The sequence below is a fragment of the Carex rostrata genome, chromosome 4 (assembly GCF_964058835.1).
Source record: "Carex rostrata chromosome 4, lpCarRost1.2, whole genome shotgun sequence".
Classification (NCBI taxonomy): Eukaryota; Viridiplantae; Streptophyta; class Magnoliopsida; order Poales; family Cyperaceae; genus Carex; species Carex rostrata.
In genome coordinates this window covers 13,289,181-13,361,269 of record NC_135921.1, presented here as the reverse complement: position 1 = coordinate 13,361,269, position 72,089 = coordinate 13,289,181, and the positions used below count along the sequence as shown (strand labels likewise).

The window sequence follows — 72,089 nt, the reverse complement described above, 5'->3', positions numbered from 1 at the left end:
TGATTTGAACTCTGTAACTGCCATGCAGGGCCAGTTACAGCAACTCTTCCATTTACACGATTCAGGTGTCGACCAATCCTTCATCGACACGCTCCCGATATTTCAATACAAAACAATCATTGGCGTGAAAGACCCGTTCGATTGCGCTGTTTGTCTTTGTGAGTTTGAAGGCGATGATAAGCTGAGGCTTCTGCCGAAATGTAGCCATGCATTTCATGTAGATTGTATCGACACATGGTTGCTGACTCATTCCACATGCCCTTTATGTAGAAGAAGCCTCTTAATTGATAATTTCTCTCCTAATAATAGTAGAGGTCCCACAGTTTTCATTCTGGAGTCGGGGAGCGAGAGCTCGAGAGAGATTGCATCTGACAGAGTTGAGCCACCGGGATCAAATTCAAACTTGAGTTCGCTAAGAGAGAATGAAATGTCGCCTTCTGTCGATGAGAAGGTACAAAAAACAGAAGAGAAGGTGGTTACTGTCAAGCTTGGAAAATTTAAGTGCATAGAATTAGAGCCAAGAGAAGCAGAAGGCACAAGCAGTACTGGTAATAAATCTAACAAAGGAAACATGAGCAGTAGGAGGAGGTGTTTTTCTATGGGCTCATATGAGTATGTCATGGATGAACAAACTTCTCTTCAAGTCACAATCAAACCTAATTCAAAGAAAAAGCCAGCTGTCAAGAAGCCAGCACGGCGCCGCCTTGCCATGTCAGAATGTGATTGCTACTCAAGACGAGACGTGTTCAAAGGGGTATTGGATTCGTCACGTTTCTCGTGTGCTCAAGCAGAGAGTACAAGATCTAGTATCAGTGCAAAGGGCAGCAGTATACAAAAGAAAGACAGTTTTTCGGTCTCGAAAATTTGGATGGTGCCCAAAAAAGATCAAAACATCCCGATTTCTGATGATTTCAAAAGGCGTGCTGTATCATTTCGGTTACCATTACACCGGCCGACGCCAGTTGGAGGCATGAGTCCGGTTAAATTGTTGGGGTTGGAAAATAAGAGCTTTGGAAGTGAAATTGATTGGGATTTGGAGGAAGGAAGTTGTATTGATGGAAGTAGCATCGCGCCTTCTCTTGCCGATGAGACAGCGGTACGGGTTCCATCTTTTGCCAGAAGAACCTTGCATTGGGTCATAGGAAGGCAAAACAAGAGTTGATTATATATGTTAATCTATTTTCTTTGTAAAACAAGTTAACAGATTTTGAGTTTTTGAATTTTTGACAACAAATTCATAGAAGATAAATGCTCGTGCGGGGCAGTCCGATGGGCATCGGATCAAATTCGCGGAACTTAATTCGGTCGGATGTCCATTTAAAACCTTCCTATTGGCATCAAGATTCGTGCAGACTTGATTAACGTGAATTTTAACATGTATGCACAAATCTTAATGCAAATTAGATGGTTGTCACCGGACACCGATGCCCATCGGACTGCCCCCTGAAACTTTAGATTATAGGTGCATGTCTTTTTTTTTTTTTTTTTTTTTGGAGGTGCTTCTATCTAGCAATTCAATGAACTAGAAAATTGTTTATGCTGATTATCAATGGTTACCAAGTTATGTATTTCTACATTCTAAATTTCTTCATTCAAGTTAGCTTTCTTTATTGAAAAGGAAGGTCTTAGTGTAGGTATTATTGTACTGATTCAACTTTGAGGTTTCTTTATTTGGAGAAGCAGTCTTTCTAAACAAATTAAATTTGATGAATAAGAGAGAAGTAGAGCAGGTGCAAGTGCAACATAAATATCAGATTGTACGCAACAATATTACTTCTTAATTAAATACAGCATAAAAAAGATCAATTTTTTGAATTCAAATTATTTTGAATCTGTCTGTCTTTGGTAAGTGCAAACAACTATGTTCATTTATTCAGCCTCACATCATGACCTTGAATCTGCAAAAGGTTAGGTTGCAGTTGTGTAGTAAATGCTCTTTGGCAGAGTAGTGTATAAATGAATTTTGAGCAATAGTCACTTGAAAGGCCTTGAGAAATTCATATATTAATTAAAAAGAGCTAGGCTTTTATTCTTGCTCATATCTTTAAGAAAATTTATTAATTTTTTTATTTTCAAAATTGATACTGAGATGTGATAGGGTGTATTACAACGCCAAGAAATTGTAATGAACACACAAGTGTAATTTACCTTTTAAAGCTTAGTTCAAAAGCTTCACGGATTGATAGTGAAGTAGAATGGTTACAAATGGATTCTTCTTTATTTAATTGAGCATTCATGGCACACCAAGGTTTTAAAACCAATCACATGCGCCACATGTCTCACGGTCCCATGCAATTAAGACTTTACCTGTCACTCCATTGCTGTAATCAGCATTCAGCAACAGATGAGATTGCTGCCTTCTTTCGTTTCAAATACGAGGCTCTGTCTTACTGGGTAAAGGCCCAATTAATGATTGGCCCATCATTAAAGCCTATTACTGAAATGTAAAAGCTCAATTAATGTTTGGCCCATCATGTAAGCCCATTACAGAATAAGCCTGATTTGATTTAATCAAAGTACATTTAATAATTCAAAACTAGTACAGTCCCACATGACCTGGAAATAAATCTGCTGTGATTCTAAAGGGATCGCAGGACCCTGTTATTTCAAATCCATCCATTTATCTGTCTGGAGATTCGTGCATAAAAAATAAGTGTTGTTGAAATTTGTGCATTCCAGAAAGTGAAAGGCTGGATTTGGAATCACAGGGTCCTGCGATCCCTTTAGAATCACAGCAGATTTATTTTCCACATAACCTGTAATCTGAAACTATTGCACTAAAGAAGAAAATTTATTTCACTGAACAACTATATATACGATACATTAATGTTATTATACTGGTTTCGGATAGAAACCTAGAATAAACAGAGATTTAGATCACGATCAAACTACTAACCCATTCTCACAGCATTTTTCAAAACCCTTATCAGAGCTTAAGTCAACTCGTTTTGTCTTATTGTCACGCATCTTTACGAGCTCATTCAACAGCTGTTCAAGTGCCAGTTGTGAAGGTCCACCCTTTGCTACCGCCTTGCTGGCAGTTTGCTGGAGCTCGGCCGCTTTTTCCCGCACCTTGTCGTCTTCCATGACCCGTTTCACCCCGTGTTCCACAGCCGTTCTGCCCACAATCTCGTCTCTCTTTGCACCGATGCGAACTCCTGCACCAAGCAAATCTACGACAAGTTTTTCGTTCAATGACTGCTCTGCGATCATTGGCCAACACAAGATCGGCACGCCGGAACTTATACTCTCTAGTACAGAGTTCCATCCACAGTGGCTGAGGAACGCACTCGTAGCAGCATGTTCTAACACTTGCTTTTGTGGGACCCAACCCCTGACAATCTTACCTCGTGCTGATATGTCCAGTACAAGGGACTCAGGTGGTAGCCACGTCTTGGATCGTACGGCCCAGATGAAAGGGTGGCCAGAGGCGATCAATCCGTGGGCCACCTCGTCAAGCTGTTCATTTGACACATAGGTCTGTGTTCCAAACGACACATAGAGAACCGACTCATGTTTCCTCTCTCTCTCATCTAGCCATGTCAGACAGCCCTCTTCATCTGTAATCTCTTCATTTATCAGAGAACCAGCAAGCATACACAAGGGCCCCGCAAGCCATGCACGTGCACCTCCATGGTAGAATGACTCGAACAACTCAACATATCCTTGCTCTATGTCAATAAAACTATTGACCAATATGCCCTGACTGCTAGTATCTGTATCACCAACTCCATCCATGAAAAAGACATAATTAAATAAGACCTGAGTTATCGGATCATCCAAGTTCGAGAACTTGGTTATGTCATCAGGAATCAGATCTTTGGTTAACAAGAGAGAAGGAGGCATGCCCGGTATGGTGAACGGTTGGTCATCTTTCAGCATGTTTGATGCTACGGACTTGCAAATAGCCATGGAGAAGACCGACATGCCGTGAAACACGATTCGTGGTATGTCGAGTTCATTGGCGACTGGCAGGGTAAACCCGAGGAAGAAATCAGAGATGATGCATATAGGTGGAGGGGAGAAGTTGGAGAGGAGTTGGCGAAAGGGGTTGAGGAGAAGAGATGTGGCCCGGAGGAAGGTGGGGTAGAGAGAAGGAGAAGGAAGAGTGTCGGTGGATTCGATGCCGGTAGGAAGGGGCGGTAAGGAGGGGAAAGGAAGGGAAAGGATGTAGATGTTGGGGTGTGTGTGTGAAGGAAGGTGCCGGTGGAAGAAGGCGGCGTTCGCCGGAGTGGTGATGAGACTGATGGAGAGGTGGCGGTGGTGGGAGGAGAGGAAGGCAGCGAGGTGGAGGAGGGGGATGGTGTGGCCTTTTGCCATGAAAGGGAATATCACAACGCTTTCTTTCGTTGCCATGACAGGAATTTCGTGTTTGGTTTTGGTTTTGGTTTGCGTTGTCAGGAATTAGAGGACCAGGCTATTAATTATGCCATACTGCCATGGGATATATATTATATAATGTCTCTGTTTTGGCAACTCAAAAAGAATGGGACTAAAAATTAAAAATAAGATTGAGAAATTTGAACGAGTGAATGAATGCAACCTCTCATCAACCTCTCATTTTTCGATGCGCAGATATTTAGATGCCCAAGGAATTTATTATAAATAGTAAACTTACAATTGATTGATATCAATTTCGAGGAATCGAGATGACTCAGTTATGGCCACTGTGATCAATAGCATTCATTGGAAAATCGCCATTGAGAATTAAGGAATTTTTTTTTTTCCGTAGAAATTAATATAAAACTTGAGAAAGAATACATTAATTTTTTAATTGGTAGAAAGATCGGTAACAATTGTGTTGACAGGTATAAATATTACCGATTCTAACTTTCTTTTCTTTTCTTTTTTACCGTCAAAATCAACCACTGTGAATGTTTGGTACATGAATGTTTTGTACCGCCTCGATCGAAAATACAGCAGTGATTGAACTGTAAGTATAGTAAAAGAATTAGACATTAAAAACAAACCTAATAGTAAATATAATTTACAAAGATGCCAACAGGGTCGGCCCAAAAAGGAGATACAATTTAGAGAAATATGGTGTTGCTTCAATACCGAGACCGAATCGTCTGCCCCCGGGGGCAGGAAATTCCTGCCCCCAGAGTCTCTGCGGGTGGGGCTCATTTAAAAACAGTAACAATAGTTAAACCCTTAAACAGTAATCGGTTCCACCCCGCAGAGACTCTGGAGGCAGGAATTTCCTGCCCCCCGGGGGGCAGACGATTTGGTTTCCTCAATACCAGCTACCTCTGACATTATTTTCATAACAGCAGAAAACTACAAAAAAAAATCTGAGTTAGGATCAGTAATATTTATACCGTTCTAAACTTTGAGATTTTTAAGATCGGTACATTTGCTATGGATCTTTCTATCAATTCAAAAACGGTTGTATTCTTTCTGTTTTTCTCTTTAGTTTTATATTAATTTCTATTAAAAAAAAAATTTCCGAGAAATAATGCCTCTGTTCTAATTTGAGGTGGGTATTTTTTTTGGTTCAGCCTAAAAATGGGGATTCAAATCTGAGCATCCTTCTATTTTTGAATTCGAACCGTTCAAAATTGATCATACGATTTCAATTACATATGATTTTTTTTAATAGATTATATTAATATAAAAAAAAAAGATAATCAAAGTCGTGTGATCAATTTTGAATGGTTCGAATTGAAAAATAGGAGGGTACTCAAAGAAATAAATCCTAAAAATATTTTCTTGCTATATAGTACCACCCATCTATGATTAAATTAATTTCTGACAATTATTACGACATAAACCATGCAACATGTGCAACCAATTGTACTACCGATATTTATAGCACGATAATAATTAATTTCAAGAATGGAACACTATCTGTGAGGAATACTATCAGTATACCGTCGCGGATACTACTCTTGTTAATAAAAAAAAAACACCTTTATATTGGTATATCCTCGCAAATAGTCACTTTTTATCTCGCAGATACTATTCCATTCGGTAGTACAATTATTATCATGCTATAAATATCGGTAGTCAGACATCTGGGAAATAGACAGAAGATTAGGTTTTGGACAGATAATTAGGAAATAGGATTAAAGAAATTATTTGAATCGGCAAATCTTCAGAATTACCTAAGATTAAATATTTCAGAAGATGCTCACAATGAGATGACTATGTTACAAAGAGAGATGAATTCACACATGTTGCAACTATCAACAAATGCAGACGGTTAAATCAGCGTATAAAGCAATCAAGAATGGTCCGAGAAAAAAGTTTGAAACCTTCAAAATCGAAATGGAAGGGACCACCAAAGTTTGAGGTACCCGCATGGTTAGTCTCATTTAACAAAATCTTAACAGTAGATAACCTAAAAAAGCGGTGATGGAGTCTCATAAATGGAATGAAATCCGAATCAGTTCTTTATTTATTCAATAATTGTGTGCAATCAAGATTGTTTTATAGACTGGTTGAGATTAAGATACCGGGAGGAATGACAATTATTGCTGATGAAAGAAAGATCGGTTCTGATAATAACTATATTTATTATATGAAGAGAACGTTGTAACCGAATTTTCAGAGAAACATCCCTCATGACATAGATTGAAACCCCAATGGAAATCAGCTCATCATCAGAAGATTGAGAAAAATGTTGAGATGTTACAATATTAATTAGAATAATATTTTTACTATTTTGTTGATGTATTTTTTTTTTTTTGTCTCTATTGTTGTTATTTCTTTTTCATTTTTTTTTATGCTCAATTGTCTTGATGAGCAACATTGTTTTGTTTATCCTCTACAGTTAAAACTCCCTTATAATGATTAAGAATGAGGGCTATAGGCCCTCTTTTCTTTTTCAAAAAAATAAAAAAAGTTTTCAAGTGCTAAAATAGGTCACAGTCGGAGCAAATGACAAACAATTTAATTAGTAGTTAGCGTAGTGAATTTTGAGATATCATAAATAAAATTAATAAAATCTTCTATTCAAGATATGACAATTCGCTGACATGGCTGATTACGTGTCAGACGCTCGTTAATCTGCCAAAAATAGATGATATAATATATTACTTGCAACTCAAGATCTCTCGCCTATATAAAGTCAAATATGTGTAACATCATGATTACCTTATTAATGAAATTTTTGAATAATTTAGTACTCATATTTCTCGCTCTCTCACTTCACCTTCATGCACATTTTCTCAAAATTCATTTTCAAAATTACAAACTACGTACTAGGCAAAAATTACGAAAGTCAAATATGTGACTCAGATAATGAATATTTTCAAATATACGGACTCAGATAATGGGTTATGGATATATTTGAGTATGTTTTCAGTATATATGGACATGAGCATTTTTAATGCGGCCGTATTTAAAAACATTATATTAACAGAAGTGTTGAAAATTAGTATTTGATTTATTGACTAACACAATATTCTTTATTTGAGATGTGACGTTTTTAAAATCAGACAAGTGTGTTTGTAATAAATATTAAAGTTGAGATGCTTGATTCTCACTTTATATTCAAAATTGGTTGCCCAAATAAGCTCCATGTTAAATTAAGTTTAAAATTAGACTAGTGTGTTTGTAATAAATATTAAAGTTGAGATGCTTGATTCTCACTTTATGTTAAATTAAGTTTAAAATCAGACTATTGTGTTTGTAATAAATATTAAAGTTGAGATGCTTGATTCTCACTTTATATTCAAAATTGGTTGTCCAAATAAGCTCCATGTTAAATCAAGATTTTGTATGATCGAAGTAGTAATTAATTGACAAAATAAAATCATAAATATGTATTTTGTACTGAAATAATATCCGGTCAGTACTATAAAATAGACTTATTTGTGCTATTACACAAAATTGTGACCGTTCATCCTAACTGTTAGTGTGGAAATTTGAAATTAAATACATCCTTGTCACACACACATATATAGAGAGAAAGAGTTTTGCGAAGGGCGGATTCAGAATTTTCGTCAAAAGAGGACAAAAAACGTATCAAATCGGATTTAAACCCATTAACGAATTGGATACTCGATAAATAAACAATGTTTTGACTTATATTTTTCAATGCTCCGACTTGTAATTTCTGATGCTTTAACTTATAATTCTAACTAACAATCATTATTCAAGAAATTTATTTTGATTTTAACAATAAATTTAATCCGTATAACAATCCTGGAGAAGCAAAGTCGATCAGTACCAATATATCACCACTAAAACTCAAAATCCAGGGGAGACGGCTGCCCCCCTGTTACATGCTGGATACGCCCCAGTTGCGAAGTCCACGTAAGCTGCTGCATAGTGGTGACATTCATGAAATTGGACTGAAAATAAAACATATTCGTCGGTCTCTCTACAATTTGGCGCTGTCCGTGGGGTGGGTTAAAAATGGCAAGCAATTATCTTGATGGCAATATGATAAATTCTTAGACTCCAGAAGATGGTCATGATAGGAGGATCAAGGCTATTCCTCACCCATAGATCCTTTTCTCGAAGGACGTTGCCAAGCCGAGAGGAGAGAAGCTCACTCTGTTGGATTTGCGCAGCTTGTACACCCTTACGGGGTGTGTTCAAGTAGTATCTGGCATCGCTTAGGCCAACTTCATGGACCCGGGTGTATTGGGAAGGTAGAGCAAATGAAGACAGGAGGGATGTTATGAGTTACTAGCTTCCTACTTGGCCTTGGCTTACTGAACGGGGGCAGGAAGGGGTTTCGGTAATGAGCGATTTAGGAAGGAAGCAGAAGACCGGTCTAGTCAGGCATTAAGGAGCATTTGCCATTTGAAAAAAACGGATTATTAAGACATTCCAATCGGAGTGGTCCTGCGGTTGGTCCCATTCCAGCAACAGGGCGAGCTACTTCCAGACTGTAGTCAGTAGTAAAGGAAGGCAAACCCCTGGACTAAAGACCCACGCGGGGGGGGGGGGGGGGGGGGGGGGGTATAAGCTGCACCCTTATTAGGATTAGTTACATCTATGGTCCAAAAGGAGCTAACTTAAACCCGCTTTCCTTGCTTGTTGATCTAGTTTCTGCGGACTTCGCAGACTATCAGACGATCATTATCAGACGATGTTCTATCGTCTTCATCTCTAATAAAGAAGAAGGAAGAAGGGGGTTCCGAATGAGACAGTAATGGTTCGTAATTAATTTTAATTTCTTTTAGTGTTACGAATTGAAAACAAATTTCACATGCATCTTAGAAATTAATATCTAAAATTAATTAGCGAATATGGATTAATATTTTTCCCAACATAACATTTTAAAAGAAATTTTATTAAAAATATATATATTTATAAAATTATCATACATCATTAAAATTACAATTGAGATTGTCACTTGAGATTTAAAATTAGGATAATGAAATTATCAATGTAGACAGGCTCAAACTAAAAAAATTAGAATTGTTGGGACAAAGTATGTTAACAAATTAAATGGGCCTTTGGTTAATTATATCACATCGGCTCAAAACCTCAAAGTTTGTTATATTGAGCCTAACAGCCCATATCGGGTCCATATTTATGTTACAACTCAAGGCCTCTTATTTTAAATTAACATTTTATATTTAATTACACTTTAGTTTAATTTAAAATATTAGAAAATAAACGAATAGATTTGACAAGAACAAAAAGTCCCAACCATATTTAAAAAAAAAAGTCAGCATAAGTGTGGATCCAAATGAAATTATGGAACTTATTATGCTTTCAAATAGATATGTTATATTTTTTTATGTAATTTCCTTATGTTATAATTTTTCCTTAACAAAACCGAACAAAATCATCTCGTCAGAGACTTTAATAGTAATAAAAACTTTTAGATTGGTTCAAATATTCTTTTTTTTTTGTAAGAGATTCAAAGAGGTTTGGGGTTTCTATTTAATTTTGATAGTTTATGTTGAGAACTTGAGCAATAAACATAAAAATACCCACCAAATTCCGTGGAAAATTACTAGAATAATTTAGAAAACTAGAAATCAAGTGGTTAGCAAAGTACAGACTTCATATATAAAATATGTGGCACATCCAGGAGTGAAAACAGAGCGCGGATAGTGGTAAAATTATATCTCTGTCTCTTTTTTTGTCTTTCGGATACAGATATGGAGCGGATATCAGATGAATATAGATATGGATACAAGTTCGGATCAGATCGGATATTTATTAAAATAATATTAAATTCGTGATATTTATCTTTTTTATAATGATGAATAACATAAATTTTTTATAATATATATTAAAATATATGATATATATCTACTATTCGGATACGGATAATTAAAACGTGAAACTATATCAGTATCTTTATCGATACTGATATTAAAAATATCAATATTAAAATATCAAATATCCACATCTAAATTTTTGAATATATATCAAATACGGATTGGATATATTATCTATACCGTTTTCACCCCTATCAGCACGTCAGTTTCGAAATATTTAGAATAAATTTACTACAGAAGACAGGCACTTTTCACGAGGATAAAATGTGACTTTTCGTGACGGAGTACCGTTATAAACGTATTTTTTCTACTTGCGACGGTACTTTTCACGATGTAGTCCCGTCATAAATGCGTTTTCTCTCTCACAAAAAGTATCTACTTTGTTGTTGTATAATTTAGTCATATTGTGTGGTGACATGAGGACATTTTGGCTTCAACCTATAAACTATGCGGCAGAGAATTGCTCTCTTCTTCTTTCTACACCTCTCTATTTGAATTTGTTGACCATTCCAGACTAAATCACCGACTGGGACCAGTGGACCAACAAACAAAATATTGGTCCGAGTTATAGCATCAAACTATATCCAAACAAAATTTTCAAATTCGGATCAAATAGGCTAAGGTATCAAATTCGGATCATGTTAAACACTAAATGTTGAATATAAATTTACATGAATTTAAAATGGGCCCCTGTATATTTCAAGAGTATGATTAAAATGTTTTGTTATTTTAATTTTGTGTTATAATTATGTTTTACATTTTTATTTTTAATTTCAAAGTTTAAATAGCGAATCTAAACTGTTCAAGATGATCTTAGTATTAAAAATGTATTTTGAGACCAAATTTTATTTTATTTTACATTTATTTACTAATTGTTTAGATATGTATAATATTATTGCTTATAGATTTATTTTCTCTGAAAAGAAAAAAGATAATTAATGAAAATTATACTTGACAGTCATTGTCAAGGTTTAAAAAAAAAACAAATTTATTATTTTTGAATGGTTCATAATCTTCTCTAATAAATAGTAAAAAATTCAGAATATATATATATTTCGGTCTTAATGCATATTTTAGTTTAAAAATTATATTTAACGGTTCGATTTAGACTATTTTGAACTTTGAAAAAGTGAGATACAGATAAAAGATTTGTAAAAATCTTGCCAAGTCTGCGTATGATTCAATAATCAGTAGAATATCTAGTATCTTGACATTAGTTGTGATATATCATAAAAAAAATAAAAAAGAGTTGTGACTAACTCTATTCCCCTGCGCCAGAAGCACAGAATGGTTTTGCAACCGAAATTTTTAAATTAGTATCTCAATAATTCAAAATTAAACAACTATCACTCAAAATTTTAAATTTCAAATCTTACCACTCACGTATTCTGGGAACGTGCACCAAATTTTTTGGTGCGCCAGTTGGGAATGCACGTCAAATTATTATTTTAGTTATGTTCTTTTATGTTTGAAATTTTATTCTATTCTGTTTTGTTATGTGGTGTTTAGACTTATATGTACACATCAAATTTAACGGTGAAATTGTAGAAAATAAAATGCACTTGTTTAATAAAAAAAGAATTGTACAAAATTTGCATTAAAAATTACTACAACAAATTATACGCACAACCTGAGCAATGTTTTGTACTTAGTAAGTTGGTGCACAAATTACTACAAATTATACGTACAATCTGATCAGCGTCTTATACTACAAATTATACGCCAAACAAAACAAAACTAAAAAAAATATTTGGTACGCTTTCTGAGGGTGTGCACTATAAAATAATAATTATTATAATTTGGCGTTCATCCTGAGAATGCGCGGGTAGTAAGAATTGAAATTTAGAGTTTTGAGTGATAGTTATTTAATTTTTAATTATTAGAGTGCTAACTAAAAAAAATCCGATTAGTAAAAATTTGCTAACCGGTAAAGCCTAGAAAAAAATTTACTGTAGAAATAGACAAACAAGGAAGCAACGCAGAACAACACAGCAGCATAATAGATATTCACATGTCACATGTATGTACTGATAGATGAACTGACTATTCAGAAAAATCATTACAACCAAACACCATACATAACACAAAGCAAGAGGGCTCCCCATGTACTCAGTTTGATTTGATGTCCCCATGTTTCATAAAATAACAAATATTATTGAATTACTGATTATATAATGAAAGAGGCCATGGTAATATAGATATTACGGATCGATCCATGATATGAATATGATATTCATATGAAAATATACGTGCTGACCAAATTTTATATTTTTCACTAGATAGAAAATTATTGTTTTTGAATATTCAGAAGTTTCAAATTAAGTGATTTTCTACTAGTTTAAAAAATTAGCAAAAAAAGTTCTAAAAATATGTAAAATTCAGTCTAAATTACATTTTCATTTGATGATTGTGTTGAACAGTTCAGATCGACAGTCTGGACTTTAAAAATGAAAATACGAGTCCTAATGCAGGTGGTTGTATAATATTCGTATTACCGTAGCCAGCGGAGACAATCAAGTAATGGGGGTCAATTGACCCCGTTTATTTTAAAAAAATTTATAATTATACACGGTATTATATATAGTTTAGAGTAAAATACTATTGATACTGTAAAATTGACCCCCATTCGTAGTACAAATATTGTATATGATTGATTCTCATTCATATTTAACCTCAATAGTTCAAAAGTCTAACTCAGCCCTTGACGGTAGTAGGACTCTTATAATTCTCAATTAGTTTGGTTCTAATTCAAAATATTTCTGCTTCCTTAAATTGAGATTATCCGAACAAGACCATATTGTACAAAATTCATTAATTTAGGAATGAAATTTAGGACTTGAAACAAAAAATAAAGTAGGGCTATTTAAAATTTTTTTTTTTAAAACTTGGTAGTAGCTACCAAGGTTTGTGAGGGGGAATCAAACTCTCGATCTTTGGGTATAACAACTCTAGGACATTTTCTTAGCCAATTATACTACCTCCCCTTTCTCAGGGCTATTTTAAATTATAAAGAAGACATGTATTGCTTGGTGATCGCTTTTTGCCTCTGTCGTATACACCTAAATAAATGTTTTGGAAATCATGTGGAAACAGAGAAGACGGGGGAATTGGAGCAGTTATAGAATTAGAAAATTGTAACAAAGGCAAATTTTAATTAGCATAAAAGTCAGTACAAGTTCTTTCCTAAAAAAAATGATTTACTTACGCACCGATTTACAATTTATATTAGAATGATGTCAGTACATATGTACATATTAAGATCAGTATGATTACAATTAGGGCTGCAAACGAATCAAACCAAATCAAACTTATTCTAGTTTGAGTTTTCAATTTGAATAAGATTCGAATCGAACTGATTTGATTTGTTTCAAAATGAACTTTAATCGAACGAGTTAATTGCAGTTTTTTTTCAATCATATCACGAATTACAAGCTTTTTTTGGCAGTCCTACCGCTCTTAGCTTTTTTAAAAAATTGGATACCTTAAACTAAGCATTGCATTGAATCTGATCTGATCATATCATGTACCTATTTTTACCTATTTGAAATGAAACATTGATTTTCCACTGAGCCACTCACGTTATTCTAATTTGAACGGTACATGTTAATTTGAGATTTGAACCAAAATAATTCGCGAACCAATTTCGAACAAATTATACCCATTTTGAGTTTGAGTTTGAATAAGATTCGAAACGAACTTGTTTGATTTGTTTCAGATCAAACTTCAATCGAACGAGTTAATTGCGAAAAAAAAAATTGAATCGAAGTCAATCGAATCACGAATTACGAGCTTTTTGGCAACCTTAATTACAATAATATATTAATATTAGTATGATATGGATCTCATTAATTTTTGCTAAATGGGTGTCGATATGGTTAAATTTTAATAATAAATATTTTACTATACATTACAAAATGGAAAGTAGGACCCATTTATCACTGTGGATAAGTCATGCAACAGAGGATCCAAAGAAATCGGAAAAAAAAAATAATAATTTGAATCGGAAGAAATTTTTCCGGTTCAAAGGTTGAAACTGGAAAAAAAAAAAAAAAAAAAACTCCTGTCCATCCATGCTATATTCCAAATAACTCTTCCTCTTTCCCTTTATTATTTTATAATATTTCTTATGAATAAAAAGTTATCATTATCCTCTATACAATCAATGTTCGTTATGTACATACAAAAGTTGCTTCGAAAGACTGAAACGACAAAAGGTTTGTCATTTCTTTCAAATTATCTATGCCTATTAAATGAAGTCAAAATCATGCGACTGATGTATATCTTTACATTCTAAAGAAACAACTAAGCCCACCAGAATCGACTTTAGGGTTTCTAGAATTTATTAAATAAAGTAAAACAAAAATATAAATGAATGCCATTTTCATATAAATGTGGAAGAAATTTGGATCCTTCTGCAAGTTCCAAGCAAGAGTTTAACAAAATCTTAAAGTTTTTTCTTTTCTTTTTTATGTATTCCACTCTATTTTGTTTGGCAATTTCCTTTCAAATGTTCTTTTATTACATCTTGTTTCTGATGAAAGTATATATGAGAAATATAAATTATATAATAGCAAGGAAGAGGTTCTGTGTCCTGTTTGCTATTTCCTATCTATTTTTTTTTTTTTTAAATGCAAATAACGGTAACGGGATTATCTCCTTAGCAAGGGACCCAGAAGAGAAGTTATTATTAAAAAAAAAAAGAATTTATCGTTTGAATTGGATGTAGTCCCACTTGACATGTCACGTTAAAAAACTGCTGTTTGGTTCGGAGTATGGTCGGATGAATGGTAATAAAGGCCGAGGGGCCGACAAAATAGTAGGCCCAACTATGATCCATACAATTGCTCAATACAAGCAGGGAACGCTACCGTACCCAATTAAAGCATTTTTTAATCATAGTACTACTAACACCATTTGAAGGTGATATGGTGACAACTGACAATGGACTTAGATAGAAGTGGAACAATAATGCACACCAATCAATTAGCCGTTGGAATCAGATTATTATGATTAGCCATATACTGTATCTTGAAAAGTTAGAACGTAATCAACGGTAAAAAAAAAAAAACATAATTGGCTATAGATTGAGGCTATGGTACTATGAAGAGCGCATAATGATTCATATTTCGAATCAATCTCTTTATTTTGAAAGTCCAAATAATCGACATGAACCATTTAATACGAATCACAATCACCGTATGAAAATGTACTTGTGGACTATTTTTTACATTTTGTTAGAATTTTCACTATTTTTTAAGATAGGTAGAAAATCACTTGATGTAAAAAATTTAGACCATTCCAGTGATATTTCTATCTAAAAAATATATATATATATATATATATTTTTTAAATATAAAACTTAATCTGCAACTACGAGTACATTGAAAGGTCCAATGGACTATTTAAACTTTAGAAACAAATATATTGATTCGGGGTCAAGGACATAGAGCTTAGGATTTTGACCACTACGATCTATAGTTTAGGCAAAATATAGTTAGTATTGGTATTATTACTACTATTATTATTACTATCTACCTTGACTTTATAATTATAATTGGGTTTCATTTCTAGTCTATGCCAATTTGTTTGGAACTAAAAACTTGATTGTTGTTATTGTGTTTGTAGTAGTAAGGACTAAGGACCTATCTGCGCTAATCATAGTACCATAGCCTCACTCTTGGTTATAAATACTAATAGGGATGTATAATAGTATAAGCCTTGTAATTGATATATCAACCAGAAAGAAAGAGGCAATTCTTGTCCTGATTCAGAATTCAATACATTGAATAGATGTTAAATTAAGATCTCGCACTATTTGGTTGGTCTCCAGGCAGTTTGGAAGTCTATATATTACTGATAACATTATTTTAGCATTATCATATTTTGCTGACATCATTTGAGAAAACTTGGCAAAGAAAACATAAATATTTTCACTCTGATCCTTCTCCAAAAACATAAATATCCGCAGGACATCATCAATTCATCACAAAACGGATTGATGTGTGCTCGGGAAAATTGGTATTCTTTCTATAGTAGATATGCATAAGCATCATGATACACTTTAAGATCTAAAATTGTTTCCTTATAAATAATAAAATAATAGTAGACACTAATGGGGCTGTTATGTTGGGGTTTTGATTTTGTATATGCCAAAGACTTTCTTTTGACTTCTATAATTACATAGTAACAACTAACAACTGATCAGTTCCTTTGCTTAGATACCAAATTGATGGCAAAACCAATATAATAGTAGTTCAAAACAATTAACTACGTACTAAATTTACCCTGTAATATTTTGATATATCAAACTAATAGTCTGATACAACAATAAAATACGTACCTGGGATCCACAGTATTAAGCCATACTACAGCACTGCACAATACATAATTTATTTAACACGCTAAAATACAACATAAATACTACATGATAACATGATACCAGTAGAGCCAAAGCAGGGTCTGCTTCCTCTAGGCTGCCTCAATCTTTGTAGGAAAGCTAGCATAGAGAAACCCTTCCTCCACCGCAGATGGCACCGTCACAGTCTCATCCAATCCATGGCTTTTTCTACAATAGTAATAAAACACTGTGTACGCTGACAGGCTATACAGTTCCCACAATGCACACAAAGAGGCTGCAGCCATGCCGATCTGGACCTGCTTGTCTTCCGGAAGTGGCGGTTCTGACAGAAGAATAAACCCAAAAACCCCGTATATTGCCATCCGTACCGCCATGAGCACAAAAGTCACTGCTGTACCAACCTGTTTGTTACCGATAAACAACTCGACCGACCAAGAGAGAGCACCGATGCCCCAGGTATCTTCTACAACAGTTATCACCATGGCCATGGCCCACCTAGTGTATAGGTAGAAAAAGAGTAGCACTGAGATACCGGCCAAAGACATGTCGGTGGCCATCAGAACTTTGGACGAGATGGTGTCTGGATCTGAGTTGAGAGATACCATGGAAAGGATGAAGAAAGAAAGGCATGCATAACCTAGACCAATGAGAACACCGTACAGGCCAGTGGTTAGGGTTTGGTAAGCACGGGAAACGACACGCTTGACCAGAATTTCAGGGGTGAGAGAGGATCCAGTGTAAGCGTACGAGAAGGCGCAAACGGCGGCGAGGAGGAAGAAGAGGGAAGAAAGGGAAACAGCAGGAAGGAGAAGAGAAACTACGCGAGCGGTGGTGGTGAGATCAGAAGCGATGCTATCAATGGTGTGGGGATCAAGGGGAGGAGTGGGGGTATCGCAGTAGCGGGAGATGGTTTCATATAGATCGGAGAGGGAAGGATAGAGCAAAGGATAGGAGGTGGAGAAGAGGAAGGAGGAGGAAATGGCGGAGAGGAAGAGGATAGGGAAAGAGAAGGAAGGGGATTTGCAGGGAAGGAGGAAGGCTTGGTAGAGGATGGAGATGACAGGAGGGAGGGAATCAGAGGTGGAGCGGGTGAACATGGTGCGCTTGAAGGAGAGGAAGAAGGTAGCCATGGTGGGTTGAGGGGGAAATGGGGGTTTGCTTTCTGATAAGAGGAGGGGAAATAGAGAAGAAAGGAGTGTGTGGTGTGTGGTGTGTGGTAAATGGGGAGTGAGTGACACTGAATGCGAATCAGACCACCCGGTACCGTAATCAGGGATATTTTAGAATTATTAGGTCTGGACTGTTCTTTTAACTTGGCGCGAATCGTAAAGCAAATTAATACTACCCTCTAGGCTAGTCCGAATTTCAAAGCGTCTGAGAATTAATCTCAAACCGTAAAGTGAGGAGAATCTTTTACGGTACCTGAGAGAATATTTTCCGAAAGTTGGTAAGGTACACGACAGTGACAAATGTAAGCAGATGATTAATTGACTTAATTGGTCGTTGTTAAATGGATCGGATCAGCACGTGTTGCACAATAAATCCGACTAGGTTTCGTATTAAAATGAGATAGCATCAAATTCGAGTCCGTATCGTCTGCATTAACTCAAAAAAGCATATTTTGGGTTATTAGATATTGCCCGTCCGATTGTAAACGAAGCCCATCCGGCCCCCGCTTTAAACTTCGAGTCTTTAATATTAGTGTGGCTTTAATTCGTACGAATCTTAAAGCTAATCCAACAGTCCAGATGTATTAACTCAAAAGATTTCTTTTTGAGTTCACACAGAGGATACGAACTTATCAAATGGTAGGTCCAACTAAAAAAAAATTATTACATCTTTTCGTAGAGACTGGAGAGGTCGGAGAGGTCGGATTCATATCGTCTCCGGTATTGCAGAGGATTATCCTCACTTTACGGTTTGAGATTAAATCTATCTCAGCTGGTTTAGGATTTGGGCTACTATAGGAGAGGCAGCCGATTTTTTTAAAAATACCCATTTAATAAATAAATTAAATTAAAATATCCAAGTTTCAACAAAATTTATAAAAATACCCCAACCGCGGATTTTATCCGCGCTCCGGAATTTTTATTCCGGGGCGCGGATAAAATTCGCGCCCCGAAAAAAAAAAAAAAAAAAAAAAAAAAAAAAAAAATTTTTGGTCCCGAGCGCGGATAATATCCGCGGGCCGAATTTTAAAATAATTTTTTTTTTTTTTTTTTTTTTTTTTTTTTTTTTTTTTTTTTTTTTTTTTTTTAAGAGTCTGGAGAAAAAAAATTTATTTTTTTGGTCCAACTTTGTACCTCTGGTTAACATATCAAAACACCTTCAAAAATCATGAAAATTTACCGACATGCATTCTTGACTTCATAGAATAAGACTGTAAAGTTTCATACAAAATCTCAAAACAGATCGTGAGATATCGGCTCTCAAAAATTGCCCGAACTGCTGAAGGAGTGCTTCTGACCCCAACTTTGCACCTCTGATTAACATACCAAAACACCTTCAAAAATCATGAAAATTTACCGACATGCATTCTTGACTTCATAGAATAAGACTGTAAAGTTTCATACAAAATCTCAAAACAGATCGTGAGATATCGGCTCTCAAAAATTGCCCGAAGATGTAACGGTGCTTTGATGTAACGGTGCTTTGATATTTTGTATGTAACGGCTCTCAAAAACTTTGAGATTTTGTATGAAATTTCACAATCTTGTTCTATGAAATCAAGAATACATGTTGGTAAATTTTCATGATTTTTGAAGGTGCTTTGATATGTTAATCAGGGGTGCAAAGTTGGGGTCAGAAGCACTCCTTCAGCAGTTCGGGCAATTTTTGAGAGCCGATATCTCACGATCTGTTTTGAGATTTTGTATGAAACTTTACAGTCTTATTCTATGAAGTCAAGAATGCATGTCGGTAAATTTTCATGATTTTTGAAGGTGTTTTGATATGTTAACCAGAGGTACAAAGTTGGACCAAAAAAATAATTTTTTTTTCTCCAGACTCTAAAAAAAAAAAAAAAAAAAAAAAAAAAATTATTTTAAAATTCGGCCCGCGGATATTATCCGCGCTCGGGACCAAAAAAAATTTTTTTTTTTTTTTTTTTTTTTTTTCGGGGCGCGAATTTTATCCGCGCCCCGGAATAAAAATTCCGGAGCGCGGATAAAATCCGCGGTTGGGGTATTTTTATAAATTTTGTTGAAACTTGGATATTTTAATTTAATTTATTTATTAAATGGGTATTTTTAAAAAAATCGGGAGAGGCAGTATTATTGGGCTTTGAGATTTGTGCCATGTTAAAAAGAACGGTACAGACCTACTAATTGTAAAAGATTCCCTTATCAGGTATTGGAGAGGATGTGAATTCAGAGAGGTCACCATCTGTACTGTACTCATCACTCATCAGCTTGCTTAATTGAAAACAAAATCATTAATATTTGGCACATACCAAAAGGTTTGTGTGTCGGCTGGTATTCTTTATTTGTCTTGAGAATATTTGAAAATATTCAAATATTATTTAGAAAATAAGAAAGAGGAGGGTTCAAATGCCTCTATGTTTTTGTGTCTCCATCATGTCTCCATCTCTCTCCATCATTTTCAAAGTTCAAACAGTCGATCCGGACCGCTCAACCTAACCTCCATACTAAAATATGTTTGGAGACCAAATTTTATATTTTTAGGAATTTTTTTACTATTTTTTTAGATAGGTACAAAATCAGTAAATCTGAACCATCTAAAAACAGTATTTTTGTATCTATCTAAAAAAATAGTAAAAAAATTCCTAAAAATATAAAATTTGGTCTCCAAACATATTTTAGTATGAAGGTTAGATTGAGCGATTCGGATCGACTGTTTGAACTTTGAAAATGATGGAGAGAGATGGAGGCATGATGGAGGCACAAAAACATGGAGGCATTTGAACCCTCCTCAATAAGAAATCATGATAATAACCTTGTTTTTTTTCATGTTACCTTAATTAATTGTTAGGTTGTTTGATTGAACGTAATATAATTATGTAATTAAAAAAATTTATGAATTTATTTTATTAAAATTTACAAAGATTATTAATTGCGTATTGTCACAAGTATATATAAAAAATGAAACATTTGCATATATGATACGTATATAAATATCGAGACTCCAAATTTCATTTTAGTTTGCTCCGGACAACCAGTGTTGTAAAAAACATCCGTTTAGACTTATTAATCGATCGATTAGTCATTAGCGGTGATCAAACCGTCATAAATTTTCTCAACTAATCGGATGATTATTTCAGATTATTCTCGATTAATCGTTCGGCGGTACCTTATCCGTCCTACAACCGCATACCGTTATTTACAACACTGCAAACAACAGTGTTCCAAAATGAACGGATTGGTAGAATTCATATCCTCTGCATTAACTCAAAAGAAAACCTTTTGAGTTAATTAATCTCAACCATCTGATTTATTTCAAAATCCGTGCAAACCTGATCTGTACTAATATTAAAAGGCCCCCTATATTATAAGCAGGAGCCGGATTTACTCCGTTCAAAATCAAACGGTTGAGATTCATTAACTCAAAAGATTCTCTTTTGAGTTAATGCAGAGGATACGCGGTATGTATGTGGGTGGTGGTACAGTGAAAATCGAATTGATTATCGCTGAGTATAGCAAAATTTCTAAAAGGAAAAAAAAATCGGAAATAAAGAGATGTGCTTAAAAGATGTCAGAAATATGATACACAGATGGTTTGATTCCCCAATTTTAAGTTATTCCACTTCAAAGGGTCTTCGAGGCGAATTTTTTCAGTTACCATTTGCAAAAAAAAAAAAAAAAAAAATGGAAAATTTATGTGAAATTGAAAAAAAAAAGAAAAAAAAGAAAAAGTTGATCCGGGACATAAATATTATCTAAATATCATCGAAAGGTGGCTCGTGTATATTATACGAGGAGGGTTTAAATGCCTTTATTTTTTGTGCCTCTACTATGTCTCAATTTTTAAAAACTTTAATAATTCAAAATTTAAAATTTAAAAGTCAAAATAAAACCGTTGGATATGATCTACATTATTTTATTTATACACGTGCAAAAAATTATAGCATGTCAATTTTATTTTGATTGTCATCAAGAGCTTGTAAAAAACGCACTAATGTGGATGATTTCTAGACGTTGATTTTTGAATTTATTGATTCACATAAAAACAAAATTGAAATGTAATGATTTTTTTATGAGCACATAGAGAAAATAATATAGATCACATTTAACGGTTTTATTTTGACTTTTAATTTTTAAATTTTGAGTTATTAAAGTTTTAAAAAATGGAGGTATGGTAGAGGCACAAAAAATGGTGGCATTTGAACCCTCCTCATATTATATATGCGTACCAACCAAACATGACACACATGTAGAGATGCACAAAAAATTCGTAGTTCGTGTTTCGATTCGAGTTTGATTTGAAAAAATTCGTAAAAAATTCGATTCGAAATAGTTCGAAATTAATTCAAACTGGACCTGGTTCATTCGAAATAGGTTCGCGAACTATTATAGTTCAAAATTCAAAGTAACGTGAATCGTTAATTTCCGCTGATGACTTAAAAGTTGAAACATAATGCCGTTTAGCCATAAGTCATAACTCATAAGTCGTAACCCTCGTTCTCAATTCTAAAACCCTAGACGACTTTTACCTCTCGCTTTCTGTTGTGTATTTTAGGTATTGGATAATGGGTCAATTTAATACACTTTTTCACTTTTAAATTTATAAAACCTTAGTACACAATAATAGGTCAGTTGCAAGCATACAACCTATCCTTGTAGTAGTTTAGGTATCGATCCAAAGACAACGGAAAATATTACTTTTCACTAAATTAATTAATTCTAAAACAGTGCAATAAAAGTAAATGGGGGGGTTTGTTTGAAAATTGGTTTTGTGGGTTCAATACCCGATTGAGAGTCTAAAAGTAAACAAAGCAATTTAAACAAACAAATAAAATGAGTTTTGTGATTTAATGAGATGGAAGTCTAGGGGTTTTCGGCTTACAATCACTTGGTCAAATCAACACTTAGTTGGTTTCTAAATTTATGTTTGCAATTATGGGGTTTCTAAGCCTTAAATATCAAAAAGGGTCACTTTCGTGAATTAATGACGTGCCTAGATAATTCGGATTTCACTATTAAGTCCTTCACCCTAGCTATCTAGACCATAAACACAGGTTAGCCTAGTTTATCCCTAAATATCAATACTTCACGATTAAGTTCTTCATACCAATATTTGGTTCAATTCTAGGGGTCCCAATCAAATATGAGGCTTCACGGTTAAGTCCTTCACCTCAATTCAACCTTTGTTTCTTGTGGTTCCGGACTAAGAAATAGATTTGGTCATTTCTAATCTTAATCCTAAGGTTATTCATGTATACAATTTGATACCATCAATTCTTTGATCCTAGCACTTTAAGTTTGTCAAACCTAAACGGGATGCTAATTAATAAGCATACAAATCATACAAGCACATGAATTATAAAATCAACAAGAACAAACATGCAAGCAAACAATCATCATAGAGAAAAATATCCAACTAAGGTAGATTTTAACACAAGTTTATGTTTTAAGCCTAAGCCCCTAGAGAGGAAATCTAGCCTCTCATGGGTGTGTTAACATCCAAGAGAAATACAAGAGTAAACATGATTAAAACTAAGAAAAACAAGAAAGAGAATAGAAAACACCAATCTCTTCGCTCGCTGCCCCTTGTCTTCACCTTCGCTCACTTGAGAAAACCTTCAATCCTTCGCTCCAATCGCCTTCAATCACTTGGGAAAGATAGAAAAGATGTGGAAAGTGTTAGTTTGTAATAATCTAGAAGTCAATAATACGATAAGTTAATCATAAAGCTTTGTTCATGAATTGAATGTTTATTTATATATCATTTTGTTGCCTTGAGTATTATTGAAATTATGGATCATTTCGAGTTCATGACTGAAATTGTGAAACTCCATAATATAGATAATATATACTCTTAAAAGTCACTGACCAAGGTAATTAGCAGGAACACTAATTACCGCGATAAGGTTAGCATGTGGATTAAAAGATGGTTAAGTTTTACAAACCACCTGACACGAGATGTCATTTTAATCACATAGATACATGTTCTAGGAACATGGTATTTGATAGACCCCGAATAAAACATTAAATAGAATTGTGTTCGTGTCATTTATGTTTTCATTCAGTGTCAAAGTTCTACAGTATGAGGTATTTATCGTTCCCACTAAGAAATATATATGAGTAAGTGTTATCTAACGCTGTCCGTAAAAAGCAGCCATAACGGTAGCATTTTCATATATATAACTTAGCTGAGGAAGTGATAGTCTGCCAAGAATACTATTTGTCCCTCGTATCTCTATACGAGCTATAGCATCACTGGGCCCCTTGATAGAGTTAGATTATCTGCATGCGGTATAATTACAAGAGTAATTATATTTGATAATCTACTCAAGATCAAGAAAAGATACAGTTAACAAGGATGACACATATCTACCTTAAAACTGATCTGATAGCTATGAGACAGAAGAACTGACACAAGTAAATTGTTTACTGGATCGTGATATTGTACAGTACAGCATCATCTGTGTAATTGGATGGTCATGATGTGTTGCCAGATGCCACCCATGACTAACAGAAGTTAAAACAGTTTTAACTCTGTTTACCAACATAACACAGATCCTATTGGGTCACACCATATAGGAGCTACTCGGAGAATCTTACTGATTAATTATAAATTGATTATAATTAATATTAAGATGGTTATAATTAATTATACGTGATATAATTAAATTATAAATGTCATTTAGAATGACAAGCAGAAACAACGGTTAATTTATAAACGTACACGTTACGTTGTATAAAAGTTACCGAACAATAACCGAAAAAAAATATAATTGTACATGACAATTATATATATATGATTTGGAATTTTAATTGTTAATTATGGATTTGAATTATGGGTTTAAAAGCCCAAAATAATCAAAGCCTTAATTAAAATTAAAGGCCCAAAGTCAAAGCCCAAAATCAAAGCCTTTTACTATTCATGCCTTAATGGGCCAAGGGCAAAATGGTCATTTCACACCTATGCCACCTTGCATGACACCTTAGGGGTGTAGAAACATGGAGAAGAGTGTGGAAGAGTGTGGAAGGGGTATTTTGGTCTTTTCACATATTAAAGGATTAAAGGAAGAGTGTGGAAGAGTGTGGAAGAGTGTGCAAGGGCTTTTGGTAAATAGATTTGTTTTGAGGGATATTTTGGTCTTTTGCGAACCTCCTCAAAACACTATAAATAGAGGGGTGAGGGTAGAGAGAAAATTTGCTAATTCACATGTTAATCTGATTACTTCGTTAATCGGTTTTTCCTCTCTTCCCTGATTTCGGTTATTACGAGATTCGGAAAAATATATTTTTAGATTCTGCAGTATTTCATGTTTCGCTTTATTAGTAAAACGGAATAACTTGCATTCTTAAATATATTTAAATTGTCCCTTTTTTGGTGAATAGTGTTTCTGCATAATTCCGCAGTTTACGGTATTTTTGGCAGAAGAAATAAATCGCTCTCCGGTTAGTCCTGGTGGATAACCAATAGAGGTATCACACGTGTGATACTGCGAGTCGATTCCATCCCTGGTGAGGCTCTACTCGCTCGGTCTGCATTCCAACTGAGATTTGGAATCAAGGTATAAATTGTTATATTAATCTATTTAATTTGTAAATAGATTTAATGCTTTAGGAAATCAATTATGGAGTAGATCTGTAAATAGGATTAAACGAATCTTCTTGATTCATTTAATCCGTAGCTTAAGTTAGATGTAAAAATTTTTGTTTTACTCTTTCCGCAGCTTAAGCTAATTAAATGGGTTTGAACCGTTCACGAAAACCCAACAGAAAGATGTGTAGAATAAAAACTAAGTTGAAAGATATCTTCCCCTGGTGTCTCCCTGTCAATATATAACTATTTTTATGCCTTGGGAAACAATCCCCCCGAAATCTGGAAGGAAATCTGAAGAGATATGATGAAATCAGGCCAGACTGGCATTCGTGCGGCCTCTTGTGCGGCCTTCACAAATTCTCTGCGGCCAGTACAAATTTCATGCGACCTGCATAAAATGGAGAATTGGCTGGAGATCATGCAGGATTTTGTGTGGCCGCACAACTCTCTGTTTTGAAAGGAGAAAACTTGATAAATTTCGAATTTTATTTTCGGCTTGAATTTATTTTGTGTGGCCCGCACAGAATTCCTACAGGCCACACAAACACCCACAGAATTGCTCATTTTGCTCGATTTCTGCAATTTAAACAAGGCAAAGGCAGTAACTTGGTTCTTTGGTATATTCTATGTTAAACTAAGCTAAAATACAAGGGATTTGGTGCAGTTTTAGAGGTAAAACCCTAACCGAAAGTATATATAATTGAGGCTTATCACTTTCAGTGGCTACGATCACTGTTCCTTATCGTAAAAAAATTCATAAATGATACGAAATTGAGTTCGTAAAAGATTCGATTCGAAATTAATTCAAATCAAACTCAAACTGGAGTAAGTTTGATTCGTTTTTAGCCCTACACACATGTATTATTAAATTCTTGAATGATGCGTAGATATTATCTGATTGGGTAGTTATGTTACGTAAAATCAGAAAAGTGTCGAGGGAAAATGAAACAACGACCGGAGCAGCACTTTTTTCCAAAACATTGCCATTGTTTCTGGGACCTACAATGTGGTCGTCCCTCGTCAGAAAATTATTTAGGGGCTGAAAGACAGGGATAGGATCTACAGTTCTACAGTGATAACAAGATGGTAAAAAATGTTGTCTTAGTTCATTCAAGTAAGCGATAGAAACTAAAAAGAAATAGGCGCTAAAATTAGGGGTGTCAATAGCACCCTTTTACCCGTGTACTTGACCTAAAATTCACATTTAGTGAAGTAAACTCAACTTTTGAGTTTTAGATCGGACTGTCCGATTTGAATATGTGATAATCTATTTCAAGTAGAGCACACACATTCCGAGCAATATATTCGATTCGGACAGTCCCGATCCAAAACTCAAAGATTGAATTACTTTAGAAGATCTGGACCCCTTGATCTAGAGGCAGATCTTGAGTCATTCAAAAGGTGGCTAAGCCACTTTTATGATTTTAGAATTTTAATTATGTGTACTAAGATTTAATTAAAATTTATTTTTTTTCAAACATTTTATATAGAACTAGCCCCCTTATAAATAACAAACATCTACCTGTAGTATAGTGGTAGAGCATATTTTGTATTGATGGAGAACTTGTGTTCAATTCCCACCAACCACAATTTGTGCATCTTAAATTTTAACCTCCTCTATCAAGATTTTCTAGTTCTGTCTCTAACTTGACCCGTATCGTATCCGAAAACGCAAGTAAAGGTAAGAATTTTTTTTTCATTAATTTATCGTGTACGGATAATGGTAACAATTTTTTTTCTATTATCTTATCTGTTTTTGTATAAGATAATTTTTAAAAATAAAATTATATATATAGATATATATTTGTATGAAGATTATACATGATACAATAAAGTTTTGTATTTTATTAAAATTTCATAATACAAATTAGTTGTATTCATTATTATTTTTTTCTTTTTTTTTCTTATTTTGAAATTTTTTTATCGAAAACACAAATCGCGACCCATACCGTATTCGAAAAGACGGATAAGGGTAAATATTTTATTTCGTTATCATAACGGGTACAAATATTAAAATACCTCAAACCAATCCGTATTGTAACCGTTGACACCCCTAGCTAAAATGCATCCAGAATTCAATATACGAACAGTGTTGTCTGAGAGACAGATATCGTCAATTAGTTAATCATAATGCAATTGATTATTGAAATTAAACAGACAATTTTATGTTTTGATTAAAGTTATGTGTATATATTTATAATTTATTAAAAATAATTAATTTAACTAATCAAACTTATTAAATAAATGTTCTTATTAATTAATAAAGTTCCATAATATTACCATTCATAAAATATTGTTTTGAGGGATCTTGGCAGCAATTGCCAGTTGTTTTTATTAGAAAATGTAGTCTACTTACATGTCATATAAAACAAAACAAAACATGTTTAATTAGAAGAAGCTTGAACAAGACATCCCTATAGCAACAAAATACGATGTCAAATAATTATAAGATTGATTTAAATTTATACAGTCATGGCATATAGTCGAGAGCTTGAACTAAAGTCATAATTTTGCAATAAAAATAGAAGGTTTACTTAGCAATGAAAACAATTTCAAATAATAAAAGTCAGGACAGAGATTATTATAAAACAAATTAGAACTAGAGATTAAGTTATGCGCAGTTCGTAATGGAGAGAAAGCTCCAATTACTTATTTAATTGTCTTGTTTGAAATTGAATGCACGCATGCGTCTCCCGTCTCTCCACAATTCACACTTAAGGAGATGAAGAGAGAGAGCAAGGGGCGGGCGATCACGGACGGATCTAAATTCACTCGTACAAGTGTTAAACTACCCTATAATTTTATAATTTTAGTTATGTATATTGAAATTTAATTTAATTTTATTTTTTATAACATTTTATATAATCTAGCTTTCTCTCATAAAATATCACATGTCTATTTGTAGTTCAGTAGTTAGAGTTTACTTTTGTAGTTGTGGAGACCTTGAATTTAATTTTCACCAATAATATATTATTCATTTTAATTTTAGTATCTTTATTATAAATTTTTAGCTCTATTATTAATTTTAGCACCTCTATTATAAATAAAATAAAAGAGACAAACCTTAGCTAAAGAAGTTTGTCTGGAAGGCCAAGGGTCAGGTCTGATAGAAGATTTCAGAATTTCAGAGTAAATTATATTTGTAATTTTATTTGATTCGGATTGGACTAGTATGGATAATTCGGCCTCATAATGTATAGTATGGATCATAGCGTGGGGCGTCAACGAGCTGGTTCAGTCCGAGTTAGATCCTGGCTTAGCTTATTAATTCTGAACCGAGCTACAGCCGAGTGAGCTAGATTCAGGGCATCCGAGCTAAAATCTCATCTTGAACCCGTGACAACCCAGTCCGAGCTAGCTCACTAATTAAGTCTGACTGGATCTTGTTTTAAGAAGAAAATAAATTATACAAACTTTTTGGATCGAGCTGAACCGAGATGGACAGTATAAAATGCACACAAATTCACAAATTGATGCCTAACCGAGCTAGTTCGCGAGCTGGCGAGCAAGCTTGGCCCCAGCTTGAACTCGTTAATTCTAGACCGAGCTAGTGGCAACCTGGCTTGTTAATAACTTGGTCCAATGACGAGTTACGATCGAGCCACAAGCTACGAGTTTTTTTGCCACCCCTATTCTTAGACGCAGGAAATTCCACAACATGTCATGTATAGTAGACGTTTAGAATAGAACGCATAAAAGTCAGACTGATTAAACAGATTAAACTATGAGTGAGTCTATGGTACTATGCATATTACGGGTTGTTACCGTGCTAAGGCTCTATATTCGAGTTTTCAAATCCTAACGGTCAATCCGAACCGTTCATCTTGTTCTCCATATTAATATGTGTTTGGAGACCAAATTTTACATTTTTTGAAAAAATTTTACTATTTTTTTAGATATTTAGAAAATCACTTGATCTGAAAATTCTGGACCATCCAAAAACAGTGATTTTCAATAAATCTAAAAAAACAGTAAAAAAATTTCAAAAAATGTAAAATTTGGTCTCCAAACACATATTAATATGGAGAACAAGATGAACGGTTCGGATCAACCGTTAGGATTTGAAAACTCGAATATAGAGCTGTGGTACGGTGCCAAATCGTAATATGCATAGTACCATAGACTCACTCTTAAACTATTGATCTAACAAAATTTTCGTTACGAAAACGACCTATTAACCAATTTCATCCGTAAACATGTCTCTGTTATATTGGTAACGATTTAGCTACCATTACCAATTAAACGGGTGATTAATTAGCCTAAACAGACAGTTATTATTATACTGGATATATATAAATAGAATCTCTTCGTAATATTCTCCTCCAGAGCTTGGAGGGTTTAATTTACCGTAGAAAAATAAAAAAATTAGATTGGAGGTTGAAATATAAATAATTCGTAGTGATGAAATTTGTATTCAAATTTTTAAGATTACAGAGTAAAATTCTAATTACTAAATTATATACATATATTTAATATTTTATGAATGAGACTAAATTATATAAAAAAATTATATTCAATTTTTAATATATATATATAATTAAAATTTTAAAATATATAAACAGTTAAGCACTCAATTTAATTGGATAACTATATGGAGTTCCTTCTGGAGTAACAAAATTTCAATTAGTGTACTTATTGTCAAAAAAGAAGAAGTAAAGTATGCATGTGCTACGCTCAATAATTCGAAATCTATCATATTGACTTCAAATAATAATTTCAAACGTCAACACTGATCTAATTTATGAGTGATGTATATACGTAAAATTTGTAAATTTTAAATTTTATTTAGTATAAAATAAAGCGATAAAACTAATATAGTTTTATAAGTTATTTTAATACATTTATTTTTCATCATTTTTTTTCATTTCATTTTGTAGTAAACAAAATCGAAATTTTTAAAATTTTGCATGTACATATAATACTCATAAAATAAATCAGTTTGAACAATTTGAATTATTCATTTGAAACCGACAATAAATTTTAGAATTACGCTCACCAAATTTACTTGATAAGCACAATCCACACTGGTTTTGCTCAACCTAAATAAATCCATTATTTAGTTTGCCATGTTTCCATTAAGGCCTTTTTTAGTGAAAAATATTCATCTGGACCCAGTACAGAAGTTCAAGCGTTGGGCCTCGAAAAGCGTCTGTTTGCTGTCATGACATTTCTGGCCCATATAGCAGAACTCATGAGCCCGGTGCATATTTCGAAAGATGACGTGTCACCTATAAAGGATTATCAATCGTTAGATCTGAATCCAACGTTTCAAACTAGTTAGTTCCACGTCAAATCTTCGAAATGAAACAGATAATATATCCTAGACCTGGTTTTTTAGTTGAGTGGAAGGCCAACTCAGCAATGTATTTGTGGACAGGCCTTCTTGGCAAAGTATAATTGGCTGAAACCACCCTATTTTCTGAACCGAATCTTTCTAATATATATAGCAACCTTTTCATTTTTAGTTTTATAAAATTTTCCTTTCCCGTCTTCCCCGTACCTCTCTATCAAAAATCGCCGATCTGCTCAGATTTTCCGAATCCTACCTCTCTGCTGCCTTATTCAACTCTAATGGATGCCTTGGATTCTGTTGTCGACCCGTTGAGAGAGTTCTCGAAGGACAGTATTCGCCTCGTGAAGCGTTGTCACAAACCAGATCGCAAGGGTAATAATCTATTTCCTCCTTTGCCTTCTTCTCTTTATTCGAAATTTAGAATCGTTTGTAATTGATCGATTCCTCATCTATACTTTTTATTGATTTGTTCATTGTAGAGTTCTCTAAGGTGGCTGTCCGCACTGCTATCGGATTTGTAGTCATGGGCTTCGTGGGATTCTTCGTCAAGTTGATATTTATCCCTATCAACAATATTATTGTCGGATCTGGTTGAGGTAAAAGAATAATTGTTAATTTTTAATATTTAGGCAACATACTTTTAATTTACTTGTTTTAACTTCTTTTAATGTCTGTTTATGTTTAGTTGTTCACATGTTGTTTTTCTTTTCTAATAACATCTTGTGTACTGCTTATTTTATGTAATATTAGACGAGTTAAAGTGTAGGCCCGGAAGTTGCTTCATCTGTTAATTGGAAAATCAAACCTAGACAGAGTGCCTAGGTCTTGGTAGGAATCAATGATATTTAGTCTTGTCAATGCTTCCAATGTCGTGTTTAATTGTTTCTGTAGTGCTTTATTCGTTGTACATCCAACTTAGTTTTTAGACTCTAAGATATTGTTAAATTACGCAAAATTGCTGTAGATCAGCTCTTGCTACACTATTAGCATATAGTTATAGAAGGAATAGATTTGTCCATCTGATAATGTTAGTATTTCTGTGCTATATTATTCGTGATTGGGCATGGTAAAGTTCATGAATTATTCGTTTTCAGCGCCTTTCTGAATTTATAGACCAGTTCCCGAATAAATAGGCAAGTTCGCAAATTATTCATTGTCAGCACCTTCCCCAATCAATATATGAATAAAATAAATTCCTGTATTATTTTAAACCGTGTGCGGATTCTTCAGGAATTTTAGAATTTTAAGAATGATTCATGAATTATACAGGAATGACAATGACACTCGAATTATTCGCATAATTTATTGTCTTTCTCAATACTTCAGAATTGTGATATATTTATATGCATTATAAGCAACAAACTATTCTACAATTATACCCATAATATACCTGAATATTGATCTTTAGACCTTGCTGAATTTTTTTTGAATCCCTAAATTGTTGCTATATGTGGAAGCAGTAGTAATGTGTTGGATTGTACCCAAAGTGAAGAATTTAAATTAGTCTGGTTTTGTCATTTTATTTCGTAGTTCGTACTAGTTTCACCTGGGTAAAACCTACTAATGGAACTAAATCAGCCTGTGGAACAGATGTAGAAACCAAACTATTGATAGTCCATTTTTAGTATTTGATTTTTAGAATTATCTACAGCTACACAAGTTGTACTACATGCTATTTACTTATTCTTACTTGGTATTTATTTATATATTGGACGGTACAAAACATTAGATGATCAGATGGCCGAATTATTTTAGAATTTTATGAATTATTCACGAATTATGCCCAATTTATTCGCAGAATCTATTGTCTTTCTTATAACTTCAAAATTGTGATATATTTATATGTATAAGAGGAGCTATTCTGGAATTATACACATAATATACCCAAGTAATGATCTTTAGACATTGCTGAATTTTTTTAGAATTCTGAAATTGCTGCTATGTTTGGAAGCAGTAGTTACTTGTTGGATTGTACCCAAAGTGAAGAATTTAAATTAGTCTGGTATGTACTCCTATTTATAAAAATATTATAGATAGCATCTGTAAACAATCTGGTTTGTTGTTCTATTTCCTAGTTCGTATTGAATTTAGCCGGGTTAACGCCTACTATTGGAACTAATTCAGCCTGAGGAACAGGTGTAGAAACTAAATTATTGATAGTTTATTTTTAGTATTTTCTTTTTAGAATTACCTATTGCTGCACAAGTTTCACCTCATGCTATTTATTCTTACTTGGTATTTAGATGGCATATGTAAATTTGTCTGGGTTGTCATTCTATTTCCTAGTTCGTACTAAATTTAGCCGGGTTAACACCCACTAATGGAAGTATGGAACTAAATCAGCCCGAGGAACAGATGTAGAAACCAAACTATTGATAGTTTATTTTTAGTATTTGATTTTTAGAATCTCCTACTGCTGCACAAGTTGTACCTCATGCTATTTATTCTTGGTATTTATTTATATATTGTATGGTACAAAAAATTGGACCATGATCAAATGGCTTTTGTTATCATAAAAGAAAGGAATAATTAATGTCACGTATTGTAAGAACCTTTTCCTTCCCAGCAAAAGATTGAAATCTTTTTGTGCGACTAAAAAGGTCCAAAGGGTTCGTTTCATGATTTTGCTGTTGGTGGTTGTGTAATTATGACTATCCTTTTGCTAATGCAAATGGGCATATATTAGGGGTGTAAACGGATCAGATAATATCTGATTTTGTCCGGATCCGAATCTGGAAAAGTACTAAAATTATCCGATTTGTATCCGTATCCGAGACTATCTGTATCCGTATCCGAAAAATTATAATGGATACGGATACGGTTAGACCTTTAACTATTTGTATCCTACCGTTTACACTTTTAAACTACAACAAATGTGATATATGTTCTTAAATTGATTTTTTAAATTGCATATTGGATGAATAATTTATGAAATTGCATATAGATATATATTTTGATGAATAATATAACACTATGACATAATTAGTAACTAATATTTTAATAATATAATAGATGTTTTGTAACTTACAATCTAATTATGAACAATATCCGTATCCGTCCGATATCCGATCCGTATCCGTATCTGAGACTATCCGTATCCGAAAAATTATAACGGATACAGATATGGTAAGATCACTATCCGATCCGTATCCGACCGTTTACACCCCTAGCATATATGCCTCTCTTTTTTTAAACTGCATTGCTTATGATACGAATACATACTATTTCAGATAGAATTTCATTTCTAAAGTTTATGTTAATGATGTGAAATATCTGATGACAGATTTTTTTTTTTATCGTATAGATTCATTCAAAATTTAAACTAAAGCCATTAGAGGAATGGAACTCAATATATATAATTTCATTCCACACAATATGACCACATTTTCAATGTATCTTTCCTTATCATTAGTATATTAACCTTAGTGTTAATTGGATATGTCTGACAATTTATCCCTTTTCAATTCTCTTTTGTTTCCAGGGTGTTGAAGGATTTTGTAAGCCTCTAGTGTCAGTGACTCAGTGCTCAAACAGCAAATCTCCTTGTAACTTATCAAGAATTCTGGATTGAAATTTTGTAATCTGACTTTTGATATTAGTGGATTCTATAATGTATGGGTTTTTGTTATGAATTAGTCTGGAAATGTTTTTTCACTAATTTTATTTCATAATAAATCATCTGAAATTTCATTTCTGATTATCTGTTATCCAATTTTGGCGCTCTACAGTTAGAATTCTTTCAGTTCAAACTTAAATTTAATTTCAGAAATATCGTTTGAAATAAGATATGTTATGCTAGCTTAAAACTGAATTGTGGATCTTGATTTTAAAAGTGGATCGATGGGTTGGGCCTCCGCAACGACAATCTGCTCCAAGAAGCGTGCACACGAGATCTAAAATTATATATACAAGCTATTTTACATCTTAGCATATAGATATAATCAAATATTTGTGCTGATGAGGGTCTTGAATGCAAACAGATCTGTTATGTACCTCATATAGGATTCTCGGTCACCATCTTATTTAATTTTCTGACAAAAACAGCTGTAAAACCATCTGTGAAACAAATACTCAGACCAATTTGTCTCTGAAATGTTGATATCTAGCCATAAGATCTTACTCATAAAGTCACATGAGGTGTGTACATGTACTGGGTCCGCATTAAGTGAGGCCCAAGTTTTGAACCGAGCATTGGTCAAGATCCATACAGTACAACATTTGTTTCTTTTAGGCTGTAGTGTTGAGGTTGTACTCCTATTGAGGAAAGTTCTGGGAATGGAGAAAAGAGGGTCTAAATCACGCTTGACTAATACTGGTTACATGATAAAGATCTGAAATTTTTTAGTAGTAGGGAACTAGGGGAGCAATTTTTTTTTAAAAGACAACTGTAAAATTTCAATTTAAAGGGAGTGTGTAGCACAGTTTAGTGATTTGTTCATTTTTGTTTAGAGGTGCAAAGAAGGTGAACTCTCTCACGTTTCTCTTTTTCTTTCCTTTCGGTCCTTTTCGGTCGTACAACTATATCTGTAGCACAATTTCAAAATATCTCATTTGTCATTTCTTTTCTTCCAAAAAACTCTTTATAAATTAACTATATAACCGATGGGAAGACTACCGATACAATTTAGACGGAGATTTTTTTTCCTCGGTTTGAATAGGGGTATGTTCGACTGTCATGTGGAAACAGGAATGGGTTTGAATTTTTTGAATGACTTAAATATTGTGCGCGTGGAAAAAAAATATATAATTTAAGTGAATTTTTTTTTTCTACGGATACAATGACAGCCGAATAGGATCTAACTATTTCCGACGTGTATCATGTACACATTCATTCACATTTTAAAATGCACACTATGCGTTAATAATATGTACATTAATTTAAACAAAAATGAATAAGATTTTTTTTCATTTTAAAACAATTAATAACAGCTCTCACATGTTTTCATCAAATTCAAAAGGCATGTCAACTACCTTTTAACGGTTCTTTGAAATTCAAAATTTTGTATTTAGACTTAGAAAATTAAATTTTGACTTAGTGGCAAATAAGACAATACTCTTATTTGTGAAGGATAACAAGTTTGAAATTTAAATAGAAATCTATTGTGAATTTTAACCCAATTAGGTAACTTTACTTCGAACATAACTAAAAAAAATTGTATCTGATTTTATATTTAAACACATCTAGAATGCACACTCGCTTCAAAAGGAATAAACGTTTCTCTCCAAATATCCACATATAGTTTACAGTGTACTTGAAAATATATATTTAATTTAACGATGATAAACACTCGTTTTTAGTTGGAATGCACATCCATTTAAATCAAAAACACTTATTTATTCATTTTGGTTTTGAAAAGTTTTTTTTTTTCTGAAAAACTGATAGAGGCTACTGGAATTTTTTAGTTAGCATTCTAATAAATTATAATTAAACAATCACTACTCTAATCATTGGATTTCAAAACATACCACCCATGCGCATCAAATTGGGCTGATGCGCGCACTGGGGAAGCGCACCAATATGGTGCACGTGCACGTACTGGGAGGCATCCATTCTTCTTCTTTTTTTCCTGGTATTTTTTTGTTTTATAATTTTGGAATTATAATTTTTGTTTGAAATTATAATTTTTGTTTGAAATTATGAATTTTATTTTGGATGCTGAATTTTTGTTAAAAGATAGAAAAATTAACAATTAACTAGTTTTAACTAAAAAATAACTCAAATAAAATGGTAACAAATAAATTCTACTGCAACAAAATATAAATTGTACTACAACATAATTAATAAATCCTACGACAACACAACATAAAATCTACTACAACATAACACACATGCCATCTACCAGTCCAAATTGAAATATTGTTAAGAAAAAAAATCCTAAGCACACCATAACCACATCTTGAATGATGAAACTGCAGGAAAAAAAAATCTATTATTACAACAATTATTAATTCTTTGACATGTAATTAAAAAAAAAGTACCTTCTTGAGTACGGTTTCCAGCATCTTTTATTCTTTTTGCATTCTTTTCGAGAGTTGCTCTATTGATCTAGTGATCATTTTGTCTTCCTTCTAATATATTCATCCATATTTGGATCTGGTTGTGTCGTCACCTACCCATATGGTGCGCCTCCCCAGTACGTGCACCCAGTGGTGCGCCTCCCTAGTATGAGCATCATATTGGTGTGCTTTCCTAGTGAGCGCACCATCGCAATTCGGTGCGCGAACTGAATGCGCATGGGTGGTATGTTTTGAAATATGATGATTGATGGTTAGAGTGGTGAATGGTGATTATTTAATTATACTTTTTTGAGGTTTTGACTAAAAAAATTTCGGTAGAGGCTATCAGCATATTTTCGTTTTGTAAAGTCACAATAAATTATATCTCTTTCAGTCTTTCTTCATTTCTTTATCCATGGATCTATTAATTTATTGATGTCCGTAATTTGTGAAACCTATGGGGTCGTCCTCTTTAAATGTCCTTTTCAAATATACTAAACCATTTTCTTTAACTAGTCATAGACGACTTCTTTCTTTCTCTCTATTTTTGGTTCCAACAAGTTGCATACCTACATAATATGGGACCAAACATAGACTAATCACTAATCCAAGACGGCTAGCTACTACCTAAGAATTGCATTTCCTCCAATAATTTATTACATCTAAAATGGAAAAAGGAGCTCTAACAATGCCAAAATGCATCTATTCCGTTCCGTAATTAAACGGAAGATATTTTTGTTTCCATCAAATTTGAACCATTTGTGGAAAACTCTAGAAATATGACACAACGGAGCCGGCTCTGTCACGGAACGGCATGGTTACGGCACAGAACGACAGGACACGTATATCAATTACGTGTCGTGACTCACGTGTCCCGTACGTCTATGACCATTTGCGTGCCGTGACTATTTTTTGAAACTTTGGCACAGCACGGCACGTCACGTGAAAAATCTAATCACAGCATGGCAGGCACGTAGTCACGCGGGTCACATGTAGTTAGGACCTTTAGATATTGATTAAATGGTGAATCTTAAATAAACTAACTTAAATTATGATTAAATGGTCACGCGAGTCACATGAGGCACGTTTGGGCATAGCGTGACTATTCGTGTGCTGTTACACCCCTTGATATTTTAGTCACGACATGGCACGTGAAAAATTAATTTGATCACGACACAACACGGTATGAGATCAAAATCATGACATATTAATCACGACACAGCACGTTTTTCCACTCTACCTACAAGATATAGTTTTTAACATGATTTGTCATTGTTCATCATTTCAACTTAATTTTATATAACTAATACTACAGTGTCTATATACATATATAGAGAGAGAGTGTGACTAATATGCTTTCAGTAACATACGAGCCGAAGTGTTAGCGGTTCAAATTTAAAATTTCAAAATCCAGAAAGTCGATCTGAACCATTTATTTTGTTCTCCATATTAATATGTGGTTGGAGACCAAATTTTATATTTTTCTAATTTTTTTTACTATTTATTAAGCCACTTTGAAATTGTTGATCCAACGATAGCTTAACAAAACAATAAAATCAGAAGCCACCGTTGGATCAGCGATTTTCAAAGTGGCTTAATAAATAGTAAAGAAATTTAGAAAAATGTAAAATTTGGTCTCCAAGCACATATTAATATGGAGAACAAAATAAACTGTTCAGATCGACTTTTTAAATTTGAACCGGTAACAATTAAACTCATATACTACCAAAAACATATTAATCACTCTCTCTCTATATATATATATATATATTTCTAATGCCTGTTCCTTCCAATAATATCCATCTTTTGCTCGGTTGTTAGATGAGACCTCGAATTGTGGAGTCAATAATTGGCCTATAGGCAATGTTTAAATAATAACATGTGGATAGGGATTACTTTCTTTTATTTTTAAAAGCATGCTGAAAGCAGTGTAATTTTTAATTTAGAAAGTTTTTTTTAGAGAAATGGTTTTCTAATATGAATTTGACAGATGTATTTAATTTATTCTTGCTGTAGATGCTCTAAAATAATTGCGAAACTATATTTATCTTAAAGCTTGGTTACTTGTACCATAAAACTAATATAAAGTACAAAAGATAATAAAAAGAATATGCACCTAATACAGCCATCAACTTGAAGGGAATAATAATTGGAACAAGTTAGGAAGAATGGTTCATCTAATAGAGATGTATTTCATCAAGTCACTAATCCAATATGAATTGCATGGGGAGACGCAACAAAATACCTTTATCAGATGGTAAACTTGTTAAAATTTGAGAATTAATTGGAAAAAAAATATCATTGATTGATTTATACAAGAGTTTATATAGGCTAATTAGCTATTATTATTTTTTCTAACTAGCATATTAGTTATACTAGTTGCTAGGTGTGGCAACAAATCAAACCGAATTGAACTTACACTAGTTTTGAGTTTGGTTTGAATAAGATTCGAACTGAACTGGATTTGATTTGTTTTGAATCGAACTAATTTTGAATCAAATTAATTGCAAACTACACATTTTTTTAATTGAAGTCAATCAAATTACGAACTACAATTTTTTTTGGCAACCTAGTTATACTGGTAATTTATGCATTAGTTTTCTTCTCGGTTATTGGTTATTGGTTAATTCAAGATTTCCTTACCTTTTACACTGCTAGATTGATTAAAATCACGGCATGAAGCTAGTCAAATAGAACTTATTTCATTAGTAATTTGTTATACTGCTGAAACATTTTTCTATTATAAGTTACCATTATATTAACAATTTTGAACTGTGATATAAGTTTGGTTCCTGCATTATTAAAATTAATGGTTGAATCCATTAATTGTATTATTTGAGATTCAAACCTAAAAAGTTAACGAATCAATTTCGAATGAATTATACTCAGTTTGAGTTTAATTTGAATAAGATTCGAACCGAACTGAGTTTGATTTGTTTCAATACGAACTAATTTTAAATCAAACTAAACTCAAATCAAACTTGAATCGAATCACGAACTACGAATTTTTTTGCCAACCCTACTGGTTGCGCTGTGTTTGGACCCTAAATCAATTATTGTAAGGTCCTTGATTGAAAAGACGTTATAAAATGGAAGCGCAAAGAGTTGGAGGAAGAATAGATCCAAAGAAAATTGATTCTCAATTTGACCTGGAATAAAAAGTAAAAAAATAAGAATAACATGTGAAGAAACTGTGTTAGGTCTGCAGTCCGTACTTTTAATGATAGTTGATAGAGGTTGAAAAGTCTTATGATCTGTTTATATCCAAAATCCTGGAAGGAAACATCATCCATCCACTACTTTTACATGGAAAATAATTGGGTCACCTTCTACTTTAGGTGTCCTAATTTGACTGGAGTAGTACTTGATTTTGACAAATTTTCTAATCCAAAAGGATTATGTCTGGTCAGAAATTATCTACCTAATTCTTTGCCTGATTTTTTTTTTTTAAAAATAGAATCAAATTTAAAGATTTCAACGAAACAAGTACACTGAATTTCGTTTTCATGAAAAATAGCTCCATCGATCCAATTTACAATGCAGACAGAAGTATGGTGGAACAAATGTATTTCTGCCTCCATCCTCCACCGATTTTGTGGTAGAGCTGTTTTTCATAAAAATTAAATTCAGCGTCCTTGTTTCGTTTAAATATAAATATTAAAATGTGATGCTATTTAAAAAAAAAAATCTGCCACATGTACTATTATATTTTTATTATTTATTTGATGCTGAATTTCAGCTTGCTTTACTTTGTTCATCTGTTGCTATCAAAGATCCCAAAAATTTTATACCCAGGAGGGGGGATTGATTTCGGTTTTGCCTCTTTTGAAAATTAAATTGCCCCTCTCTAGAGAAAAACATATCAAGTTCTTTATCTTGATTGCTGGTGAGTCTAAAAATCTTCTTCTTTAAACTAATTTTCAGATAACAAAGGTGGGAAAAAAAATCTTACAAAGAAGTCTCACATGTCATTGATCAAATAGAACGTTTCTTGTTATATTTTAATTTTTGGATAAACTTAGTTTATGGTGAGCTCGTGGTTTTTTTATGTTTTTCATATTTTTGGTCTATGTGGTGTGGATGCACCCAAAATGAAAGGGTCACATTAAATAAGAAATTTAAATGTGCGTTAAATCTTATAAAATCCATATAAAATCAACTATTTGAAAGCTTTTTGCGTTCTTCATATCGAAATTGTCAGTTTAACGCGTAGAACATTATTATGGATTTTATTTTTAATAAATCAAAATCTCATTTTTGTGAATTTAAAAAAAAAATAGATTTTAAGACATTAAATTGACCCGATAAGCTAATGGGTTTGAACCCAATAAGATATTTGAATCTGATTCCTGCCCTTCCTAGCAAAAATCCTGCGCCCGCCCCTTCCCCTACTCGTAATCTATAAAATGGATTTCTGAAATTTCCATAAAATTAGAAAATGATGGACAAACAACAATTAAATGCCAAACCAGTTATTTGTAGCCTTTCATCTCATGCTGAAAAGTCTCAGACATTATCTGTCTTAAGGATATTTCTATTGAAAATACACAAACTGACATTTCAAAAATTATATATTTCTGTGGTAACTACTATCAGAACATAAACATAAGTGTTACTGAGTCATATGTACACAAAAAATACAAAACATCAAAAGAAAGGAAAAAAAAAAAAATCTAAACACCTGATCTTTTGCATACTCTAACCTAAATAATCCTGAAAATTCTCCATATTACCACTGAAGTTGTTAATTTCACAGCTGCCCTTGCAATGAAGCATGAATGAAATTTCACAACTTTTAAGGGAACATAACACAAAAAAAAAAACTTTGTTATTGTTACTATTATTTCCTTTTTCCTTTCACACAGAACCTTCAAAAGAAACAGTAAAAGGAAACTCCACTTTGTGCCGATGCGGGACTGACGCATTGGCCAACCCCTGCAGCATCTTCATAACATCTACTGTATCATCAAGATAGTACCTTGCCATGCTCGGTTTTTTACCGACCGTACATGCAAAAACCTCGGCATTTGAAGCACTAGAACAATTATTTTTATTTTGTAAGCTTGAAATTGCTTCAAACATATCCTCGTCAGACCGGTCGTCTCCTATACAGAGTATGAAATCCGGCGCCTTGTCGGTGCCTACCATGGTTGAAAGTAGATTCTCCACCACTACACCTTTGCTTATTCCCTAAATGGTGTGACAATAATAGAAATTACTGTTTCGCTTTTTTTCTCAATTTTTGCATGTGCAGTAAAAGATGTGACATTTAATTATTCTGGTGGAAACGAAATTGGAGAAGATAAGCTATCCTTATCTGATCTTAAGCATGAGAGCTACTAATAATTGTAGAAAATGCTCTCTACACTTTTCATCAAGATTTTTATGTTCTTGTGCTTTTCTGCACATGTCAAAATCTATCTCACAACAAAATAGTCATATTCTATCATTCCAAATGCATGAAAAAAAAATCTTAGCCTGACAGTGGCCTGAACTATTACCCTGTTAAGGTCACTAATTTCCTGGTTGATAAAAACCTTAAAAATGCAGAATTACCATAAAACCCAAATATTTCATTATTTTAGTTCAGGACTCTCCTACAGAAATTAACCAAATAAAAAACATTGCTGTTACCTGAGGGTTGACTTCCACAATGTGTTGGCCCCGCTTGACAACAACGGGCTCATTCGCAAGTACACTCTCTAAATGGTCTAACAACTCCTTGGCTTGCCATGAGCTGAAATCAGGGTCGGCGTCTTGGTGATGCCACACCAAAGCACTCTCCTTGTGCTCTATATAAGATCCATCTGTGGTCTCCATGTACCGACTCATCACTGGTTCTGTGATTTTCTTCCATTCGAAATCGACTATTGATTTGCCGGACTCCCACTGAGAGTCTCTACTCAACCTAAAGCAAAAGGACCCAAACAAATTGTTAAAAATGAGGAACTTCTAAGCATATCCTACCAATCTTAACAAGTTAGAAATGCCAGAAAACTTGAAATTTTTCAGTAGTGATGCACAAGCCTAATTTTAACTATAGACATGTACCAGAAAATATGCCACTTGTTAATTAACATCATTATTATATTTTATCTCACTTTTTGCTGAACAAAAAAAAAAAAAAAAAACTTATATCAGGAATAAGAAAATATTCCTATCAATCCTAACAAAATGATTTGCCAGTCCTCATTACAGTATGTCTGGGAATTAAAACAATCTCTTTTTTTAAGGGAAGGAATGAAAAAGTTAAAATTGTACCTCGTAAAATAACCATGCTCTGCTGATATACCAAGTTTCTTGCATGGCGCAAACCAATGGCTTAGCTCATCCTTTCCTCTACCACTCACCACAAAAACAACATTTTTTGGATCCTCACACAACCCATTAAGAATTGATAACACATCTTTACTTGGTGCCTTGTTGATGGAGCCCTGAGGTATGATTGTACCATCATAATCCAACAATATAAGCCGATTACAGCTTCTCCTGTATGCTTGTACAACATGCTCAATCGAAAGTTTCCTGAAATAAGGGCCCAAAGCAACAACACGAAAGCTCATGCCAAAACCAATACCCCAGCACCTCTTTGACATGTGGTCTTTACATGCCCGTTGTAGGTCTTGATCAAATGAGCGGGTCCAGTATGTCACATCGTGAGAGCTAATATACTTGTAGTGCTTTTCATGTCTCAATTGTTTTTCAGTGTCAGACATGGTCAGGGCCAAGTTCATTGCCTCCGAAACGGATTCCAGATTCCATGGATTGACCCGTATCGCCCCACTGAGAGAAGGAGAACATCCAATAAACTCAGACACAACAAGGACACTCTTCTTCTTTGGTATTGTTTCCAAAGCAGGGCTTTCTTGCCGGCAGACAGTGTAAATGTAAGGTATGCGGTTCAACCCATCACGTATTGCATTGACCACACAGCACTCAGCCACAGCATAGTATGCGATTTTCTCCTGAGTGGATACAGGTTGTTCTATGTGAACAATCGGTTCGTACCCGGGCTGGCCAAACCGGGTATTGATCCGTTTAGAGATCGATCTTGCCTCTTCCTGCACCTCTTGTATATCCTTACCTTGGCTCCGGGCAGGGTTTGTGATCTGTACTAAAACCACTTTCCCACGTAATTCAGGTTTTTGTTCTAATAACTGCTCCATTGCAAGAAATTTAAGCCCGATACCCTTAAACAAATCCATATCATCAACCCCGAGAAACAAGGTACAATCTTTGTACCGTTCGGTCAATTCTTTAACCTTTCTGACCGTTTCTGGTGAAGTAACCACCGAGCGGAGTTGATCCATGTCAATACCTGTAGGCAAGATCTTAACAGTAACAATTCTACCATAGTATTCAACCTCAATGTAACCTCTCTTCGACTGATATCCTAACCCCAATAATCTTGAGCATGCAGAGAGAAAATGCCGTGCATAATCAAAAGTGTGAAAACCAACCAAATCGACATTGAGCAATGCGCGCAAGAGGTCATCCCGTACCGGTATGGTACGAAAAATTTCAGAGGAAGGAAAAGGTGAGTGCAGGAAAAACCCAAGTTTTACTCTTGGATATCTTTTTCTAAGGAAAGTAGGCAAAGCTAGAAGATGATAATCATGTATCCAAACAAAATCATCATCCGGGTTGAGGATCTCTGTAATACGATCCGCGTAAAGCTTGTTAGCAGATAGGTATGACCGGTATAGAGACCGATCAAACTGTAATCCAGAGGAAGAGGTCAATGGTAAAAGATAGTGTAACAGAGGCCAAAGATAGTGCTTACAAAACCCATGGTAGAATCTGGTATGAAGCTCATTTGGTACAAAAACAGGTAAGCATGAGAAATGGCTGAAAAGGTACTGTGACAGTTCTTCATGAATTGCAGGATCAATAGGTGTTGACGTGTCAGGTAGAACGCCAACGTGGATGACTGGAACGGTGAGCCCAGCACGAACCTGGTATGCAACCGTATCTGTGTCGAAGGAGAAAGAGATACCGTTAAAAGGGGAGGTTGGGTCTGGTGATGCGCGAAGAGGAAGCCGGTGGGAGACAACAATCCGCCTTGGACAGATGTCAGCTGTAAATTGATCGTCAAATGCACTGCCCGGGAGAGTCATGACACGTGGTAGACGGGGAGTGGTGCGACCAGGCGAGGCGGGGAAGTCGTCTCCCGCCACCAGGTCAAGGAGGTTGGCGCACGAGCGAGATGGCATGGTTAGAGCGAGTTTAAGGGTTAGGTAAGGTTTTATTATACTAAGATTAAGGTATAGCAAGAGCGGATTATGAATGATTTATAAAAGGAACGCATGACATACGCAAAAGATACAGGAGCTTCTTTTTGAATATGGAAATGGAAATTCAATGCAAATCCTAATCCCGGTGTGAAAAGCAGTAGAATTCTCAATTCTCTAATTGGAATATTGGATAGATAAGAGAGGAGAGAGAGGAGGTGCGGAGATTCAGAGAATAGAGATGGACGAAGAAATAGAACGATAAATGGATAAACTTCGGGCGCGGCGTGGGGGCGATGGCGTTATGAGTTATCCAAGGGAGGGAAACCGGGAATTGCCGGTGATGTTATCCATTTTGGGGTTTTGAAAAAGACTTTTTTGCCCCTGGATTTCGAAATTTAGAATTATGGTTTCAGAAGTAATTAATTAGTTGTGTTATTTCAAACCACGTGCAACCATTTATTCCGGGGTATTTATTATACAAGCAATACTAAGAATATTTCTAATTTTAGCATATTAAATTCATTTTATAATCTATAAAAAATTAAAAACTAAGATCTTGTTTTTATCGGTGGTAATTTTAATATAATATTTAATTATTCAGATACAACTTCTTACGTGCATCTCTATTCGTTATTAAATTACTGATTTAATATATAAATTCAAAAGTTTATAATTTGAAAAACAAAAACGTTGGTTAGCTTCTAATTTGAAAAAAAAAATGACAAATAAAAGAAAAGTCAGTGGATCAAAATAACAACACTTCAAATTTATACACCTCTTATCTTTACACTTAAATCTTATTGAATTAAGACTTTATTTGTACGGACGCGAAGCACGCACAAATATTTCACCATCATTGAGATTGATTATAATGTGAAGAAAAAATAACCATACACAAAAGATGAATTTGTATATAGTTTGTGTATTATAATATATTAGTTGTATAACTTTATATTAATTAAAGGAAATTGTTAGAAATCTTCAAAAGTTCTTTTTAATACATGTACGTAGTATGAAGTGTTATGTTTCAGAAAAATAAATCCAATACAATTTTTGAGGTAGTGTTATTGTATCACTGTCAATTTAAACATGATAGATTGCAACTATGTCGATATATCATATATGTGTTTGTGCTGAAAGAACCTTGACAATATCATTTCTCTTTCTGTTAATTTGATAATTAGACCTTTTTTTTTTTTTTTTGGAACGCAAGCCCGTTGGCGGAAATTTCATTTGATTGAATTCGAATCCAGGTGTAAAATAACGAATACGAGGTAGTTAGGTACTAATGCAAAAGGTGACATGAGTCACCAAAGGGAACAAAACATAATGTAAAAGGTGACAGGCCCCGTTCGGTCAATTCGTCTTTTGCAAGCGACTCCATTAAGAACTGGTAAGAACCGGCAAGCGTCGGTCAAACGGACAGCGAACCGGTCACCAGTACCCGGATAAGCTCCAGCTGGAAGAAGTAATTACTCGAGGTCCGAGGAGACACGACAAGTCCTCAGAAAACCTCCGGGTTCAGACTCAGTCCGGTACCACATAGACAATAATGAGATCTCAACCGTTCCTTTTAATCTAGCACGAACTTTAAATCGGAGCTTATAGTTCAATAACCTCATTGTATCAGGTGCGGTACCGTAGGGAATTTGAAACCGAGCGTCCACGCTACAGGACTGGGTTTTGTCCAAAGGACTTTGGACAAAGCTAAGATTAAACGTCCGATATATATTGAGATTCGTGCAAACATATTTAAAACTTAATAAATTTAATGGCTTTTCGAATCTACATGCATATCAGACGGTCTAGATCCAGCTTTGGATAAGACTTTGTTCAAAACCGTTTGAACAGAAGCTTCACCTAATGCTGCCACGTGTTAAAATGTTCCACGTTGACACCGGTATCGTCGGTGGTCCCGTGACCTTCTGGAATCGAGTAGATGTGTACGGCTTGTTTAAATTTGAAAGTTCAAACGCTCCAACTGCCACCTAGCACATTTGAATCGATTAGGCCAGTCAATTTAAAACTCCTGTTCTAGTGACTCGCTACACAAAAAGCACACACAGATAATAGATTATATCACAGAGGATGAGAACTTGCCTTACAGGTACCAATCCTCTGTAACATTTCCTGTATCATACATGTTTGGCGGGTCTATTAGAACATTCCAATAATCACAATCTTTAATTAGGTAGTTCCACAATTTTGCGGCCCCACCAAAGTCGGTACTCGAGGCCCGACCCCACCGCGCACGATCCGCCACGTGGGCTCCATGCTTGCCGACTTTAACTTCCTCTCCTAGAATTCCACGTGTCTCAGCTTGATCTAAAACTAAGTTGATTTATAGATATCTACAAATAGATAAATAGATAATTTTAATATTTATGACCCAATTAAGCTAGCAAACAGTCAAACATGTTTTGCCAACCTCGGATGGAACCTACGTCATTGCTGTATGAAGATGACATCATCCAAAGAATGTGTTTCGATCATTGAATGTTTTTTAAAATCATAATTAGAAATAAATTTTATTGAACCAACATGATTTGTTGGTTTTACAAAAATCGTAAGTATTAAATAGCCTCTTTAGGGTATGTTTGGTTGGATTGAGAATGGGCTATTTTTGAAGTAGAGTATTCAGAATAGCCTATTCGGTACGTTCCAATTTCACTTTATTTATGTGACAATCTCCACGTAATATTGTGAAAAAATCGTGACACAGAAATGTATCGGATAAGCTACTGGGTACGCTTTTCGTGCACCGAATAGGTTACTTAATACTTATGATTTCGTAAAAAATTAAGCAATCATATTCGTTCATTAAATTTCAAATCTCTTAATCGTGGTTGTTAAAAAAAATCTTCAATCTTTGGTGGAGAAAATAATTCCGATCCAGCATTAAATGTACAAAAAAATTACAATTATATATGCATTTTGTACAACAAAGTACTTTAGTTTATATATATTTTTTATTATTTAAGAAGAATTCAAATGCACTATAATTTTTTGTGCTCCAATATGCTCCACATTCTTTATCTCCATTTTCAAATCAAAATCAAACTCTATTAAATATTTTCTATTAAAATCATTTAGGGCCTGTTCGGCCGACAAATGGGAATAAACTTGGGCACGGGAATTGAACTAAAAATCACTGTTCCTGTGGGGAAAAAAAAATTCAGCTGAACTAATTTTTTTTTTTTCCCACGTGAACAGTGATTCGTCCGAACAGGCCCTTAAAGTGTTCAACTATATATTGTCAAATATTTGTTTGAATGAGACCCTAGGTTTATGGCTATGCTAGAAATGATCTAAATTCATGGAGAGAGGCAGAGGCAGAGGCAGCTTACTGGGTCCCACAAGCAGCTGCAGCTTATTGGGAGACCACACCAGGTGTTCGGTATTCCTTCTATTCTATCATGGCATGGCATGGCATGGCATGGGCCTGATTAAATGCCACGAATTAGTAATTAATCCTAGCCCCACATTTCCTTTTTCTTTAATTTTATCTTTTGACGAGCGGCGCATGCATTTTTCCCTTTTTAGAAGAAACTTGAAAACATTATTAGGACTAGGCTTATGTATTTTGCTATTCTGTAACATTCCTCCAGGTTACAATGTTTTTTTTTTTTTTTTTTAAATATATATTTTGCATTAGGGTTAGGCTATGCTAATTTCTAATGCGCACCTAGATTCGAGATATGAATTTATATTCAAAAATATTTACGTTTAAACAGTTGCTTAGAACTGTTTAATATAAACTACGTATGCAAATATACTCGGAGACTAAATTTTACAAATTTTTAACTAGTTTTTTAACAAGTAGAAAATCACATGGTCTAATTGTGCCATAAAAAAGTAGTGATTTTATACCTATCTAAAAAATAATAATAATAAAATTCTAAAAAATATAAAATTTGATTGGTGTTTATTTTTTTATATTGTGAGTAATTTTAATCAACTGTTTGAACTTTAAAAAAAAAACTAAAATATGTATGCATAACGGAAAACAATATGAGCTGTAAATTGAATTTGATTTAATTTGAAAAGGAGGTATTAAATTGGGTGTTGATAGGTTGTAGTTGGTTTGTAAAAGTAAAGATCATATTTATTTGCATTAATTTTGACAGCGTTATATTAATTGTCATATCTAGCATTTCAAATTTGTTATTCAATTTATATTCATTTAGGCAGTAAATTAATGGGATATTAATTATGACAGTTCTCATTTTATTCGTTGAGACATTCGCGTTATGAACAAGTCGACAACTTAATTTGGAGGCATAATTTACAATTAATACATGTTTGTTTGGAACTGGATCACCTGCCTCCCGGGTAGGAAATTTCTGCTCCTAAAGTCACTGCCACGTGGATCCAAAATTAATTTTAAGATAAAACTATATTTCATATTTAAATATCAAAATTCACCCTAGACTTACGTATCATTGACGAGCAGGAATTTCCTACCCACAGAGGAGCAGGTGATCCGGTTCTCTGTTCAACACATCAATTAAAAAAAATGCAATATGTATATGTGCACAAATGACAGCTCACTAAATCATTATCCTATCGCATTGAAACATAAATATTTTTTATTAAATAAAAATGAAATTAAAAAAATTCAACTTTTAAATATTTATAAAAAAATCTTCCTTGATTAAATTTAAAAATGTGGCCTTCAGTACGGAAAAAATTAAAATACAAATATTACTAATATTATAGAAAGATTATAACATACTCTGTGTAATTATACAAATATTGAAGCTAGATTGTACCTAAATCATAAAAATCAATCTGACAACGTGGAGGTTACACGTAAGAATTATTTATAAATAATGAAAATTGAAAATACTAAATCTTCATTTTTTAAATTAAAAAGAAATTGATGACGGAAGTTGCCTCTGGATATTTCTAAACAAAATGTGGATTAGTTGAACGATTCCAATTTATTGCTCTTCTGGATAACCTAATTACATACCACATAAGACATATGTGATGTGGTATGGATAACATAACCAAAGAAAAGTAGCACTGTTGATTAACTGCTCGTTTATTAATTTCTGTACGAAATATTTAGTCAATATATAAATTCAATTATAGATGCCGGTATGCACACAGTAATAACAAGAGCACATTGAATTAATCCATACATTATTTATATATTCATTTTCTAAAGTTCGTCCCAGATAGGGCTGCAAACGAATCAAACCGAATCGAACTTATCTCAGTTTGAGTTTAGTTTGAATTAATTTTGAATCGAATTTTTTACGAACGCAATTTCGAATCTTTTACGAACTTTTTTACAACAAAAAAAGTGATCATAGTTGCTGAAAGTGAGATGTGAAAGTCGTCTAGGGTTTTAGAACTGAGAGCGAGAGTTACGACTTACGAGTTATGACTCATGGCAGAATGGTCTGATGTTTTAAGTCATTAGCTGCTCGTATGACATATGTGACCCTCGCTCTCATATGACATACCACATATGATATGTGTGATGTTGATTAACTGCTCGTTTATTTCTGTACGAAATATTTAGTCAATAAATTCAATTATAGATGCCGGTATGCACACAGTATCACGAGCACATTGAATTGATCCATACATTATTTATACATTCATTTTCTAAAGTTCGTCCTAGATAGGGCTGAAAACGAATCAAACTGAATCGAACTTATTCCAGTTTGAGTTTAGTTTGAATTAATTTTGAATCGAATTTTTTACAAACTCAATTTCGAATCTTTTACGAACTTTTTTACGACAAGGAAAAATGATTGTAGTTGCCGAAAGTGAGATATGAAAGTCGTCTAGGGTTTTAGAACTGAGAGCGAGAGTTACGACTTACGAGTCATGACTCATGGCTGGGCGGTCTTATGTTTTAAGTCATTGACGAACACAAGTCATCAGCGGAAATCAATGGTTCACATTACTTTGATATTCGAACTAGAATAGTTCGCAAACCTATTTTGAACGAACCAGATCCAGTTTGAATTTGGTTTGAATTAATTTCGAACTATTTCGAATCAAATCTTTTATAAACTTTTTCGAATCAAACTCGAATTGAATCACGAACTACGAATTTTTTGTGCAGCCCTAGTCCTAGAGTTGTATAATGAATATGATATGATGTAAATATGAATTTCCACCATGGTATAATGATACAAGAATACAACATATCCTTCTCGTAACATACCTCTTGAGGGAAAAAAAAACAGCAGTTTTGAGAGTCAGTGAGAAACTCTAGATCGCCTCTCCGCCCCCGCCCCCTCCCCCTCCCCCTCACACCCCCTGGCCCCTACTCTGTCACCCTCTCCCCTCCCCTCCCCTCGTCCTCACACCTCTTGCTCTGTCGAATACACCCGCTCCTGTGCTGCTTGCTTCGGTGCTTCGTCAGCTGCTCAGCCTCTTGAAGCGATGGTGCTACTTTAGTACTACGTTTTCTTTATTTACTTTCTGTAAATTAGAAAATAAATGCTTAATTTTTGTGATGATAATGTAGTGTGTTATTTTGTGCTGCTTTCTGCTTGTTTCTATGTTTTTTTTCCTCTCTTTCTGTTTAGAGGTGACTGTCCTGGACTGGTCAATTAAGTTCGTAGTCTGGTTTGATTAAGCGCCTTCTCAATTGATGGGTGACTAACCTGGTCCGGTCGATTTAGTTTCCGATCTGGTTTGGATTCAGTACCTTCTCGGCTGTGATATACATGCAGAGAAAACCATCACTAGGCTCATATCACTCTAATCAAGCAAGGATGATCAATTTACGTCCACGGAATGCACATACACTCATGTGCATTTTTAATTTTGTTTAGCTATATGTTTTTCACAATTGTATAATCTTATATAACAGGTACTTTATAACTTTTTCTATTAATGAAACTATCTACAGGTTTTTCAACCAAAAAAAACAAGAAGACAACATACTTCAATTTAAATATGAACAGACAAAAAAAATAAAAAGAAGATAAACAATTAGTTATAATCCATACATTAGGTATAAATGTTTATTCATTTTAAGAATATTTTTAGGATATATTCAAATTTTATGGTATGTTTAACTTTTATAATACATATATTTGCATGATATTATTTAAATTAAAAAATTTAAATGATATATGTGTCCTTAATTATTTAGATGGGACGTGCATCGAATTTGAGTCGATTTGAAGCAATTTAAAATTGTAATAATTTTATGATGATCGAACTGATTAAATATTAAATAGTCTCATGCATACTTTTTACATGCTCTATCAAAAATAATTAAGCACAATCTATCTATAATTATTTATTTTTAATTTAAATATACTTTTTTTTAGTATATATAAGTACCATAAGTATTGGATATATCATAAAAGTGAATTTGTATCATCTGCATTAACTCATCGTACATTAAGAGATCTGAAACATTCGATTGAGATCCGCACTAATATTAAAGGATTTCGTGCGTCATAGGCAGGAGCCGAATTAGCTCTGTTCCTGATCAGACAACGGACATGCATTAAACTCAAAAGATTATCTTTTGAGTTAATGCAGAGAATACATGTTCCATAAAAGTTTCATATATGATAAAATATTTTTTAATTTTTTCAAAATAGTATATCAAAACAAACAAAAAATAAACTTTTGATTTATATCCGTATCTAAAAAATAAAAGCAGAATAATTTTATCACCATCCAATTCGTTTTCACACCAAATATGAATCCAATTATCCAAAACACATCAACCAGTCAACAAACAATATAAAAGAAAAAGAAAAATGCAACACTAAAATAGTTTAGCACCCATAATCGGACTTTACTAGGCACGTGCTCTGAATGTGCGGATGAGATGAAAGCAAGCCATCTGAATTTCAAACTTAATAGTTAATAGCAATGTTTTAAATAGTGTGCTATAGTATTTTCGTACTTTGAACGTTACGTTATGAGATAAAAGTACGCTCTTTCAACTACGACCACTATAACGGCAATAGTAGTCTGCTATCTGCGCTACACGCTACGCTATGTAGCACACGCTATGCTACATAGACTTTTATATAAATGCTCAAATAAAAAATTAATTTTATAGATTAATTTTTTCAAGGTCCATATTGATTTTGTTTTAAAATAGAAAAATATAGATAGTTATTCCATGATGCCTCTGTTTTTTAATAGAAAAAATATATAATATATACTATGATGCTTAGGTTATTTTAAATGAAAAAATATAGATAGTTTATGATATTATTAGATATATTTTGAATAGCAATTTTGAACTTTGTATTGGTTCAATATAAATATCTTAATTCCTTAATTAATTTTGTGTTACTTATTGCTCTATGAGATTTTAGATAATATTGATAATTTGTAGAAATATAAAATATATTTTTTTAAACAAAAAACGCTATGTAGGATTTGCTATAGCTACGCTATTCGCAATAATATTTTTTTTTAGCCTTTTCGCTATGACGTGATAATCGCTATTTAAAACCTTGATTAAAATAGTGCTTATCTTATTTTTTGACTATAGTAACGCTAATAAATTCACAATGCCGAAATGTTTGAAATTGGGAAACAACCACTCCCAATTCTTCTCAACCAGACAAAGAAGAAGAAGAAAAAAAATAAAATAAAAAGTATCTCACTATTATGAAACAGTCAAACCATGTGAAAAATGAAAACATAGAAAGATACTTTATTAGCACGCTTAATCAATGGCCCACAAGCCCCAGATTAGTTTTAACTTTCTGAGTAAAGATATTAACAACACTGTTTTTACTTCATACAGTGCACGAATAACAAAGTCAAAATAAAAAAAACATATAATTTATACGGTTTGCTGGACAAGTGAAATGAGACTAATTATGGCTCAAATAAAAAGAAAAGATTTATACTATGATGATTCCATGGTATATCATTTTCTCTTCCTATTTAAGCATAGTAAATGGTCTCTCCCTCCATCATCATAATCTTTTATTCAAGAGCACAAGTGCTTAGTTACCACCCAGATATGATTTTAATTTTTGTAATATCTATATAATTTAAGTGAATTTTTGTTTCTCTAAGTTTTATATAGTTCAGGTCCTCTCATAAAATATTAAATGTGTACTTGCAATCGAGTGATTATAATTATACATTGCAGTTGTAAAAACTTTCATCCAATGTAAACCTAAAATGAATAAACTTATGTTTAGATATAATATATTACTCTGGAATGACTTAATATTAGTACACAATCTTAACATCTCGCAATAGCATAGACAAGCCAAAAACATCTGCACAATATGCATTTTGACTTCAGGGACTAATGATAAAGCCATGTTTTCAGGACTCTTTAAGTGTCAACATAGGCCATGAATAAGGCCGGGATTCGAACCTTGTTAAAAGGCCAGCCCGGGATAAGAATAAGAAGCCTATGTTGAAGCTCAAATTATGAAGGCCTTATACCATCCGAAGCATATGGACCGAATTAACTGCCTGCTTGGCTCCGAGTAGCACAACACTGCCTTTAGGCAACATAACCGCTTGCGAAGTCGATTATAACTGTTCCATGATCCCACGACCATCCTTTAAACCCGCTCAATGTGGTGCGCATGGGGCGTTGCAGAGGATGGAGGTCAGATTATATAAAGCCACTCCTTCGACAAGAAAGGGGCCAACTTCAAGCTATTCACCCTTATACTAAGAGATATCACACATGTCAGAGTACGATATCTCCGAGATCACCACCAAGTTTCTGAGATCCCTCCACACCTCGGCCTGTGACTTTCAGAAGGATGAGCCCAATGCAAAGCTTTTCCAAGCATACGGCCTACTCCCCGGAGTTAACCCGTATCATGGGGTCAATGTTGCTGAGTGATGGTGAGATTGATTAAGATGTTAGCCATAGGATACGAGCGGGGTGGGTCAAATAGCGACAAGCATCTAGCATCCTATGTGACAGAAAAATCTCACAAAATCTCAAAGGCAAGTTCTACAGGACGTCGATCAAACCTGTGATATTGTATGGTGCAGAATGTTGGACTACTAAAAGACAACACGTTCAGAAGTTAAGTGTAGCAAAGATGCATATGTTGCGGTGGAGTTGCGAAACATTTTTTTTGATATTTTTAATTAAAAATATGATTAAATTAGTGATTAATTTTTGTTAATGAGATATATATTTCGTAATAACATAATAAGTTTAGCACGAGGAAATTTTTTTTTATTCACTATAATACGTATTTTATGTTATTTCTTTTCTAAAAAAATAATTTATTAAATAATATATTAATTATATTACAATATAAGTTAGATATTCAAATTATATCTATATTTATATTAGTTTAATATTCAATATATATTCATATTTGTATCTAAAAATAATATCAGAAAAATAAAAACAGAATAATTTTACCACTATGCAATTCGTTTTCAACCAAACACAAATCTAATAATCCAAAACACATCAACCAGTCAACAAACAATAGAAAAGAAAAAAAGAAAGAAAAAGCAACACTAAAATAGTTTAGTACCCGACACAAGGGATAAGATAAGATAATCGGACTTTACCAGGCACGTGCACTGAATGTGCGCATGTCATGAAAGCAAGCGATCTGAATTTCAAACTTGATAATTAATAGTGTTTATCTTAATTTTTGACTATATTAACTCTAATAAATTCACAATGCCGAAATGTTTGAAATTGGGAAACAACCATATCGCAATTCTTGTCAGCCAGAAAAAAGAAGAAGAAGAGAAAAATAAAATAAAATAAAAAGTATCTCACTATTATGAAACAGTCAAACCATATGAAAAAAGAAAGCATAGAAAGATATTAACAACACTGTTTTTACTTCATACAGTGCACAAATAATAAAGTCAAAATAAAATAATATGTAATTTATACAATTTGTCGGTGGGCGGAAATGGAGCGGATAGTAATAAAATTATATCCACATTTCTTTTTTATTTTTCGGATACAGATACGGAATAGATATCAGATATATCAGACGAATATAGATACGGATCAGAATTAGATTGGATATCTATTAAAATAATGGTGAATAACATAAATTTTTCATAATATGTATTAAAATATATGGTATATATTTACTATTCGGATACTGATAATTGAATCCTAAAACCATATCAGTATTCTTATCTACACGAATATTCGTATATTGGATATCGACATCCAAGTTTTCAAATACGGATTAAATATGAATCGGATATTATCCATACCATTTTCAACCCCATTTGCTGGACAAGTGAAATGAGACTAATTATGGCTCAAATAAAAAGAAAAGATTTATACTATGATGATTCCATGGTATATCATTTTCTCTTCCTATTTAAGCATAGAAAATGGTCTCTCCCTCCATCATCAGAATCTTTTAATCAAGAGCACAAGTGCTTAGTCACCACCCATATATGATTTTAATTTTTTTAATATCTATATAATTTAAGTGAATTTTTATTTCTCTAAGTTTTATATAATTCAGGTCCTCTCATAAATATTAAACGTGTACTTACAGTTGAGAGATTAGAATTATACATCATAGTTGTAGAAACTTTCAAATTTCACTTACCACACATTACAATTTTAGCATTTTACGTTTCGCCACGCTCTCAATCTGAATTTTCTAATTCCGATCCTGCCCTTATTTGCATGTATCAGGGCAGAGAATATAAATCATCAATCTTCTCATGAAATACTAAAAAAATTATTTTCCAAAGCATAAGTTTGTGTTGAGTCCATAGCGACCGATTTTTTTATTTATATCTAAAAATTAAATTAAATTACAAAAAATAACCGAAGTACTGTTGAATTTCGAAAACTACTCAATCCGGTTATCCAATAACCGGATTTGGGATAAATGTCCGGTTATCCAATAACCGAACCCAAGAAATATAACCGGTTATTCACTAACCGGAAAGTTATGTTTTTTTTTTTTTTTTTTTTAAAAAAAAACCGGTTAATCACTAACCGGAAAGTAAGTTTTTTTTTTTTTTTTTTAAAACAGAAATTTCGAATTTTTTTATATTAAAATATTAGAAATGTTGAATATATTTCTTTAAAAATAGATGAAATACAATATAATTTGATTTATTAGAAAGACTGCAACAAATAAGCCGGATCAATATTTTTCAGGCCGGATTTTTCGCGGCTGTAAAAAAAATTAATATATTTCTTTATGTGCTATTGGAAAAAAATAAAAATGCTTAGATTCTGAGTTATTGATCCCGGTTCAAAATTCACTTCTAGGTAATCTAAAAAATATTGTGATCCATCTAGTAAATTTAATTAATAAAAAGTTATTTCTATTTTGAGAATTCTTTTTGAAAAACAATTATTAAATAAATTAAAGTTTTTATTTTTTTCAAAAATAGAAACAACTTTTTATTTTTTTTTCAAAAATAGAAACAACTTTTTATTAATTAAATGTACTAGATGGATCACAATATTTTTTAGATTACCTAGAAGTGACTTTTGAACCGGGATCAATAACTCAGAATCTAAGCATTTTTATTTTTTTCCAATAGCACATAAAGAAATATATTAATTTTTCTTACAGCCGCGAAAAATCCGGCCTGAAAAATATTGAACTGGGTTATTTGTTGCAGTCTTTCGAATAAATCAAATTATATTGTATTTCATCTATTTTTAAAGAAATATATTCAATATTTCTAATATTTTAATATAAAAAAAAATTCGAAATTTCTGTTTAAAAAAAAAAAAAAACTTTCCGGTTAGTGAATAACCAGTTATATTTCTTGAGTTCGGTTATTGGATAACCGAACATTTATCCCAAATCCGGTTATTGGATAACCGGATTGGGTAGTTATCGAAATTCAACGGTGCTTCGGTTATTTTTTGTAATTTGATTTAATTTTTGGATATAAATAAAAAAATCGGCCATAGCGAGCATGCATTACACAAATAAAGTATATATTGGATCTGTGGAAAGTATGTAAATAGCAAAGACACATGATTTCTATATGAGAGGTCATAGGTTCAAAATTTACAAAGTGAAAAAATCATGTATGTTAATACATAAGGATTTAAAATGTTTTGAGTGACTTGACCTCCAACACATATTTAAAATATATATGTACATTACAGAGAAAATAAATGTGTATCTCAAGTAACTGGAAAGTATTGGATAAGAAGGCAGTGTGTGTGTGTTATTATTTCTTTTATGCAATGGCCTTTTAATATTTTAAATTTCATATAGGTTAGTATTTCATGACATTTTAAAGTAGGGGACAGAGGCCATAAACAGTGTCCTTCTCATAAATTGTTGTACAATCTGGTTGGAAATACCGACTTCATTAATTAATCAATAATTAGCCAGCAGATCATACGCTTGCCCTATCCTGCACGAAAATTCAAGGAGATAGAAATCTAAAATTTTATTGTCAAAGTTTTGGCTATTTGTTAGGAATTTTGTCCATCTTCAGACTTGATCAATTGCATTGATTGCGCTATAATTGTTTTCTTTACTGCGGTTAACGTGGAAATAAATACACAGCATTTGCATAATTGCATAATTGCATTGCATCTCTAAATTGATCAGTTCAACAAGATAAGATAAGATGTGATATATAAATTAGCAGACAAGACAAACACACAAGCCTAATATTACGCGCTGGATCATGATTCAGGACCATCTCACCAATATCAATCATCCTTTATTCCTCCTTCCTCGGTTTTAGATAAGAATAAGGAAACGGATAGCTACTACTATAGTCTAATTAAAGGTTATGAATTGACCAGTGATGGGGAAAGCCACTGTCGTGCTGTCGTTTTGTGATAGGGAAACGTAGCGACCACACCTCTGTCTCTGGGCCCCGCTTCTGTTTTGTTGTTTTCAGGTCAAAGTACAAAAGATAGAGTAGAACTTGGGTGCTCTTAAGTTCACCAAAGTTTTGGTGAGCTTAACTCTAAAACTCATCAAATCGATTTCAAACGACGAATTCGAATCGTTGAAACCCGCCTACCTTACGTGTGATGCATTTACATGTGAAATTTTTAAACATTCGAATTAATTTAGTATAAAATCAAGCGGTCAAAATTAGAAGGTTAATAAATTAATTTTAGTGCATTCATTTTTTGAACGTTTTTGACCGCTTGACTTTATACTAAATTAATTCGAATGTTTAAAATTTTTATATGTAGATGCATCACACGTAAGGTAGGTGAGTTTCAACGGTTCGGATTCGTCATTTGAAATCAATTTGATGAGTTTTAGAGTTAAGCTCACCAAAACTTTGGTAAGCTTAAGAGCACCCTAGTTCTACTACAAAAGATAATATATTTAAGTCTGAATTTATTTGCTCAAATCTGGGTTCAAGTTTGTAAAGGAAACTCGGCTATTTTCAGGAGGATCTAAAAACTGGTAAATATATTGACAGACCTTGTTTGGCTTCATGCAGTGCACCAGTCACATAGTTTTTTAGTTTGGATTCTATTGTTGGTGCGCTGCATGAAGACATACTAGCTCTGTCAATATTTTAGCTCTGTAATTCTGTCAATATGTTTTGTAATATCCTCGACCAATCAAAGTTTCACCATATGTATAAAGATGGATATTCCTTTCTTCGTATACGGGGAGAGGTTTGTAAGATTATGCGCGGGCTTATCTTGCTCTCTCTGGATTTCAACAGGAATAACTTGAAACAGAGAAAATTCGCTTGGTATTGGTTAGAGACTTGATAACTATTACAAGTTATCCCCACTAGCCTTTGCCTCCCTCTCCAGAAAAACTTTGAAAAAGGTGAGATGATGATTTTCTATAGTTCTATTCAATTCTGCATTTGTATTCTGAAGTGGCTGAATTGGAATATCATGTAGGTACCCACTACCCATGACACATGCCAGTTCGCCAGTATATCAACTCACGGCCGATGTACTAAATTCTTAAAAATGAGCAGTGGGTACCACCGTACCAGCATTTGTTTTCCAGCAGTTTGCCAGGTTGTATATGTTATAGATTAAACTTTAAACCCAGTCATGAACTAAACCTATTGCTGGTAAAAGGGGCCCAATTTTCAGCCCATAGGCTCAGCCCAGAAGATGACTTTAACAGTAAAATTTAAAATTATCCAAGTATGACTAACGTTTAGAATGCTAACTATAACTATACAGAAACTCCATGTCAAAAATCCAACATATCTTAAAATTTTATTACAGTAGTAATATCCACACACATTTTTTGTTCTAACAAAGGTTAGCAAAAAAAAAGAGAAAGTGTTATCAAACAGACTATTTACCAAGAAAAAAACAAACTACAAACTCGTCAGCCCTAATTTCAAATACAGGAGGAGCCTATCAGGTGATCCATTAAAGAAAACCAAACCTTTCTACAAACAATTAACAACAAACAAATAATTAATTTCCCTTGAACAAAACATTTCAAATGCGGCGACTGGGAGTAGAGATGGAAAATGAGGAGACTTTCTTCGGGGTGGCAACAACAAGTGGGGCCCCAGGGGACCCGCCAGAAGCGAACTTCTCGTGCATGAAACGGCTATCAACTATTGAATCGTCCTTGAGAAGGATTTTGTAGCAGTAACACGTCTTTAGCCCCTCCTGATTGGCGTAGCATTCATGTTTGTTGTTCTTCACTTGTTGGAAATCCCATATCACGCTGAATTTTCCAACTGTTGCGACTAGATGCCTCTCCTGCTTCCCGTTCTCAGTTACCTAAAATATCATTATTCAAAACAAATAAAATTAATGAGAATAGAAATAATTAGGAGAGAAATCAGCATTCTAATTGCTTTCATGCTTATCTGTCCCATGAAAATCTTTATTGAGTATGATATATTGCAAGATTAGTGCCTAAATTGCAACATAAAATCTGTTCACAAGAAATTTATAGAACCAACGACTCCATTTGAACTCATGATTCATGAATTGGTAATTTGGTACAATATTAGTTGGTCTGGATTATTCGTACCTGCAGCTTCTGTTTAGCTAGGTACAAAACAATGCTACGGTATACATCCGCGACAAGAATAAGGCTGGTTTCTTTCTTTCTTAGGATGCAACTGTTATAACCAACCTCAATCCAAACTCAAAATCTGCATACTACTATAACCTAATTTTACTTTTCAAAGACGTTCAAATCTGATAAGCAGTTTCAACTTTCAACAACCTACCAATAATTATTTCATGTATGCATGTCAGTTGATAAGTTCAAAGGTTAAAACAAAGCCATACTACATAGACATTTTGTAAAATATAAAATTAACATACCCAAGAGAACTGGCCACCATGGAACTTGTTATCAGCTCCAGCCAGGTGTGAATCCAATGGAGTCAGTTTCAGCAATCGTGGAGCCGAAATACGATTACCCATGCGCCCACTAAAACCCGTCTTCTCCTTTCCATCCTTATCTTTGAATAATGTGCATATTAGGACCAAATACGTGTCAGTAGTGCCCAAAATCCATTTTCCGTCATAGGTGACATCCACATGCGTGATCGGAGACCCGAGACCAGGGAAGGCTGTCTTAGCCATCCGCATGGAGCTGTTTGAGTACAAACGGATTTTACCATCAAGGGACCCAACAACAATAGATCCATCTCCAGTACTTGCAAAGCATTGGAAATTTGTGCCCCTGGAGAAATTGTGCCCTTGGGCCCACTCAAGGACAGGTGACACTGCTGAGCTGGAAATATCTTGTACCATGCCTCTTTTGTCGCGCATATCCCACCGGCAGAGCCTATTGTCATCCAGACCCAAGAAGGTTGACTGGGAAGGATCCAATTGTGACCCTTTACTATCATTTGTAATATCTCGCATAGTAATATCGGTACCATCCTTTTCGAATTTCCAATCAGTGACGATTTTACCAGTTTCTATATCAACTTGGTGAAGCCCGGTAGATTGGGGTCGACCTGTTATTTCAGGGCTCATCAAAAGCATGTTAGTCTCGGCCTTCATTAAGAGAGCCTTTGAAGGAGTCGAAAACCCACCCCTCTGATTTTCAATTTTTACTGAAACTCCCCTTCCCTGAATCCCATGCCTGAGATTTTTTACCACCTGAATGCCTGAATTACCAACCAAAAAGCTGTTATCTAAAGCGCCTAAAGCAAGGCTCTGTACACCGCTACTATTCGCAACCTCTTCCTCATACTCTTCTAACAAATCAGCACTTCTCTTAATTGGTTTTAGGATTCTTGAGCTTCTTTCAAGGTCCTCCTCAGCATCTTCCCAAATGTCATCATCAGCCTCTGACGGGTGGGCCCAAGCCATGAAATCTTTGCCAAAGATCTTAATTCTGTTCTCATCTGTTGCTTCAACCCCAAATGTGTTCTCAAACAAGCCTCTGTCGTACTGTGTGTAAAACTCATGATAACATGCGGCTGAGCCAAACTTAAGAGCCCAGACACCATTAGAAACGAAATCCACTCGCCTCTGATCGGGGAAGGCCTTCAATTGTAAATCGCGAGATACTAAAGCACGTACCTTGAACCCCACGATCAGGAACCAATAAGACGAATCATCATTGTCTTCCCCATTGGTCGATTGGATGAAGGAATAATGAGTGGATTTCTCTGAGACAATCCATCGAGCACTTGGGGAGGTGCCGCCAGTGTGGAGGTACAGCTTGACTTGATTGCTCGAATTGGGGCTTGGAGAGGAGGTAGAAGGAGAGTACTTGAGCTTGAGCGATTGGAGCTTCGTGTCTATGTCAGAAATGGATGTTGGGGTTCCGGTTTGGGTTTGGGATCGATTAATTGGGGTATTTACAGGTTTTTCACCCTCTAAAAGTTCTTCCTCCTCTGAAAGTTCTTCTTCCTCTTCACTATCGGTTTCTGAATCAGAAAGCTCTAAACCTTCTCTGCTGTGAGATCCACCCATGGCGAGATAAAGAGAAGTGATTACTGTTATACTGTCAGAGATAAAGAGAAATGATTACTGTATAGTTTCTATTTGATTTTGATAGAACAAGAGAAGGGATTACGGTTAGGGATGATCGTTCTATTTGATTTCGATAGAACAAATAATGGAAACAGATTGTGGACCGGATGTTTACTTTTATATAGACATTGCGTGGCTGTTCAACTGCCATGTGGGGACAGAGTTCCGAGCGTCGGACCAGCAGCGTCGTGCGCCGCGTGTACTCGTTTATCTGCGTGAAACTGGCGCTACTCGGCCGACGAACCCGTATCCTCTGCGTTAACTCAAAAGGGAATCTTTTGAGTTAATTCATCTCGACCGTTTGATATTATACGGAACCAATCTAACCGTCTGATTTTAACACATATTAGTGTAGATCTAGTTCGCACGGATTTTAAATTAAATTGGACGGTTTAGATGCATTAACTCAAAAGATTTCCTTTGGAGTGAATGCAGAGGATACAAATTCCTCGGCCGACTCCGTCTCGCTTCTTTACTTAGGCCAGAAGCAACCTGGTAGTTAATGGGCCGGGCCGACTGAAGTTCAGCCTGGTTAGTTCAACTGCTTGGCGGAGCCCATTAACTCGACTTATTACTATCTTTCTCCGAGTTTTGACCGTGGATTTAATTTACGATAGAATAAGTTGTTTATTTTAAGTTAAGATCATCTAAGATTTTTTTGTTTGATTGTGGGTTAAAGATATAATGAAATAAATTGAATTTTTTAATTGAATAGAGTTAAAAAAAATTATTAGTTATGTGCTCCAATTATATTTTATATTTTTATCTTAATTTTAGAAGTCCCAAAAGCTGATATGAACTGCTTAACATGATTTTAATTTAGGAGACACTAATATTATAGTATTTTATTAATATATTTATAATTTAATAATTGGTAATTATTGTGCGTTGACATTGTAAAAAAAAAAAAGAAAAGAAGACAAAGATGCTACAAATATATCAATAGTAGAACAAGGGTGTTCTTAAGCTCACTGAACTTCTCGATGAATTTTAAACTCCAAATAATGAATTTCAATTATTGAAACGGATCTAGTCTACAAGTAATATATTTACATACAAAATTTATAATTTTTTATTTAATTTTATAAAAAGTCAAACAATTAATAAATGTTAAAAATAAATAAATTAAAATTAACTTATAAACTTTTTTCTAACAACTTGATTTTATACTAAATTTAATTTACAAATTTAAAAATTTTAAATGTAAACACATCATTAATAAATTAAATTGTATAATTATTAAAATTTATCATTTAAAATCAATGCAATAAATTTTAAAATTAAATTCATTAAAATACTTGATGAGTCTAAAAAAATACACTAATTTTAATTTTACTCGGTGAAATTCAAAACATTTTACTCAAATAACGTAAATAAATCTTAACAGGAACCTGTTATTTCGATCTCAACCGTTGAAAGTTTTCCTCCGTTGAGATTCTCACATGAAAAACTTTGAACAGTTAGGATCAGAATAACAGCAGAATTATTTTCTAAAATAACAATCATCTGGCAGATTGAATGCATATCTTCTGCATTAACTTCAAAAATGAATCTTTTGAATTAATAAATCTCAACTGTCTGATTTTAAACAGATGTCAATCCGGCTCCTTTCTAAAATATTGAGGTCTTTAATATTAGTTCAAAAATATTGAGGTCTTTAATATTAGTTCAGATCTAATTCACACAAATCTTAAAACAGATCGAATCACGTGGATGCATTAGGAATGCCTTTTTAAGTTAATGCAGAGGATACGAATTCCGACAGACTTGAGTACTTGACCCTTCGTGTCGGTTTATGCGCACTTTCGAACTCTCTAAGTATGACCGGCCCCACACGTCAGGGATAATTTTGTTGAATTCAATCCATAAACACTCGAAAACCTCTCGCGACTTGAATTAAAAGGCTCTCCTTTGAAAACAAACAGCTCCCCTTTTTTGCGTTGCCCTAGCCGTCGTCCATTTCATTCTATCCTCGCCGCCGCCAACCCTTAGAGGTATCTATTGCATTTTTCTCTTCCCGATCTCTGCGTCTCGATCGCGAGGAAATCGATTCATTCTCCGTAATAGTTTTTGAGCTTTTAAGTGTTAATTTTGCGAATTTTGTAGAAAAAAATATTTAGGTTTAATTTTGCACAGAAATTAGGGTTTTTTTGTTTATCCCTAGGTATTTGTTTTTTTTTTAATTTAATTCCTTGATTTCTCAATTGATTAGCGGATTTTATTTGTTTTTTGTTGCACAACCAGAACGGGAAACAAAAATTGACCAGATCGATTCTTAATTGTAGTCAGGAGCTTCTTTCTATTTTCTCCTATTTGGCAAAGAGAGACGTCAATTGCATGCGTCGTTTTGGTTTCGTGTTTTGTTTCGTTCTTTGAGATAAATAAAATATTTAGTTGAAATTTTAACGGGGTTGCTTGATAATTTTTATAGATCTACACAGGGATGGCTCGAGTTTATATTGGAAATTTGGATTCGCGCGTCAGCGCTCGTGAGCTTGAAGATGAGTTTCGAGTATTTGGTGTTTTAAGAAAGTAAGTCCGAAACAACAGTATGATTTATTCTTAATATTCTGTGAACATTGTTTGTCTAAAGATTTGATGGATAGTATTGCTTTAAAATTTAATGTTCTGTAGTGTATGGGTTGCGAGAAAACCGCCGGGCTTTGCATTCATTGACTTTGATGACAGGAGGGATGCTCAGGACGCAATCAGAGAAATTGATGGTAATTAGTTTATCTTTCATATAGAAATCCATGATTAACTTACCACACAGATTTTCTTTTCTCATCCGTAGATTGGAAATCTCGGTATGGACTGGTTTAAGGGAAATTAAATAAATCTATTGTGGTCCTGTATATGTATTATCTTGTTCGGACCAGACAGAGAGAGATATTGGGTTCAATTTTGTAGTTGTAGGTATAGTGAATGATCATGCTTAATATTGGCATATGCCCTCTTGTTAGTAATTTATTTCTGTCTAAATTTCAATTTGGCTTATGATATAATTAGTGTTGAATTGGAGTCGGTACCTGTACTGGCATGGAATCATTAAATGTCTTGCTTAGTTGTGGCATATGCTTCTCTAACCTGTCAGAACCAAAGTTTTATAATGAGTTGGCAATTGATAGGTAAGAATGGGTGGAGAGTAGAGCTGTCTCACAAAGAAGGTGGCGGTGGTCGTGGTGGTCGTGGTGGCCGTGACAGTGACAGGGATCGTGGGGGTCGTGGTGATGGGGATCGCTTTGGTGGATCGGATAGGAAATGCTATGAGTGTGGTGAACCAGGACACTTTGCTCGTGAGTGCCGCCTTCGTGTGGGACCCAGTGGCATGGGCAGTGGCAGACGTCGCAGCCGTAGCCGTAGCAGGAGCCCAAGGTATCGTCGGAGCCCGAGTTATGGAAGAAGGTAGCATGTTTTTATCATAGAAGAAATTATAAATTTATAATATGGTGCCAAAAGATTGCTCCTTGCTACCTTCAATGCTTGCAAAGTAGTAATGTTTGGTTTGGCCGCAGATTTTGCTCAAATTAACTAGTAGTTGTTTGGGTAGCTGTTAAAATTTGTCCATTTTAGTTTGGTGGAATTCAATTGACTGTTCAATGGACCCCTATTCATAATTAGTCCAGTCAATACTTTTGCAAGGCATATAGGATACAAATTTATTTGTAAATATGATGCCTCAAGTTCCTTTCAGGTACTGTACTGTACCTGTGAGACCTTTTCATTGCTTGTATATTTTATATAATAGCCAATTTATTCATTAAGCAGGAGCTACAGCCCTCGTGGACGCTCTCCGAGGCGCCGCAGTCTCTCACCTCGGCGTGGGCGCAGTATCAGCAAGTCACCAGCAGCTTATGATCGTAACGGCCGTGATGCATCTCCTTATGCCACCAATGGGTACGTGTCTCTGTATCTTTCCCTCATTTAATTGTCTGTTCTATAGTTCTTGTGCTACGATCTTGCTTGTTCTGATGGCATGATTCTGACAGGTAAACAAATCTAATATTCTGTCAAATAGACATTTCCAATGACCTGTAAAAACAATTTTAGGTGCTGATTAGTATGGGTTTGGTTTATTTATATCCCCCAGGTCATTTGGTTTTGCTCTCTGATATGGGAATTCCTGGGTCACTTGGGTTGTCTTGCTGTTCGGATCGGCTCGGTTCTGGTCCTTTTTTTTGTCAAAACATTAGGCCTGGACCGGGTTTTGGGCGGGTCTGATTTTTTAACCTGGTATTGTCATGTCGATATTCATTTTTTTAGCGTGACTGATTTATTTATATATGCTGGTGTTACTGGGTTTTTTCATAGTACTTCTTGTTTTGTATGCTGGCAACTATTCTACTTTTGATTGAAGTATTGTTGACATTTCAAAATTATACTTAAGATATGAAGTTCGCTTGTGTTAAATTGTTTATGTATTCTGATTAGAGTTTGTATGTTCAGATTTAGTCGCCGCAGCAGGAGCTAAGAGGCTGGTTGTAGAACACTATCTGTTTGTACTACTAAAGATGTGCGTTATGAAGTCTTCTTGTTGGCTTGTGCATTGTGTTATGGGATCATCAAAACTCCCTTCAAACTGCTTGAATTGGGTTAAGGTTATGACCTTATCTATCTGTCTTGTCCAATTATATTAGTTGTTAGAAATTGCTATTATTAATTAGATGTTATGATATGACATGAGACTAAGACTTGCATCTTTTGTGTTAATAAGGCATCGTCCTTCATGTTTGTTCTTCGCTTCTCTTCTCTTCTCATCTGCTTTCTTCAATCAATAATTGAGACGGCTACTACTGTCTCTCTTCTTGATCACCATCAACACTACAGCCTCAATTATGTTATTAATGCTTCATATTTCAAATGCTTCGGATTTGAGCTTCGTTTTTTTAGAAGCTTCTGAGGCTACTTTGCCTGAAAAACAATAGCAGCCTTCTTGGCCTCTTCAATGGCTTGAAAGGCTTCAGCTTAGTGGCTGCTTCGGCCAATCCCCAACTTTAAAATGTGCTTCTCTTTGATTTGCTACGAGAACTATCCTTCACTACCTCGACAATATGTTAAAAAGTAATATTTATTTGATTTCCCAAAGTATGTTTTTTTAACCTTTCTAATTTTATAACTATAGAAAAATCATACATTTTTTTAACACATGCAAAAAAAAATATTTGGTTTTTTGCATGATCATTTTATCTATATTTTAAATAGTTACAGGGGTTGTAATAATCTTCTAGGGGCCGGTCTGGGTTGCCCACCAATGGTAGTGCACCACTTAGCGCACAAGCGCAAGCCCAGCTTGATTCACACTTTAGCACAAGCAGGGTTTGTACATGTGCTCATTGATGGGCAGGCCACACTGGGCAAGCAAAATCTTATCCTTTTGCAAAGAGAAAAACAGTTGGTTTTGACAGTGTTTCTAAAAGAATAATCAGTTTTTCAGATATATTGGTTTTTCAAGAATAATGATCATATTTGTAGTTAACACTGCAATATGAGCAAACTTGAGATCTTGGTGATGCTTCCATGCCAGCAAAAGCTTTTTGTATGTTGCGGCCATTGTTTTTATTTTTTATTTATTTTTATCTCAGTTTCTCTAGTTTTAGTTCTTGTACTTTCTGATTGCTTGTAGCTTTGTTTTGTAATATGGATAGTTATGTTAGTGAGTAGTTGGCAGTTTGATACAATGGTATATTGCTGGGTGTAAAAAGGCGTTCCCCTAGGTTTTTTTGGATAATATTTGTGGCGTCAGTCTCCATGGAATTCAACCAAGTTGTCTCCATAGATTTGGTGTTTATATTTGGTCTTAATTACATCGGAGCATGCATGAAGCATCACCAAAAGGGAATAATTATACAGGTAAGTAGGAGGTTGTGAGAACTGCGAGTAAATATTAGTTGTAACTATTGTAGTTTTTATCGATTAACTAGGCTACGTTTATAGCAAGGGGATTTCTCAACCTAGTGTTGGTGTAATGAGAGGAGAAACAAGAGTAAATGAGTGACTGTAAATCTAAAGAGGGGGGTTGCTGATTTGGAAAAGGCGATCATTGAAATCAAATCTGGACTATCTGATCTTATCCAGGTTTATTTGAGCTAGAGTTATCCGTCTTTAAGAATCTGAGAACAATTGATTGTTTTAATAGATTTTTTACCAATTCCAAATAATGAGACGCCTGGAAAAGTTTTCGTCTAATGTTTGTACTACATAAAATGCAGCTTAAATTGTTTACTATCAAATTATGAGACGCCCAGTATCGAACCTTTGCTAGAGTAATCTTTTAATAAAACTGGCTATTGATTTGATTCATGATCAAAACATATTTTAAGAAGAGATATCCCCCAACCTATGATTCAGTGCTTTATGTGGCGTCAATTGTGTGTTTTTAGCTGGAGCAAGTCACTACATACTCGTCCAGTCGTCATTGTTCCAAAAACAACCTGCTTTAACATTTATTGAAAAAGTAGCATCACAGAACATTTCCTCAGAGATGCACCGGATGGAGTGCGTATCCTCTGAGATATCTCATATTTTGCGTGACCGACGTATCATGTGCCTATTCAGGATGGTGCAGGGGGCAGTATTATTTAAGCTTCTAGTTAGCACCATTTCATCGTACGCGTGGCCGGCAACTGCCAAGCTTGAACCTGCTTTTTTTTCTTGTTGGTTTGCTTTGGAGCGAGTCAGACACCACTTCAACATGCCTAATTTTTCTCCTTATGACCCATTGCTTCCTCCTGTGCCAAATAGCTGGAGCCTCTTGCGGTATCCTCGTCCCCTAAGATCGAGCTCTTAATAGATGCAGAGATACCTGAGGAGGAGCTACCGCCCTGGTCCCGTAGCTTGTTGAGCACATTATCCCGCAGCATCCTTTAACATTTGTTCAGAAAATTGCGGAATTGCGGATGGATTTACAAGTAACTCAAAATTTGAGTTTGAATGGGAAACTTCCAGTCAGAATTCGGATCAATTTGATTTGAGTTAGAATTCATGGAGGTTTATTTAATGTTGATGCAGATTTTAATCGAACTTTGTGTTGCTTTAAGGATGTGAATTCGATTTATTATGGTTCTCTTCTCTTTTTTCCTGACTTGTGTATGCTGAGAAGATTCAGTTTTTGTGATGCTTGTGTGTTAGTTGAAGCGTTTTCATCTTATAATATCTCGAAACTCGGACAATTAATAACTTATTTTTGGATAAGAAAATGTCAACAAAATAAGTAATAAATTTTCATGTTGGTGTCAAAATGTATAAATATTTATGAGTGCTAAGAAACGCTGATCGCTTTCTTCTAAATCACTGAATTGAAGCTTGGTTTCAATCAATTCATTGTCTACCTTTTCAGAAAAAAAAATAACAGAAGTTTGTTTGGTTTCTTCCAAATCACTGGAGTTAACCTTCTCATCAATAAAAAAATAATAATGATCCGTTGGAAGTTTTGTTAACATTAGGAACATTAGTTTTGTTTGAATAAAATATTCTAATTAGAATAGTTTAAAAATCCAATTATTTATGAATAATAGATTTAAATAAATGCAGTGGTCATAATAATTACCTTCCTACAAATATGATAAATAATTATAGTGGCAAAAATTGGTTGCCTCGAAGGAGATTTACCCATTGAAATGGACATGCTCAGGCAGGGGCGGATTTACGTATAGGCCAGGGGGTGCTAAGCCACCTTATGATTTTAAAATTCTTAATTATGTATATTAAACTTTAATTAAACTTTTGAGTTTTTTCAACTTTTATATACTCTAGCACTTCTCATAAACTAACAAATGTTTGTTTGTAGTCCAGTGGTTTGAATTCTAGTTGTTATGTGTAATGTAATGGGTTCAATTCCCACTAGCTACATTTTTTTTTGTCTTTTTACATATTACATTTTATAGATTAGCTCCCCTATTTAAATTTTCTAGTTCCGCCTCTGTGCTCAGGTAGTCTTCTAATTATACTTGTAATTACAAATTATGCATTTATTTTGGTCATATTTAATTGTGAAGTAGGAGGTGGAGTATATTTCTTACTTCACACTTCAGTGAAATGTGAAATAGGAGGAGTTATATGAAGTAAGATGCTTCAAACTTAAGCTGATAAATAAGAAATAAGAGTAAAATGAAGAGATGAGTTAATTACAAGTAAGTTACTTTATAATTGCAGATTTAGCACAATAACGTGAGTCTCGTCTCTATGTGAAAGGTCGTTTAACTCATGTAAAAGATATTAGAAAGATGTTGAGATTACCGAATTACTTTAATTAAAAAATAAAGATATTTTATTTTTTTTATAGATTAACTTACTTCACACTTACTCTGTTATAATAAGTAGGATTTTTTTCTTGTATCAATTCCAACATCTTATTTCTCCAAGCAATTAATTTAAGTTATAACTTTAACTGTCAAACGACATATGAAATTTAAAAAACAATATAATATAAATTAGTTAATCTTTCTTAATCTAATAATATAAGTAGCAATTAAATATGATCTTAGATTAAGAAAACCAGAAGACCAAAATATAATACACTTGTACACTCCTGTGTTAGGTTGTACTAGCGCTGTCCTGCGGTAGATCTAATAATTTGTTTCCTAGAGATGGTGTGTGCGCACAAGGGCAGACTCAGGATTTTCGTCAAGAGGGACAAAAAAAATATCGAATCGGGTTTAAATAGCTTATCAGATTTAAATCCATTAACTAATTGGGTACTCGATAAAAAAAACAATGCTTTGACTTATATTTTTCAATGCTTTCACTTATAATTTCTGATGCTTTAACTTATAATTCTAATTACCAATCATAATTCAAGAAATTTATTTTGATTTTAATACTAAATTTAACCCGAATTACAAATCAAATATCCAGAGGGGGGCAAAACAAAATTTCAGGGATGGGCAAAGTTGATCGGTACTGATAGATCACCACTAAAACTCGAAATCCAGGGGGTGGCTGTCCCAAGGGCGGATCTTAGTGTATTAGAAAGGTGGCTAAGCCATCCCTATGATTTTAAAATTTTAGTTATATTTATTGAAATTTAATTAAATTTTACTTTTTCAAAACTTTATATATAGTCCAGCCCCCCTCAATAATAGTCAAATGTTTACTTGTAGTCCAGTGGTTAGAGCTTTACCTTATAGATGAGAAGTTTGGGTTTAAATCCCACTTGCTACATTTATGCATTTTAATTTTCAACCCCCTCTATTAAAGTTTTCTAGTTCCGCCCTTGAGCTGCCCTCTCTGGTTCTATACTAGGTCCGCCCCTGTGTGTGCACTTACAATGTTCAGGTGCACCTGCGATCACGAGTGACACGTGTCACATGTCTTAGTCGCACTTCCTTTCAGTGTGTATTGTCTCAGATATTAAGTGGAGTCTATAATTTTACAGTTAAAAAGTGCTGCTGCGTAAATTCTGGGA

General features: G+C 34.0%; 5 protein-coding genes and 1 pseudogene across 8 annotated transcripts in view; 3 read left to right on the top strand and 3 right to left on the bottom strand.

The window, feature by feature from the left end:
- The window catches only part of LOC144552615 (RING-H2 finger protein ATL13 pseudogene), a 1,797-nt pseudogene extending 330 nt beyond the window's left edge, over positions 1 to 1,467 (top strand). The window contains exon 1 of the transcript XR_013511178.1: positions 1 to 1,467. This exon is cut by the window's left edge and continues 330 nt beyond it. The product of XR_013511178.1 is annotated as an RING-H2 finger protein ATL13 pseudogene (transcript).
- Positions 1,468 to 2,757: 1,290 nt separating this feature from the next.
- Positions 2,758 to 4,415, bottom strand: LOC144553472 (UDP-glycosyltransferase 73B1-like). Its single transcript, XM_078301648.1, has one exon. The coding sequence runs from the start codon at positions 4,354 to 4,356 to the stop codon at positions 2,884 to 2,886; it is 1,473 nt and encodes a 490-aa protein (XP_078157774.1). The 5' UTR covers positions 4,357 to 4,415; the 3' UTR covers positions 2,758 to 2,883.
- A 26,328-nt stretch (positions 4,416 to 30,743) lies between these two features.
- Positions 30,744 to 34,262, top strand: LOC144553483 (protein transport protein Sec61 subunit gamma-like). Its single transcript, XM_078301660.1, has 3 exons — positions 30,744 to 30,946; positions 31,054 to 31,170; positions 34,056 to 34,262. The coding sequence occupies exons 1-2, from the start codon at positions 30,853 to 30,855 to the stop codon at positions 31,167 to 31,169; spliced, it is 210 nt and encodes a 69-aa protein (XP_078157786.1). The 5' UTR covers positions 30,744 to 30,852; the 3' UTR covers position 31,170; positions 34,056 to 34,262.
- Positions 34,263 to 41,124: 6,862 nt separating this feature from the next.
- On the bottom strand, positions 41,125 to 45,077 carry LOC144553471 (putative alpha,alpha-trehalose-phosphate synthase [UDP-forming] 11). Its single transcript, XM_078301646.1, has 3 exons — positions 42,833 to 45,077; positions 42,206 to 42,479; positions 41,125 to 41,761 (listed from the first exon to the last, which is right to left on the bottom strand). The coding sequence occupies exons 1-3, from the start codon at positions 44,782 to 44,784 to the stop codon at positions 41,429 to 41,431; spliced, it is 2,559 nt and encodes an 852-aa protein (XP_078157772.1). The 5' UTR covers positions 44,785 to 45,077; the 3' UTR covers positions 41,125 to 41,428.
- A 14,838-nt stretch (positions 45,078 to 59,915) lies between these two features.
- On the bottom strand, positions 59,916 to 62,779 carry LOC144553482 (protein CYPRO4-like). The gene is made up of 2 exons (XM_078301659.1): positions 61,016 to 62,779; positions 59,916 to 60,460 (listed from the first exon to the last, which is right to left on the bottom strand). The coding sequence occupies exons 1-2, from the start codon at positions 62,624 to 62,626 to the stop codon at positions 60,170 to 60,172; spliced, it is 1,902 nt and encodes a 633-aa protein (XP_078157785.1). The 5' UTR covers positions 62,627 to 62,779; the 3' UTR covers positions 59,916 to 60,169.
- Positions 62,780 to 64,543: 1,764 nt separating this feature from the next.
- RSZ22 (serine/arginine-rich 22) lies at positions 64,544 to 67,855 on the top strand. Of its 3 annotated transcripts, none has more exons than XR_013511379.1 (7): positions 64,544 to 64,680; positions 65,118 to 65,218; positions 65,321 to 65,409; positions 65,815 to 66,091; positions 66,455 to 66,583; positions 67,133 to 67,284; positions 67,401 to 67,855. XR_013511379.1 is itself a non-coding variant. In XM_078301658.1 (6 exons), the coding sequence occupies exons 2-6, from the start codon at positions 65,130 to 65,132 to the stop codon at positions 67,155 to 67,157; spliced, it is 609 nt and encodes a 202-aa protein (XP_078157784.1). In that variant the 5' UTR covers positions 64,544 to 64,680; positions 65,118 to 65,129; the 3' UTR covers positions 67,158 to 67,383. The 3 variants fall into 3 exon arrangements, 1 of the variants encoding a protein (XP_078157784.1); XR_013511380.1 differs by lacking the exon at positions 64,544 to 64,680 and adding an exon at positions 64,715 to 64,830; XM_078301658.1 differs by lacking the exon at positions 67,401 to 67,855 and having other exon boundaries at positions 67,133 to 67,383.
- The last annotated feature ends 4,234 nt before the right edge of the window (positions 67,856 to 72,089 follow it).

Coding starts and splice junctions, on each gene's coding strand:
- RSZ22 (XM_078301658.1), top strand. CDS start 65,130: ATGGCTCGAGTTTATATTGGAAATTTGGATTCGCGCGTCAGCGCTCGT. Junction 65,219..65,320: donor GTATTTGGTGTTTTAAGAAA/GTAAGTCCGAAA, acceptor AATGTTCTGTAG/TGTATGGGTTGCGAGAAAAC. Junction 66,584..67,132: donor TCTCCTTATGCCACCAATGG/GTACGTGTCTCT, acceptor TTGTATGTTCAG/ATTTAGTCGCCGCAGCAGGA.
- LOC144553471 (XM_078301646.1), bottom strand. CDS start 44,784: ATGCCATCTCGCTCGTGCGCCAACCTCCTTGACCTGGTGGCGGGAGAC. Junction 42,480..42,832: donor GAGCATGGTTATTTTACGAG/GTACAATTTTAA, acceptor CTTTTGCTTTAG/GTTGAGTAGAGACTCTCAGT. Junction 41,762..42,205: donor TTGTGGAAGTCAACCCTCAG/GTAACAGCAATG, acceptor CACACCATTTAG/GGAATAAGCAAAGGTGTAGT.
- LOC144553483 (XM_078301660.1), top strand. CDS start 30,853: ATGGATGCCTTGGATTCTGTTGTCGACCCGTTGAGAGAGTTCTCGAAG. Junction 30,947..31,053: donor TCACAAACCAGATCGCAAGG/GTAATAATCTAT, acceptor TGTTCATTGTAG/AGTTCTCTAAGGTGGCTGTC.
- LOC144553482 (XM_078301659.1), bottom strand. CDS start 62,626: ATGGGTGGATCTCACAGCAGAGAAGGTTTAGAGCTTTCTGATTCAGAA. Junction 60,461..61,015: donor ATGGTGGCCAGTTCTCTTGG/GTATGTTAATTT, acceptor ATGATATTTTAG/GTAACTGAGAACGGGAAGCA.
- LOC144553472 (XM_078301648.1), bottom strand. CDS start 4,356: ATGGCAACGAAAGAAAGCGTTGTGATATTCCCTTTCATGGCAAAAGGC.